The sequence below is a fragment of the Hyperolius riggenbachi genome, chromosome 7, assembly GCF_040937935.1.
Source record: "Hyperolius riggenbachi isolate aHypRig1 chromosome 7, aHypRig1.pri, whole genome shotgun sequence".
Lineage (NCBI taxonomy): Eukaryota > Metazoa > Chordata > Amphibia > Anura > Hyperoliidae > Hyperolius > Hyperolius riggenbachi.
Window position 1 is genome coordinate 63,923,150 of NC_090652.1, and position 72,089 is coordinate 63,995,238.

The 72,089-nt window shown below is 47.5% G+C and overlaps 1 protein-coding gene across 1 annotated transcript; it reads left to right on the plus strand.

Moving 5' to 3' along the window:
- Positions 1–14,334: 14,334 nt before the first annotated feature.
- Positions 14,335–40,623, plus strand: LOC137526025 (troponin T-like). The gene is made up of 2 exons (XM_068247237.1): positions 14,335–14,395; positions 40,079–40,623. The coding sequence occupies exon 2, from the start codon at positions 40,153–40,155 to the stop codon at positions 40,621–40,623; it is 471 nt and encodes a 156-aa protein (XP_068103338.1). The 5' UTR covers positions 14,335–14,395; positions 40,079–40,152.
- The last annotated feature ends 31,466 nt before the right edge of the window (positions 40,624–72,089 follow it).

Sequence of the window (72,089 nt, forward strand, 5' to 3'; positions counted from 1 at the left end):
ACATATATATTTCTATGATCTTTTCATGATGACAAAGGCCAGAAAGAAGTAGGCAAAGGAGTACCCATTTTTCCGTACGGCTAAGCGGTTTCACTCACTTTTTCCTACAACAAAGCATCTGCTGTACAGCAGCAGAGTGGCGCAGCGGAAGCGTGCTGAGCCCATAACCCAAAGGTCGATGGATTGAAACCTTCCTCTGCTAGGCAGGCACGTGCAGAGGGGGGTGCTCTGGGTGCCCAGGCACCCCCCCCCTTTTAAAATCTTCAAAAAAGGCCCCTCTCGCGCAAAATAAGCTCCGCCCCCAACTGCTATAAGTCCCACCCACCCTCGGGAAGCTCCGCCCCCGCCTGGAACACTTTGAAGTAAAGAGGCCCAGACAGGAATCCTAGTGTGGCATACTGACCTCTCCCTCCACCTAGGACCCATACTGACCTCTACCTCCCCCTGCACCCATAGTGACCTCTCCCTCCACCTAGTACCCACAGTGACCACTTCCTCCCCTAGCACCCACAGTGACCTCTTCATCCACCCAGCACCCAAAGTGACTTCTCCCTCCACCTAGGACCCATACTGACCTCTCCCTTACTCAGCACCCACAGTGACCTTTCCCTCCATCTAGCACCCCCAGTAACCTCTCTCTCCCCCAGCACCCCCAGTAACCTCTCTCTCCCCCAGCACCCACAGTGACCTCTCCCTCCACCTAGCACCCACAGTGACTTCTCCCTCCACCTAGGACCCATACTGACCTCCTTCCTTTCCCAGTACCCACAGTGATATCTCCCATCCCATCACCTAGCACCCACAGTGACCTCTCCCTCAACCTAGCATCCACAGTGACCTCTCCCTCCCCCAGCACCCACAGTGACCTTTCCCTCCATCTAGCACCCGCAGTGACCTCTTCCTTCACCTAGCACCCACAGTGACCTCTCCCTCTACCTAGCACCCACAGTGACCTCTCCCTCCCCCAGCACCCACAGTGACCTCTCCCTCCACCTAGCACCCACAGTGACCTCTCCCTCCCCAGCTCTAGCAGTGATCCTGCCTACCTCAGCACCCACACTGACCTCTCCCTCCCCCAGCACCCACAGTGATCTTTCCCTCCCCCAGTGGCTACTCTCCTGCCCCCTGCAGCACCCACAGGGACCTCCCATCCCAAAAGCAGCACCAACAGTGATCTCTCCCATTGCCAGCGCTCACAGTGGCCTCTTCCAACACCGAGCATCCACTCCCTCCTCCAGTAACTACACTGACTATCCCAGCACCCACAGTCACCTCCCCTTCCTCCAGCACCCATACTGTTCTCTTCCTCCCACAGCACCCACAGTGAATTACCCTTCCCCCAGCACCCACACTGACCTCTACCACCCTTAGCAGCAACTATGCCATTCACAGCAGCACCCATAGTGCCCTCCCCTTCCTCCAGCACCCACAATGACCTCTACCTCCAACAAGACCCACAGTGACCTCCCTTTCCTCCAGCACTCATACTGACCTCTACCTTCCACAGCACCCACAGTTACTCCCCCCCAGCACGCACAGTGGCCTACCCTTCCCCCAGCACCCACACTGAGCTCTACCTCCCGCAGAAACCACACTAACCTCTACCTCCCCTAGCAGCAACTATGCCATTCATAGCAGTACCCACAGTGATCTCCCACCCCCTGCACCCACAACAATCCCACCAATATTCAGCACCCACATTACACTCAACCAGTAACCCCCACTATAGCAAGCACCCAGTACTTGCACCAAGCACCCGGCACCCAATACTCACATCCGGCCTCAATATGGCACTTAGTACTTGCATCAACCAGCCACATGACACCCAGTACTTGCACCCCTTCACCCTATAGCTGGCACCCAGTACTCACACCCACATGGCACAGTACTTGCACCCAGCCCCGACATGGCACTCGCTACTCACACCTGCACACCGCCTTCACATGGCACCCACTATCAGCACTCACATAACTAGTACTAGCATCCAAAGTACCTGCACTCAGAACCCACATAACACACAATGCCCACCCATAGCTAGCACCCAGTGCATGCATGGCACCAAGTATTCACACTTATGTGATACCCAGTACCTGCACCCAACACCCACATGGCACAGTACTTGCACCCAGCCCCAACATGGCACTCACTACTCACACCTGCACACCGCCTTCACATGGCACCCACTATCTGCACTCTCATAACTAGTACTAGCACCCAAAGTACCTGCACTCAGAACCCACATAACACACAATGCCCACCCATAGCTAGCACCCAGTGCAGGCATGGCACCAAGAATTCACACCTATGTGACACCCAGTACCTGCACCCAACACCCACATGCTTCATCTGCAGTAGTTCCAGTTGCACTAAGCCTCCACTTAGTGCCCAGCACAAACACCACTCACATATGACATCCAGTACTTGCACCCAGAACTCACAAGGGACTGAGTACCTGCAATCTACACCTACATGATGGTTGATACACACCCATACAGCCAGAATCCACATGACACCCTGTGTCAGCACCCAGAACCCACATGGCACCCAGCATCTGCATTTAGCACCCACATGACAACAAATACCCCATTAGCCAGCACCCATCACCCATATGTCACTATGTACTCACTCCCAGTACCCGCTTGGCACTCAGTATTTGCACCTAAGACCAACAGTGGGCACCTATCACTGCTGATGTGAGGGTGGTGGCGCCAAAAGAGTTGGTTGAAAGGAGACACAAAGTCTGCCTGATACTGCTATAAAGGTGTGTGTGTGTGTGTGTGTGGGGGGGGGTGTTTGGTGGTTAAAACTGCCTTATGATTTCTGGAGAGGGGATATTACATACACAATTTAGCACAATTTATCGATTTCAAATTTGAGCACCACCCCCTTGAGGATCTTCTGCACGGCCCTGCCCCTTCCTGCAGCATCCACACTGACATCTACTTTTCCAAGCACCCACCCCTTCCCCTCATAGCTGGCACCCAGTACTCACACTCACATGACACCAAATATCTGCACCCAGGCCTGACATTGCACCCAGTACTCACACCTGCACACAGCTTCCACATGGCCCCCACTATCTGCACCAAGCACCCACTTAACCTGTACCCGCACCCAGAGTACCTGCATTCAAAATCCACGTGATGCCCAAAGCCCACCCATAGCCAGCACTCAGTACAGGCATGGAGCCAAGTATTCGCACCCATGTCACATTCAGTACCGGCACCCAGCACCCACATGACATCCAGTACTTGCACGCAGATCTTACATAGCACTAAGTACAATCAACACCCGCATGACACTCGATACCCACCCATAGCCAGAACCCACATGACACTCAGTACTTACACCCAGAACCCACATGGCACCCAGCATCTGCATTCAGCACCCACATGACAACCAATATCCCCTAGCCAGAAAAGAGGAGAGTGGGAGGTGTGGGGGGGGGGGGGTATGCAGGGGAAGACGTTGCCAGGCCCCTTTTTTAAATTTGAGCACCCCCCACTTAAGGACCCTCTGCACGGCCCTGCTGCTAGGTGTACTTCAGTTTTTACACCTTGCTTTACCACATGGGCCAATCGGTGGCCATAGCCCCGTAAGAGAAAGTGTCATTAGGGCCTTGCTGTAACATAGATAGTAGTGTAACTATTTCAACTAATGTACCCATCTTAAACTTGAAGATTATATACAAACGTAAGCAGAGTGCTGCAGCGGAAGCGTTCTGGGCCCATAACCCAGAGGTTGATGGATCAAAACCATCCTCTGCTAGGCATGATTTCATTTTTGCACCTCGCTTTATCGCATGGGCAAAACGGTTTCCATAGCCCTGTAAGAGAAAGTGTAATAAGGGCCCTGCCGTAACATAGATATTAGGGTAGGTAAGACTACTCCTTGGCCTTTCTTGCAGTTGAAGAGATGAGTGAACTGTGACACCACATTTAAAAAAAAACAGCAAATGGAGAAGCTTCCCCATATTGGAGCATTGGATTTGGTAAAGTCTTAAGCCAATGTGTTGTAAGACACAAGTAAGATTTAGGTTAGCAGGAATGGTTGCATGGCCACCTAGCTTTTCATCCTTCCCACCCTTGCCCTGGAATCTTCCAGACTTCAAATTGCTGTCCTTTGCTGTGTGTGTTACACCAGCATCATCCAGGGGGGCACATGATCTTTCTGAAGTCTTGAATTGAAGCCTGTAAGCAGTATCACCATGTGTACCACTGCTTTCATCTAGCAAATTAGGCAAATAAGCAAGCTCATTTTTCTCTTGGGTATATCACAATGGTACATTGCTAGGCTGGCTTCAGCATGTAGCGTTGGTGGTACAGTGGTGAGCATAACTGCCTTCAAAGCAGTTGACCTGGGTTTGATTCCCGGCCAATGTATGTGAGGTTGCTTTTGACGGAGCTGGGAAAAAAGGGCGCATGCCGCTAGTGGACAAAAAGGGCGCCGCCATTCACTCCCATAATAAATAGCGTTTAATGGGCGCCGAGTAGGAAAAAAGGGCGCCGGAGCTAAATAAAGTTTATAAACGGCGCCAGGAGCTAAATAAAGTTTACAAACGGCGCCCGGCGATGTTTAATGATTTATAACTGAGCTTGTGGTGATTTACGTTTATAAAATGCACCCGTGCCGAATAACGTTTATGAAAATACTAAACATATTTATCTTATTTAAATAATTAAAACATTATTTAAAGTTTTATCCCTTACTGTTTGTAAAACATTATTATTCACAAAATAAAGCGATCAGTACGTAACGTAAATTGCAAAATATTTTTTGAATCCACAATTAGTAAAACATTATTATCCACATAATAAAGGGGGGTCTTAGGTTTAGGCACCAACAGGGGGGTCTTAGGTTTAGGCACCAATAGGGGGGTCTAGGGGTTAGGGGTAGGTACAGGGAGGGGTACTTAGGCAACAACAGGGGGGGTCTTAGGTTTAGGCACCAACAGGGGGGTCTTAGGTTTAGGCACCAACAGGGGGGTCTTAGGTTTAGGCATTAACAGGGGGGTCTTAGGTTTAGGCACCAACAGGGGGGTCTTAGGTTTAGGCACCAAGAGGGGGGTCTAGGGGTTAGGGGTAGGTACAGGGAGGGTTACTTAGGCACCAATTTAGGCATTAACAGGGGGGTCTTAGGTTTAGGCACCAACAGGGGGGTCTTAGGTTTAGGCACCAAGAGGGGGGTCTAGGGGTTAGGGGTAGGTACAGGGAGGGTTACTTAGGCACCAACAGGGGGGGGTCTTAGGTTTAGGCACCAACAGGGGGGTCTTAGGTTTAGGCACCAACAGGGGGGTCTTAGGTTTAGGCATTAACAGGGGGGTCTTAGGTTTAGGCACCAACAGGGGGGTCTTAGGTTTAGGCACCAACAGGGGGGTCTTAGGTTTAGGCATTAACAGGGGGGTCTTAGGTTTAGGCACCAACAGGGGGGTCTTAGGTTTAGGCACCAAGAGGGGGGTCTAGGGGTTAGGGGTAGGTACAGGGAGGGTTACTTAGGCACCAATTTAGGCATTAACAGGGGGGTCTTAGGTTTAGGCACCAACAGGGGGGTCTTAGGTTTAGGCACCAAGAGGGGGGTCTAGGGGTTAGGGGTAGGTACAGGGAGGGTTACTTAGGCACCAACAGGGGGGGGTCTTAGGTTTAGGCACCAACAGGGGGGTCTTAGGTTTAGGCACCAACAGGGGGGTCTTAGGTTTAGGCATTAACAGGGGGGTCTTAGGTTTAGGCACCAACAGGGGGGTCTTAGGTTTAGGCACCAAGAGGGGGGTCTAGGGGTTAGGGGTAGGTACAGGGAGGGTTACTTAGGCACCAACAGGGGGGGGTCTTAGGTTTAGGCACCAACAGGGGGGTCTTAGGTTTAGGCACCAACAGGGGGGTCTTAGGTTTAGGCACCAACAGGGGGGTCTTAGGTTTAGGCATTAACAGGGGGGTCTTAGGTTTAGGCACCAACAGGGGGGTCTTAGGTTTAGGCACCAAGAGGGGGGTCTAGGGGTTAGGGGTAGGTACAGGGAGGGTTACTTAGGCACCAATTTAGGCATTAACAGGGGGGTCTTAGGTTTAGGCACCAACAGGGGGGTCTTAGGTTTAGGCACCAAGAGGGGGGTCTAGGGGTTAGGGGTAGGTACAGGGAGGGTTACTTAGGCACCAACAGGGGGGGGTCTTAGGTTTAGGCACCAACAGGGGGGTCTTAGGTTTAGGCACCAACAGGGGGGTCTTAGGTTTAGGCATTAACAGGGGGGTCTTAGGTTTAGGCACCAACAGGGGGGTCTTAGGTTTAGGCACCAAGAGGGGGGTCTAGGGGTTAGGGGTAGGTACAGGGAGGGTTACTTAGGCACCAACAGGGGGGGGTCTTAGGTTTAGGCACCAACAGGGGGGTCTTAGGTTTAGGCACCAACAGGGGTTCTTAGGTTTAGGCACCAACAGGGGGGTCTTAGGTTTAGGCACCAACAGAGGGGTCTTAGGTTTAGGCACCAACAGGGGGGTCTTAGGTTTAGGCACCAACAGGGGGGTCTTAGGTTTAGGCACCAACAGGGGGGTCTTAGGTTTAGGCACCAATAGGGGGGTCTTAGGTTTAGGCACCAACAGGGGAGTCTAGGGGTTAGGGATAGGTACAGGTAGGGTTCTGTGTAAGAGTAGGCTTAGGTATAGTTTTAGTAAAATTTTAGTAATAATTACTAATGTATTACAACACTTATTACTTTATATCATCTTTATAAACAATATTTTCAGATTTTATTATAAGAACAAACCATAAATGACGGTTATTCACAATAATATACAATTATAACAATTAAACATATATTATTGGTTTTTTTATAAACGTAATTATAAATTTAACTTTTGAAACAGGGAAGATTAACGTTTTCACAATTTCCGATTTCATAAACATTATTTAATGATTTACAATTTTGTTAAACATTATTTGTAAATGAAATATAGCACACTATATTTATAAACCCTATTAATGATTAATTATTATTTAGAGTTTACACCCCGCGCCCTTTTTGTCCAGGCGCCCTTTTTGTACGTACGCGCTTTTGACATCCTACAAATCCCTAAGCAAACTCATTTTTCTCTTGGGTATATCACAATGGTACCTGCTAGGCTGGCTTCAGCATGTAGCATTGGTGGTACATTTGTGACCATAGCTGCCTTCAAAGCAGTTGACCTGGGTTTAATTCCCGACCAATGTATGTAAGCTGGCTCTTGACATCCTACAAATCCCTGGAAGACAAGACAAGACAGGAGGAGGAGGAGGAGGAGGGAGGAATTACACTCCCTGATTGATGTATACACATGCAAGATGTGTGAAAGCAGTTTAGGCCTGCAATTTAGCATTCAATGTGATTTCTGCCCTTATAACGCTGCTTTGCATCAAATCCAGATTTTTCCCCAGGACTTTTGGCATGTATTCCACTCCGCCATGTCCCCCTCCAGGTGTTAGACTTCTTGAAACATCTTTTCCATCACTTTTGTGGCCAGCATAATTTTTTCTAGTTTTCCAAGTTCACCTCCCCATTGAAGTCTATTGTGGTTTGCGAAAGTTCGTGCGAACCGAACTTTTGCGGAAGTTCGCGAACACGGTTCGCGAACCGAAAATCGGAGGTTCTGGCCATCTCTACTAGATTATCTAATCCCCAAAAAATGAAAAATTGTACCATGTATGGGTACCTTTAGAGTCACTATGATTTTCACTTATGTGATGATTCTTGGTGGTTAAAATTCTATCTGCTAAGATTCTTCAGTAAGAGAGAAAAGGTGCAAAATAATTTGAAGCAATGTAGTTCAAGTAAAGTTAAGAATTATACTCACAGTGGGGACGCCGCCGTTGCGGAGAGCGGCGCTTCGGCCGCTTCCGCATCACAGCCGGTGGCGGTCCCTGTCTCAAAGGCGTGGGGTACGCCACGCTCGGGTCTGTCGGCTGCACATAAGGTCAGTGCTATGCGTGCGCGCGCCCAGTGGCAGGACCTTTATGCACTGATGAGAAGGGTCAGCTGACTCGCTGGTCAGCTGACTCTGCGGAGCTGCATGATTGGCTGGACTGGTGGGCGGGTGCGGAGAGTGATCTCAGGCATTTAAGGATCCACTGGTCAGTTGCTCCTTGTCTGCTGTTGCGAATACATCGGGTTAGCGCTCAGACCTTTGATAGCTATAATTATAAAACATTATTACTGTTGATTTATTGTGTATGACCCTCTGCTCGATTTCTGACTCTGATTTCTGCCTCCTGATTCTGTACTTAGCTATCTGATCTGTTGCCGATTTTCTGCCTGTACCTTTGACTCTGATTTGTGCCTCCTGATTCTGTACCTTATCTGCCCGACCCGTTGCCGACCTCAGTTTACTCTTGACTATGGATTAGCCTGACGATTCTGTACTGCTGCTGACCGATCCTTACCGACTTTGCCTGTACGACCACTCTATTAGTGATAGTCCCTACAGCCAGGGGGGTACCACCTAGGAGTACTCATGTGTATTGTGCACCAATCACCAGTGATCACATTCTATTAAAGTACTGATCTTGTGCTTGTGAGCCTTCCGTTGATACTATCAGTAAGATACTGATTACTTTGTCAAGATATATGTATCTGCATTAGAGGTGATACTGCAGATCACCACATAATCAGATATTTGTGCTCTCGCTAATACCTTGTTACATCACAAGGGTGGTTTGCACTACTGCAACCACCATCAGAAATTATGGGAAATTAAACCATTCCTGTTCGGTGACCCAAGTCTGCTAATACAGGTACTGGTCAGGGTCAGTCGCTCTCCTTAGGTTATTGAAAACAGTTTGCAACAATAAACCCCAAAGGGTTAAGCTAATACTGAGGGAAAACACTGTAGGAGGTGCCCTAATGTACCAATAGTCTAAATTATGGGTATAAAACAGGAGAAGATAAATATTTCCTCTTTTAAAGAACAAAACCACATGAGGTAGATACAATATTTATTGATGCACATAAGACAACGCGTTTCACAGGTACTGGCCCTCTTCCTCAGGTCAACATAAAGTGCCTAAGTTTGAGCAGTCATGGCGAGTGTGGGCGCCTCTATTGAAACAATCCTATATAAATAAACATACCATCCTGTTGGGTTTCCTCTCCTAGCCCCCTCTGTGAAATTGTTGCCACTCCCTGCTGAGATCCTGGTGATAGGAAGTAGTCAGAAGAGCCTGCTTGTAGTGGTGTGTTTATTATTTACAGACAGCTTCCCTGCTCTCAGTCTCATCCTTTCTGCGAGGCTGTGAGGCTGAGGGAGCTGTCACATGCTGAAAACTGTGAGAAAAGCAGAGCTCAGAAAGGAGTGCAGAGCCCAGACATGTGACTTAAAAGACCAGCTGTGATTAAAGCGAATCCAAGATGAAAAACTAACTATAACAAGTAACTTGTCTATATGTCTTATCTAAAGTTTAGATAGCTTACACAGCAAATCTGTCTGCATACAACTTCAACAGTTTATGAAGATTTATTCCTGTGATACAATGAGAGTGGCCATGTTCTGTTTGTCATCATTACACAGGTAATCTGCAACTGCATCTCCACCCCTCAGCCTGTGAAAAAAATCACTTCCCCCCTCCCCTCTGCCTCTGAAATCTCTGGCTAGTAATCTCCTCCTCCTCCTGCCCAGACTGAGCTCCCATTAGCCCTTGCTACATGGGTCTGAGTGCCTTGGCATTTTGGAGAAGCTGTGGGCGAGGTTTGTTTAATTTATAGGGAATTAGAGTATTAAAACAACTGTGTGACTGCACAATTGTATTATAGCAGCAGTCACTGCATATCTTTTCCCTGCACCTGTGTGATTGCACAATTGTATTATAGCAGCAGTCAGTGCATACCTTTTCACTGCACCTGTGTAGCGGCACATTGTATTATACCACCAGCAGTCACTGCATACCTTTTCACTGCAACTGTGTGACTGCACATTGTATACCAACAGTCACTGCATACCTTTTCACTGCACCTGTGTGACTGCACAATTGTATTATAGCGGCAGTCAGTGCATACCTTTTCACTGCACCTGTGTAACTGCACATTGTATTATACCTCCAGCAGTCAGGTCAAAAAAGTGTTCAGTACCTCACCTTTATCAAAATGAATGAGGCATGGATCCCAGATAACTACTGCCTGCCCGAAGACTAAGTCAGTCCCCACACAGCATCTCTGCCTGCAGGCCTCTTGACTGCCTTCTCCGCCACCACCAACAGGGTCTAGGACTCCAGGTGGATTCTTGAATTTTTATGGCCACTGCTGCTAGCAAACATAATAATAATTTTTCTGGTGCATGTACACGCCTAATTTTTCTGCCTGCACTGCGGCTGCAACAGCAAAACAAAAGGCATGTACATGTGTCAATTCCCCTTCGTGATTGTTACCTTGAAGGGGCTTGCATATCACAATGAAGCAATGACCTCTATGAGTGTGTGGGGAGCACACCCAAGATAATAAGGTCGTTGCTTCATTGTGGACAGACCAAATTCGATCAGCTGGACAGTCACTGTTGTTCTGTCATTGAGCTACCTCAGCCCGACCATATGGGCTTGAAAACCGCACAGGACCAATATAGAGCTAATACTGTAGTTGAGGGAGGGCCCTTCGGGGCCCCTCTGGCCCAAGGGCCCCAATGCGGTCGCTACCGATGCAACCCCTATTGCTATGCCCCTGCTCCTACTCTTAAGACACAATCACACAATCACCTCTTCTCTGATTTCCTCCAAGGGATTCTCACTTCAAAGGATGGACTTATCAAGTAAGTGCTCTCCATTATCTGAGTTATGTGCTGTGCCCTGCTCCTCCCTCCCTCCAATGCAAATATCCCTGTGCTGTGCTCTGCACTATAAACTTTAGGAGCACTCCTTGATATGCAAGCAAACTATAGGCAGACTTTCAGACTGCATTCCCCCTTTCCTTGACAGCAGTTTTAAAACATATCACCTATTTGTGGCAGAAATTATATGAATTACTTTCTAAATGACAGATTACTTTTGAAAAATATCTTCTAGCAGCCTGTAACACATCACCTGCAATAGCATACACCAGGCATGAGCGTGAACGTCTGAATCCAATCTCTGCAGGGTGTAAGTACAAGCGCTCCTCTCTGCCTCAGATGCAGGTGTCCCGTGCCTTACTCCCTTCTCCCCCGTTCCTCCCTCTGATGTAGAATGCAGGAAGGGGCACTCACCCCAGGGGCGTTTCTAGGTTCCTGGGAGATCCGGGGCACCAAGAGGGAAAAATGGTCATGGTCATGCCGCTGAAAGTGGGTGTGGTCATATGTGGGGCCAAATGTACATGAACATAGCAGTGATGTAACTTAAATATATTCAATAGGCAGTATTTCACATTTCACCTGGCTTATGTCTTGTCTTCAGCTGGCTAGCCTGTGTGCTGTGCTCGGCTGGCGGTTACGCTGGCCTTGCTGGTGGTGATGCTGGACTGCCTGGCTGGTGGTGATGCTGTGCCGGCCTGGCTAGCGGTGATGCTGAGCCGGCCTGGCTTTGTTGGGTGCTGGGCCTAGGGCTTTGCTGCGTGATTTGCTGGGGGCTTTTCTGGGCTGGGCAATTTGCTGGGGGCTTCACTGGGGTGAGGGCATTTTTGGGCACTTTGCTGGGCTGGGGGCTTTACTAGGCTTTGCCGAGCTGCCAGCTTTGCTTGGCTGTGCACTTTGCTGGGCTGGGGCCCGGAGGCTTTGCATTGCTTGGAAGCTTTGCTAGGCTGAGGGGTTTGCTTTGCTGGGGCCTCAGGGCTTTGCTTTGCTGGTCTGGGGGCTTTGCTTTGCTGGACTGGGGCCCTGGGGCTTTGTTTTTCTGGGCTAGGGACTTTGCTCTGCTGGGCTGAGGCCCAGGGGCTTTGCTTTGCTGGGACCAGGGGCTTTGCGTTGCTGGGCCCCGGTGGCTCTGCTTTGCTGGGACTTTGCTAGGCTGGGCTGGGGGCTTTGCTTTGGTTGTCTGGGGCCCAGGGGCCTTACTTTGCTGGGAGCTTTGCTAGACTGGGCTGCGGCTTGGGGTCTTTGCTTTGCTGGGGTCTTTGCTTTGCTGAGTCCAGGGGCTTTGCTTTGCTGGGGGCTTTGCTTCAGCATAGGTAGCTAGGTATAGATGCCTTCAGGATAGGTAGCTAGGTATAGATGCCTTCAGGATAGGTATGCAGGTGTATGGGCCTTCAGTATAGGTAGGTAGGTATAAGGGCCTTTAGTTAATTATAGGTAGCTAGGTATAGGTAGGTTCATTATAGGTAGTAGGTATAGGAGCCTTCAGTATAGGTAGGTAGGTAGGTATAGGGGCCTTCAGTATAGGTAGGTAGATATAGGGGCCTTTAGTATAGGTAGCTAGGTATAGGGCTCTTACGTATAGGTAGGTAGGTATGGGGTCCTCAGTACTGGTAGGTAGGTAGGTATGGGGCCTTCAGTATAGATAGGTAGGTATGGGGCCTTCAGTATAGATAGATTGGTATGAGGTCCTCCTCAGTATAGGTAGGTAGGTATGAGGCCTTCAGTATAGGTAGGTAGGTATGGGGTCCTCATTATAGGTAGGTAGGTAGGTATGGGGCCTTCAGTATAGGTAGGTAGGTATGGGGTCATCAGTATAGGTAGGTAGGTATGGGGCCTTCAGTATAGGTACGTAGGTATGGGGTTCTCAGTATAGGTAGGTAAGGTATGAGGCCTTCAGTATAAGTAGGTAGGTATAGGGGCCTTCAGTATAGGTAGATGGGTATGGGGCCCTCAGTACAAGTAGGTAGGTACGCATAGGACCTTCAGTATAGGTAGGTATGGGGCCCTCAGTATAGGTAGGTAGGTAGGTATGGGACCTTCAGCATAGGTAGGTAGGTATGGGGTCCTCAGTATAGGTAGGTAGGAATTGGGTCCTCAGTATAGGTAGGTAGGTATGGGGCCCTCAGTATAGGTAGGTAGGTAGGTATGGGGCCTTCAGTATAGGTAGGTAGGTATGGGGTCCTCATTATAGGTAGGTAGGTAGGTATGGGGCCTTCAGTATAGGTAGGTAGGTATGGGGTCATCAGTATAGGTAGGTAGGTATGGGGCCTTCAGTATAGGTACGTAGGTATGGGGTTCTCAGTATAGGTAGGTAAGGTATGAGGCCTTCAGTATAGGTAGGTAGGTATAGGGGCCTTCAGTATAGATAGATGGGTATGGGGCCCTCAGTACAAGTAGGTAGGTACGCATAGGACCTTCAGTATAAGTAGGTATGGGGCCCTCAGTATAGGTAGGTAGGTAGGTATGGGGCCTTCAGCATAGGTAGGTAGGTATGGGGTCCTCAGTATAGGTAGGTAGGAATTGGGTCCTCAGTATAGGTAGGTAGGTATGGGGCCCTCAGTATAGGTAGGTAGGTAGGTATGGGGCCTTCAGTATAGGTAGGTAGATATGGGGCTTTCAGTATAGGTAGGTAGGTGTAGGGGATGCCCCTCCCACCCCTCCCACCTGTCCGCCGCTCATCCCCCCGCACATCTGCAAGCAGCGGCTTAGCTATGCCTCGACTCCAGCGTGGAGCCTGGAGAGCACAGCCGGAGACCTCTCTCTCCCTCCTCGCTGTTTCCCCAATGCTCGGTTTCTACTTATGACGCAATCAGCGTCATTAGCAGAAGTCGGTCACTTGGGGAACAGTCAGGAGTGAGAGAGAGGTCTTCGGCTGTGTGCTCCAGGCTACACACTGGAATCGAGGCATAGATAAGCTGTTGCTTGTAGATGTGCCTGGGGAAGGACGGAGGATGGGGGGGAGGGAGGGAGTGAAGGACGGGCGGAGTTGTCGTGATCAGAGGACTCGGAGGCCAGAAGAGTGCGAGTCTGGGAAGGAGGCTCACAGGACACTCGTCCATAATTGATCCAGAGCACCATGACAACAGGATCCGGGGCGGTGCCCTGGATCAAACTCCCTAGCGACGACGATAATTCACCCTCTGTCCTGCTGGCAGCGGCTCTGCATATACAGGCGGCAACCTTCTGTAGTGTATGGGTGCTCGTTGATGATGACCTCATCAAGCAAGGGCCCTAAAAGACACACACTACAGAAAAATGCCTTCATTGTAATGCAGAGCTACCGGCGGGACAGAGCGCCGCTGCCTTCATATTACATCAGAGAAATGGAGGAGAAAGGAGCACAACAAAGGACCTGTGCATCTGAGGAGGAAGGGGAGCGCGTCAGCTACACCTCGTATCTCGCCAGGGAAGGTCTTCTGGGGGCCGCCTCTTCCACTTAAAGGCGCCTTATGGAAAATCCATCTCTGGCCTGTATTTTCTACACACAATTGTTTTTTGTTTGTTTTTTTTCATTTAATTTACACATCAAATTTTTACAGGTTTACTTTTGTTTTATAGTGTGAAGAGAATAATTCCTGTGGAGGAAGTTGCACATCTAAATAGTTTACTACATACAGCTAGAGATCTAACTGGTAAGAAATTCTTCATTTTGAAATGGGTATTCTTTTCTAACAGGAGAGGGTGGGGGAGGGGTGTGAGCAGGAGAAGCAGGCAGGAAATTGCATGTGCTGGTCTTTGGAGAGGGGAGGGCAAGGGAGGAGATACAAGAACCAACTGTACTGTCCTATGAAGAGGGGTGGGTGAAAAGACGGGAACCTACATGTGTTGACTTATGACAAGGGGACAGGAGGAGAAGGAAGAGGCTGCTTGCACTGTTTTATGGAAAAGGAAAGGGAGAAAAGGCAATTTTTCACTGAAACTATTTCTGCAACACATAATTTTATACAAAGTAAAGAAAACAGACTAGCAATAAATAAATAAAAAAAAACATTTGCTTAAAGCAAACTTGTGAGGAGAAAAAAAGTTATGGCTAAATACTTACGTAAGTAGTGGAAAGCCTTTGAATGATCCAGAGTTTTTGCATGTTCTCCTCGACTCCACAGCTGCTGGTCAGGACTGTAACGAATGGTGTAGCAACACAGACATCTGATTATGTGTGATCTGCAGAATCACCGATAATACAGACGCAATACCTAATTATGTGGTGATCTGCAGAATCACCAATAATGCAAGTATAGCTAGCAGAATAACAAGGTGTATAGTGCTTGGTGCAACAGTAACTGAATAGTTTACCTAGACCTCACCAGAGGAGCTCAGGGGCATATCCAGGATTTTCAAGGGGGGGATTCCTGAAAGCGGCATGTGGGCGTGGCCAAAACATGATGTGCGTGGAGCCAAATACTAGCAGTTTCTAGGCGAAATTGCACCCAGGGCGAGGGCGTAAAATGTGCCCCAATGTGGAGACAGGTATAGGTGCCCACAGTATAGGTAGCCAGCCGAGTATAGGTAGCCCATATAGTTGCCCCCAGTATAGGTTAGATAGGTATATGGCTCCAGTATAGGTTAGATAGGTATATGGCTCCAGTATAGGTTAGATAGGTATATGCCCCCAGTATAGATTAGATAAGTATATGTCCCCCAGTATAGGTTAGATAGGTATATGCCCCAGTATAGATTAGCTAGGTATATGCCCCAGTATAGATTAGATAGGTATATGCCTCCAGTATAGGTTAGATAGGTATATGGCTCCAGTATAGGTTAGATAGGTATATGCCCCAGTATAGATTAGCTAGGTATATGCCCCTCAGTATAGCTTAGATAGGTATATGCTTCAGTATAGGTTAGATAGGTATATGTCCCCCAGTATAGGTTAGATGGGTATATGCCCCCCAGTATAGATAAGATAGGTATATGCCCCCCAGTATAGGTTAGATAGGTATATGCCCCAGTATAGATTAGCTAGGTATATGCCCCAGTATAGGTTAGATAGGTATATGCCCCAGTATAGATTAGCTAGGTATATTCCCAAGTATAGGTTAGATAGGTATACCCCCCAGTACAGATTAGCTAGGTATATGCCCCAGTATAGATTAGCTAGGTATATGCCCCAGTATAGATTAGATAGGTATATGCCTCCAGTATAGGTTAGATAGGTATATGGCTCCAGTATAGATTAGATAGGTATATGGCTCCAGTATAGATTAGATAGGTATGTGCCCCTCAGTATAGCTTAGATAGGTATATGCCCCTCAGTATAGCTTAGATAGGTATATGCCCCAGTATAGATTAGATAGGTATATGCCCCAGTATAGGTTAGATAGGTATATGCCCCAGTATAGATTAGCTAGGTATATGCCCCTCAGTATAGCTTAGATAGGTATATGCCCCAGTAGCCTTCATCCTGCATGCAGCTTCTATCTTCTGCTTGTCCCAGCGCGCATCGCATCGGTAAGAGCTCTCACTGTGATGACATGCGGTACGTCATCACAGGGGGCGCTGTTACCATAGCGACAGACGCCGGGACAGGAAGTACATTGAAGCCGTGCAGGAGCCAGGCACTGTAAGTGTACATTCTTCTCTCCCCGCAGCTCTGCCTTACGCCCCCCTGCCAGCACCAACCGAGGCCCCCGCAGCGCCGCACACATCAAAACACACCGGATACTATCTAAGGTCTGAGCGCTAACACATGAGTATTCGCAACAGCAGACAGGTTGCGAGTGAAGACTGAAGGCTTTTGAAGCAGAAGAGACCCCACGGCCGCGCCCACCACCAATCAGCCAATCCGGAGCGCCGTGAGTCTCCTCTGACGTCAGCCGACCGGCTGGTCAGCTGACGAGCCTCCTCTCTGCATAAAGGTCCTGTTTCCGCGCGTGCCCACGCGATACAGCAACTCTATGAGCAATGGACAACCCCGTCATCGGCGTACTAGACGCCAGAGGAACGGGCGAAGTCCCAGAGCAGGGAAGCGAGGCGGCTGCGGAGACACCCTGCATGCCCGCAGCCGCTGCTTCCATGGATGTTACAAGGACCCTCTTCTTTATGGCTGTACTACTGTCTGTGCAGACTGCAGTCGCACTGCACATGTGCAATGCCCAGTAGCAGTGGCGTAGCTACAGACCTCTGGACCCCAATGTAGAATTTGGATGTCACGTAGAAGAACAGTAGGAGAGCTAATCTTGTTCTTGTGATCTATTTTTTTTTTTGTGTGTGTGTGTGGCCCACTTGCATATACAGCCCTGTCAGTCAGTCGCAGCTGGCCTTTGGCCCTTTGGTGGTAATTCCTACTGTGCCACTGCCAGGCCCAGCACATTCAGTGACTACCTGTGTGTGTGACAGGCTACAGCTGCACATTTGTAATAGTAATCCCTGCATACCTGTTCACTGCACCTGTGTGACCACACGCTGTTTAGTATACCAGTCCATGCATACCTGTTAACTGCACCTGTGTAACAGCACATTGTTGTACCAGCAGTCACTGCAATCTGTTCACTGCACCTGTGTAACCGTACATTGTATTAGTCAAGTCAGTGCATACCTTTCACTTCATCCCCCCCAATATGGACAAAACAGGCAGAGCCAGAGGCAGGCCACCTGGCAGGTCTGTTCGAGGTCGCGCTGTCTTGATTTCGTGTGGCCCTCGACCAAAGTACAGTGTTCAGAAGAAGGCCCGTGCCATCAACCCCTAATATTGTCAGGACGTAGTTGACTATTTAACACAAAACACCTCATCTTCCTCAGCTTCCGCACAGAAGCGTGACATATCTTCCTCCTCCTGCTCTGATTCTGGCACCCGACTTAACACTCCGTCGGCAGCCATCACCAAAGTGCCATCATCACAGGGCTCAGCAGTGTGGAAATGTTTTTGTGTGTTTGCCTCAGATGAGAGCAATGCCATCTGTACTCTCTGCCACCGAAAATTGAGCCATGGAAAGACCAAGAACCGGGGATGATCGGAAAGATCGGATCGCAAATTCCGTTCCACTGGAAATCACGGATTCCGTCTGTGTTAAATTCCTTCGCAATGAAAATTTCGCCGGATTTGTACGAAATTCCGCGGAATTCCGGATTCCGTTGAAAACTTTTTAAAAGTCACTAAAGTAACCTTGTTTATCGTATATGGTGGCCCATGGTCCCTATTAACTTAGTCCTCCTTCCTTCCTCCCTCGCGGAGGGAGGAGGGTCTCATCTTCCAGGGAATTGTAGTATTTCAAAAGCCAGCTTACATACCAAGGCTGGGAATTGAACCCAGGACTCAGTGTGTGGTAGGTAACTGACTTAACCACTATACCACCAACACTACATGCTGAAGCCAGCCTAGCATGTGCCATTATGATCAATCCAAGAGAAAAATTAGCTTGCTTAAGGATTTGTAGCCAGGCATGGCCTGGCCTTTTGTGTTCAACAGTTGTCCGAAGAGAACCCCAGATAGCCAGGTAGATTCATCTCTCTCTCTCTCTCTCTCTCTCTCTCTCTCTCTCTCTCTCTCTCTCTCTCGTAGGGATGGTCACCGCTTTCCGCGGAATTGTATTTTTCAGAATTTTTAGGCGGAAATTCGTCATTCCGTTCCGTTTGGTCGGAATGGAATTGCTTTTTCAATCTGGCGGAATTCCGAAAATGCCTGTGAAATTCTGCCGGTATCTGTTGATGGTTTTAAGCGGAAAATTCAGTTCAATGGCATCAAGTCCTAGAGAGAGAGAGAGAGAGAGAGAGAGAGAGCTCATTTTTCTCTTGGGTATATCACAATGGTACATGCTAGGCTGGCTGCAGCATGTAGTGTTGGTGGTGGTATAGTGGTTAAGTCAGTTACCTACCACACACTGAGACCTGGGTTTAATTCCCAGTCAATGTGAGTTGGCTTTTGACATCCTACAAATTGTTAAGCAAGCTAATTTTTCTCTTGGATTGATCATAATGGTACATGCTAGGCTGGCTTCAGCATGTAGTGTTGGTGGTATAGTGGGTAAGTCAGTTACCTACCACACACTGAGACCTGGGTCCAATTCCCAGCTACGGTATGTAAGCTGGCTTTTGAAATACTACAATTCCCTGGAAGATGAGACCCTCCTCCCTCTTCCTTTCTCCTCCTCCCTCTGGAAGGAGGGAGGAGGAGAAAGGAAGGAAAATAGATAGATGAGGAAATAAATTTAAATTCCGTGGAATTCCGTTTTAGAGCTATAGCAATTCCGTTTCGACCGGCGGAATCGGAATTGGCCCAATTCCGGACGGAATCGCGGAATTTAGAATTCCGCGGAATCCAGCGACCATCCCTAACCAAGACCCGCGTAGGGACAACTACCTTACGAAGGCACATGATTACAAAGCACAAACTGCAATGGGATGACCACCTGAGGAAAAGCAGCACACAAAAGCAAAGCCACACACCGCAGTGGAAGATACCAGGCCACAATTATTTCTCAAAAAAGGTGATACCTAAACTGTACCGTGATTTTGAAAGGCAAGTGGTAACATCTCTGGCACGCAACGTTGGGTCAAGGGTCCATCTGACCATGGATGCCTGGTCTGCAAAGCACGCTCAGGTCTGCCCGAAGACTAAGTCAGTCCCCACACACAGCATCTCCGCCTGCACGCCGTGTGACTGCCTGCACCAAGACTAAGTCGGTCCCCACACAGCATCTCTGCCTGCAGGCCGCTTGACTGCCTTCTCCGCCACCACCAACAGGGTCCAGGTCTCCAGGTGGATTCCTGAGTTTTTAAAATAAGTTTTCTGGTGCATGTACATGCCTGCCTAATTTTTCTGGCTGCACTGCAGCTGCAACAACAAAACAAAAGGCATGTACATGTTTCAATTCCTCTTCGTGATCTTTACTTTGCTGCGGTGAAGAGGCTTGCGTATCACAATGAAGCAATGACTGCCGGCTATATGAGTGTCTCAGGGAAGGGGGGGGGGGCACACCCAAGATAATAAGGTTGTTGCTTCATTGTGGACAGACCAAATTCGATCAGCTGGACAGTCATTGCTGTTCTGTCATTCAGCTACCTCATCCCAGCGACCATATGGGCTTGAAAACCGCTTTCGCCTGCACTCTGGCCATGGTGCGCACCAGTCCAGCACAGCCACCATTACACAAACAGCTGTTTGCGGTGCGTTACACAGTGAGTTTAGTCTGTCAGTGTGAAGCAGTAAACTAATTACACTCCCTGATTGATGTACACACATGCAAGATGCTTGAAAGCACTTTAGGCCTGCAATTTAGCATGCAATGTGATTTCTGCCCTTAAAACGCTGCTGTGAGTCAAATCTGGATTTTTCTCGTGGACTTTTGGCATGTATTCCACTCCGCCATGCCCCCCTCCAGGTGTTAGACCCCTTGAAACATCTTTTTCATCACTTTTCTGGCCATCATAAATGTTTCTAGTTTTCAAAGTTTGCCTCCCCATTGAAGTCTATTGCGGTTTGCAAAAGTTTGCAAGTTCGCGAACCTTTGCAAAAGTTCGTGAACCTAAAATCGGAGGTTCGGACCATCTCTACTCCACACTCCTTCAAAGGAAAACCACTATCCAACAGTGCCATAATAATCACAGACATTGGTGATATTGCATATAATACAGAAGCCATATTTTTCATTTTTCTGTCTACTGTGGACTATTTCAGATGTGTATGTATGTTCAGAAGCTGCCTGGCTTTGGGGGTATAATTGTCATCTGGCTGAAGGAAGCTGCTAATTTGATTGGCTGTCTGGCAGTGTAAAGTACATTTGCATTCAGTTTCCTCTGGACACTGTAGCCTCCAGCATGGAAAAAGGTAATTAGTTAACGACCCACTCTTTTGTCTTGAATCTGCTGAAAAGGTGTTGCATTGCTTTGAACTTTGTATGCATGTAAACAGCCCTGTTGACCCAATATACAATCCGGACTAACTGAGTCTGGAAAGTTGGAAGCTAAAACAGAAACCTTTAAAGTTTGCATATCACAGCCAGCAATTAAATTATATCTAGACGTGTACCCTGGGGATACGCTGCTTGCTATAAAAGTCCGCACAGGGCCTTCACAACTTGTAGTTCCCTGGAGATAGCAAAGATGCTAGAACTGCCCTGGTCCAACCAGCCGCTGCGTTCTCCCGCAAACAACATTCAGACCTTCATGCTGGTAATGTTTTATTCCCGTTTTTATTTTTGAGAAAACTGTCTTGTTGTGTGTCTTTGTAATTTTTTTTTTTTTTTGTATATATTACTTTCTGCACTGTTCCACTTTTTTCTGGAATATTAAATATTTATTTAATAAGCTTGACTTCTGATGTACTAGCAAAAACTCATAGGGCTTGATTCACAAAAGAGTGCTAACTGTTAGCACTGCCGTTTTCACACGAATTTTCGCATTACGCGCAATCGCGATTTTTTGCGCGGAAACGATATCGATTTCGCGTGAAAATTCGCATTTGCGCGCAAAAACGATATCATTTCACGCAAAAATTCGCGCAATGCAAAAATTTGCTCGAAAACGGCCGTGCTAACAGTTAGCACTCTTTTGTGAATCAAGCCCATAGTCTGGGAAGAGACTGCAGTGTAATTTGCGCTACAAGTTCAGTGCCTGATTGTGCCTAGAGATGGCCCAAACCTCAGATTTTCGGTTTGCAAACCGCGAGCGCGAACTTCTGCAAAAGTTTGGTTCGCGCAAACTTTCGCGAACCGCAATAGACTTCAATGGCGAGGGGAAACTTTAAAAACTAGAAGCACTTATGCTGGCCAGAAAAGTGATGGAAAAGATGTTTCAAGGGGTCTAACACCTGGAAGGGGGCATGGCGGAGTGGGGTACATGCCAAAAGTCCCAGGGGGGGGATCTGGATTTGACGCAAAGCAGCGTTTTAAGGGCAGAAATCACATTGAATGCTAAATTGCAGGCCTAAAGTGCTTTCAAACATCTTGCGTGTGTATACATGGATCAGGGAGTGTAATTAGTGTACTGCTTCACACTGACAGACCAAACTCACTGTGTAACGCACCGCAAACACCTGTTTGTGTAGTGACGACCGTGCTGGACTACTGCGCATCATGGCGAGATTGCTTTTCCTCACTCACAGTGATATCAGGTAATGTCTGACTGCCTTATCAACTTTCGATGGTTCTTTCTCTACCATTGTTAAAGCTTACATCTATTTTTCTTAAATTACATTTTCTGCTTGCTGTTCAGTACCTGCATCGAGAATCTATTATGGAGGGCAAGTCTGCCATTGTGACCACGGGTAATGGCCGGGGAATCAGGGTTCGATTCCGGTCCGGAGTTGGAGCCTGAGAAACGGCTACCACCACACATCCAAGGAAGGCAGCAGGCATGGCATACACGTCTCGAGGTAGTGACCAAAAATAACAATACAGGAGAACTTTCGAGGCCCTGCTGTATATGAGATGAATCAACTTTAAATCCTTTAACAAGAATCTGTTATGGAGGACAAGGATGACACCACTTGCCTTTCACAAGAATGTGTTATGGAGGGCAAGTCTGTCATTGCGAGTGACCACGGGTAATGGCTGGGGAATGCTGGTTCGATTCCGGTCTGGAGTGGGAGCCTAAGAAACAGCTACCACCACCACACATCCAAGGAAGGCAGCAGGCACGCTGTGGGCAAAGGAGCAGGAACGGCTAACATCACACATCCAAGGAAGGCAGCAGGCATGAAATGCACGTCTCGAAGTAGTGACCAAAAATAACAATACAGGAGAACTTTCGAGGCCCTGCTGTATATGAGATGAATCAACTTTAAATCCTTTAACAAGATTCTGTTATGGAGGACAAGGATGACACCACTTGCCTTTCACAAGAATATGTTATGGAGGGCAAGTCTGTCATTGCGAGTGACCACGGGTAATGGCTGGGGAATCCTGGTTCGATTCCGGTCTGGAGTGGGAGCCTAAGAAACAGCTACCACTACCACACATCCAAGGTAGGCAGCAGGCACGCTGTGGGCAAAGGAGCAGGAACGGCTAACATCACACATCCAAGGAAGGCAGCAGGCATGGCATGCACGCCCCGAGGTAGTGACCAAAAATAACAATACAGGAGGACTTTCGAGGCCCTGCTGTATATGAGATGAATCAACTGTAAATCCTTTAAGAAGAATCTATTATGGAGGACAAGGATGACACCACTTGCCTTTGACGAGAATCTGTTATGGAGGGCAAGTCTGCCATCCATTCAAGTTAAAGGTATGTACTGACTGCCAGGTATAATACAATGTGCAGTAGAGTAGAAGGAGAGACGGGGCACCACTTCTTTAAAATCCCTTTATTCCGGTGAAAGAAATAGCAGGTACATAGCAGTGGGGGTAAAAGGGCACTTTTTACCCCCACTGCTATGTACCTGCTATTTCCCCCACCGGAATAAAGGGATTTTAAAGAAGTGGTGCCCCGTCTCTCCTTCTACTCTACTGGATACAACAAGTCTGCGTATGTGCACGTTCTGTGTCCCGTCTCCGGTGTGTCTGCCCTGCTGCATTTAGTGCCAGGTACTGTCATTTTCCTCTCCAATTCCATTGCATAATACAATGTGCAGTAGCAGATGCAGTGAAAGGTATGCAGTGACTGCAAACAGCCATTTGTGTAGTGACGGCCATGCTGGACTGGTGCGCACCATGACGAGAGTGCAGATGATGGCGGCTTTCCAGCCCATATGGTCGCCGGGCTGAGGTAGCTGAATGACAGATCAGTGACTGTCCAGCTTATCAAATTTGGTCTGTCCACAATGAAGCAACAACCTTATTATCGTGGGTGTGCCCCCCCCCCCCCCCCCCCAAGACACTCATATAGCCGGCGGTCATTGCTTAATTGTGATACGCAAGCCCCTTCACTGCAGCAAGATAATGAACACGAAAGGGAATTGACACATGCACATGCCTTTTGTTTTGTTGTTGCAGCTGCAGTGCAGCCAGAAAAATTAGGCAGGCACGTACACGCACCAGAAAAATTAGTATAGCGGCCGCTGCTAGCAGCGGCCTTAAAAATTCAGGAATCCACCTGGAGTCCTGGACCCTGTTGGTGGTGGCGGAGAAGGAAGTCAAGTGGCCTGCGTGATGCTGTGATGTGTGGGGAGCGAGTTAGTCTTGGGGCAGGCAGTCACACGGCATGCAGGCAGAGATGCTGTGTTAGGGGACTGACTTAGTCTTGGGGCGGGCAGTAGCCCTCCGGGATCCATGCCTCATTAATTTTGATAAAGGGTAGGTACTGAACACTTTTGGGACTTAGGCGACTTCTCTTCTCAGTGACAATGCCTCCAGCTGCGCTAAAGGTCCTTTCTGACAGGACGCTTGCGGCAGGGCAAGACAGAAGTTGGATGGCAAATTTGACAGCTCTGGCCACAGGTCAAGCCTGCGCACCCATTAGTCCAATAGTTCATCGCTGCTCACACTGTCTACATCCACACTTAAAGCCAGGTAGTCGGCTACCTGCTGGTCCAGGCGTTGTTGGAGGGTGTATCCGGAAGGGCTAAGGCGTTGGGCTAAAGAATGTCTGCATGTCCAACAACACCATGAGATCGCTGGAGCATCCTGTCCTTGCCTGCGTGGACATGGGAGAAGGAACAAGGGGGTGACTGTCAGACATTGGCTTCTTCCGCTTAAAGATTTCCTTCACAGACACCTGGCTGCATAGGCAGAGGAGCAGGAACTGCTCAAGGTGAGAGGTGGAGTGGAGGAGGGTGGCTGTGATTGTGAAGGTGCAAGGGAAAAAGAGGCTGAAAATGATGCACCTGGAGGAGGAAGAGGAGAAGGAGGGTGGCTTTCCTTTTGTGTGCTGCTTTTACTCAGGTATTCTTCCCCTTGCAGTTTGTGCCTTTTCTCCATGTCAGTGATGAGCGAAAATGCAAATATTCTTTTCGCCGAATTTTCGCGAAAATAAGTACTATTTTCGTTTCGAAAGGCGAAAATTCGCCGAATATTTTCGCATTAATTTTCGCCTAAAGTCCGTTTTTTTCGCGTTGAATTTCTAAGCCCCCTTATAAGCTAGAATCACCAAATTTGCAGAGTATATTAAAGAGAACCCGAGGTGTGTTTAAAGAATGTTATCTGCATACAGAGGCTGGATCTGCCTATACAGCCCAGCCTCTGTTGCTATCCCAAACACCACTAAGGTCCCCCTGCACTCTGCAATCCCTCATAAATCACAGCAATGCTTTGAGGCTGTGTTTACATCTGTAGTGTCAGTCTCAGCTGCTCCCCCGCCTCCTGCATAGCTCCGGTCCCTGCCCCCGTCCCATCCCTCCAATCAGCAGGGAGGGAAGGGATGCAGGCGGGGACTGGAGTTCTGCAGGAGGCGGGGAGAGCAGCAGACTGACACTATAGAGATAAACACAGCCAGCTCTGACAAGCTGTTTGTCAGCAGCGTGGCTGTGATTTATGAGGGATTGCAGAGTGCAGGGGGACCTTAGGGGGGTTTGGGATAGCAACAGAGGCTGGGCTGTATAGGCAGATCCAGCCTCTGTATGCAGATAATATTCTTCAAACCCACCTCGGGTTCTCTTTAAGGAGATATGTGGGTACAAGAGGAAAAAGAAATTTTTCAAAAAGACCTTATAGTTTTTGAGAAAATCGACTTTAAAGTTTCAAAGGAAAAAAAGTATACATTTAAATGCAGTAAATGACAGTTACTGTAGCAAACCTAGCAGTAGTGTAAATTTACTAATATCAAAAGAAAGGGCCAAGTGTAAGTGCCATGGGCTAAGTGTCAAGTGCAAACTGCCAAGTGCAAAGGGCCGAGTGCCAAGTGCAAAGGGCCAAGAGCCAAGAGCAAGTGCCAAGTGCAAACGGCCAAGTGCCAAGGGCCAAGGGCCAAGTGCCAAGTGCAAACGGCCAAGTGCAAGTGCAAAGGGCCAAGGGTCAAATGAAAAGGGCCAAGTGCAAAGGGCCAAGTGCAAAGAGCCCTTGGCTCTTGGCCCTTTGCCTTTGCACTTGGCCCTTTTCATTTGACACTTGGCCCTTTGCACTTGGCCCTTTGCCTTTGCACTTGGCCCTTTGCACTTGCAATTGGCCTTTTGCCTTTGCACTTGGCCCTTTGCACTTGGCCCTTTGCACGTGCAATTGGCCCTTTGCACGTGCAATTGGCCCTTTGCACTTGGGCCTTTGCACTTGGGCCTTTGCCTATGCACTTGGCCCTTTGCACTTGGCCCTTTGCACTTGGCCCTTGCACTTGGCCCTTTGCACTTGGCAGTTTGCACTTGGCACTTGGTCCTTTCTTTTGATATTAGTGATTTTACACTACCTCTAGGTTTGCTTAAAGGGATACTGTGGGGGGGTCGGGGGAAAATGAGTTGAAGTTACCTGGGGCTTCTAATGGTCCCCCGCAGGCATCCTGTGCCCGCGCAGCCACTCCCCAATGCTCCGGCCCTGCCTCCAGTTCACTTCTGGAATGTCAGACTTTAAAGTCTGAAAACCACTGCGCCTGCGTTGCCATGTCCTTGCTTCCCCTGATGTCACCAGGAGCACACGGCACAAGCACAGACCATACTGGGCCTGCGCAGTATGCTCCTGGTACCATCAGCGGGAGTGAGGACATGGCAACGCAGGCGCAGTGGTTTTCAGACTTTAAAGTCTGAAATTCCAGAAGTGAACCAGAGGCGGGGCCGGAGCATTGGGGAGTGGCTGCGTGGGCACAGGATGTCTGTGGGGGACCGCTAGAACCCCCGGGTAACTTCAACTCATTTTACCCCGACCCCTCCAACAGTATCCCTTTAAGTAACTGTCATTTACTGCATTTAAATGTATACTTTTTTCCTTTGAAACTTTAAAATCGATTTTCTCAAAAACTATAAGGTCTTTTTGAAAAATTTCTTTTTCCTCTTGTACCCACATATCTCTTTAATATACCCTGCAAATTTGGTGATTCTAGCTTTTAAGGGGGCTTAGATATTCAACGCGAAAAAACGGACTTTAGGCGAAAATGAATGCGAAAATATTAATGCGAAATTTCGCCCTTTGAAGCGAAAATAGTAGTTATTTTCGCGAAAATTCGGCGAAATCGAAAATGGGATTTTCGATGCGAAAATGGCTTTGGCGAAAATTCGCAAGCAACACTGCTCCATGTGCCTTCGTAAGGTGTTGGCCTTTCCACGGCTCAATTTTTGGAGGCAGAGAGTACAGATGGCATTGCTCCGATCTGACACATTAAAAAAATGTCCAAACCGCTGAGCACCCCTGGGGTGATAGCACTATGGTGGCATCAGCTGCTGACGTTGAAGGGCATGTTGGCTGGCTGTACATAGGTGGCGATATATGGCGCCGGACACTGCCACCAGCTGTTTCTGACAACGAGCTCCCCCTGCTTCTTTCAGGGACTCGTCTCCTCCTACTCCTCTCTGACTCCCCCTCTGAACTGTCCCCCTGTTCATCTCCTCTATTGGGAACATATGTGGCATCCGTATAATTGTCATCATCATAATCATCCTGCCCAGCTTCGCTTTCCTCAGACACCTCCAAAACTGCACAAACAGCAGGTACTTCATCATCCTCCTCCTCACACATTACGTCCAAGGAGAATCGCTGCAAGACAACTCCTTTTGGGAGACCTGGAAACAAACTGGCAAAAAACCCAAACAAAATAATCAGCACATCCAAAATGACCAATTCTGGCTACAATACTTCAAAGACCTATACAGAGATATTCATACAGTATAAAAGAACTCAGCCCAGAGCAAGTACAAATATTCAGCAAATTAAAGAACCTGGAGGAGAAGGTGAAAGATTTTCAAAACCCACTTGACACACCTTTCACACTGGAGGAAATAAAAGAGAAGATAAAATCCATGCAAGGCAAAGAAGCTAGTGGCACAGATGGAATCCTATCAGAAATGATCAGATCTGGCACCCCAGAAATCCATGCTGCAATATGGAAACTATTCAACCTGGTCCTGTACGCTGGTTACTTCCCTGGAGTCTGGAATGAAAGACTCATAACTCCCATTTACAAGAGTGGAGATCGCTATGACCCAGCCAACTACAGAGACATCTGTGTGAGCAGCACACTGGGAAAACTGTTCAACAGCATCCTGAATAAGAGAATCCTCACCTTTCTCACACAGCACAATGTTATCAGAAAGAACCAAGCAGGTTTTATGCCAAACCATCACACCACCGACCACATATACACCCTGCACACCCTTATCAAGCACCATGTACACAGACGAGGAAAGGGAAAAATATTTGCCTGCTTTGTGAACTTTAAAAAGGCTTTTGACTCAGTGTGGCATCCAGGTTTGTTCCTGAGACTCCTAGAGAGCGGAATAGGAGGAAAAACATATGATGTCATAAAGAGCTCATACACTGGGAACAAGTGCAGTGTGAAAGTGAATGGGAAAATAACACATTTTTTCCTCCAGGGTCGGGGGGTAAGACAGGGTTGCAGCCTGAGTCCAACACTTTTCAACATCTACATCAACAAATTAGCCTCAGCCCTAGAGGCTTCACCAGCACCAGGACTCAACAGTGAAATTCCTACTGTACGCAGATGACCTCTTACTGCTATCGCCAACTAAAGAAGGTCTACAAGACAGCCTAGAAATCCTGGAGAAATTTAGCACAACATGGGCACTCCCCATTAATCTAAAGAAAACCAAAACCATGGTGTTCCAGAGGAAAAACAGGCCAGCCCAGAGCCCATCCTTTATACTCAATGACTGAAATCAGCACAACTGATAAATATACCTACCTTGGTCTGGAATCAACCAATCAGGAAGCCTTAAGCCAGCCATGGAGGCGCTAAAAGCCAAGGCATGCCGAACGTTCTATGCCATCAGGAAAGAACTGTACCACATCAAACCACCAGTAAAGGTCTGGCTGAAAGTATTTGACAGTGTCATCACCTGTAATGATCCGTCATACTCTGCTGATCAGAGTGAGCTCAAACAGACTAGTTAGAAATACAACAGTAATGAATACAGCAAAATGACAGTATTTTAATAAAGGTGTGATCACACGTGTTTGGGTGCACAGTAGCTCAGGAGTACTCCTAAGTGATAGCCCCTGGCTGTGGGGTCTATCACTAAAACTAGAGAGGTTGTACAAGCATGGTCGGTAACAGATCGGTCAGGTCGCAGTGCAAAATCGGTAAACAGAAACCGTAGTCAGAGTATAGCCAAGGTCGGCAACAATCAGATATGCGGAAGTACAGAATCAGAAGGCTAGGACAGAGTCGAGGTCGGGCCGGGGTCAGCAACAAGACAGGTAGGCAGAGTACAGAATTGTGAGGCAAAGGATAGTCAGAAGTTCAGGCAAGGTTCATACACATAAAGGCAACAATATCAATTTATAATTATAGCTATCAATCAATTCCTAGCTATGTGTGAAATCCCCGGGGTCCTGCCGGATCAAAGCACACTGGGAACTAACTAAGGTCTGAGAGCTTAACCGCAAAGTTTAAGCAACAGCAGACAATGCTCCACTGAAAGCCCGGGTCTTAAATACAAAGGTAATCCCCGCGGCTCCCCCCAACTCGCCCAGCCAATCAGCGGCGAGATTCAGACCAGAGTTGTCAGCTGACCGGCCGGTCAGCTGACCTTCCTCCTCAGCGCATAAAGGTCCTGTCTCTGGGTGCGCGCATGCGCCCTTCTGCTCAGATGCACCCTGGAGAGACCTGACCTGGTGGGAAGCGATGCCGAGGAGGCAGCAGCGGATCAGAGTGAGCTCAACGTCAGACGTGAGAGCGGCGGTCGCTCCGCTCTCCGCTGCAGAGGTAATTTTGCTGTTACTGACATTACCCCCCCCTGAGGCATGGCCTCTGGACACGCCCCTGAAGCACATTCAGGATGCAACAAATGAAACTGTTGTTTTAATTCTTTAGCATGGAGATGACGAGCCGGGAGCCATGACCTCTCCTCAGGACCATATCCCCTCCAGTGGACCAAGTACTGTAACGAGTTCTGCACCCTACGAGAATCCAAAATCTCCTCTACCTCATACTCAGGTTCTCCATTGATAATTACCGGGGGGGGGGGAAGAGGACTCAGCATACACAGCTGGTTTAAGCAAAGAGACAAGGAAAGACTTAACGCCTTTCATAGTAGCTGGAAGGGAAACTCTGTATGCTACTTCATTGATTTTTTATGAAATGGGGTATGGACCAATATACTTAGGCCCCAACTTAACTGATGGCTGTCTTAGGGCTACGTGGCGCGTAGATACCCATACCATGTCTCCCGGGGTAAAGTCCCATTCAGGTGAACACTTCCTATCAGCCTGCCTCTTTTGTATATTAAAGGCCTTTTCCAGGTTGGCTTTTACCAATGACCAAATTCTCTTACACGATTTCTGCCAGTTGTCTAATGCTGGAAAAAGAGAATTGGATGTAGGTAAGGGGCAAAATTTTGGTGACTTTCCAGAAACCACCTGAAATGGAGAGTACCCAGCGGAAGCGTTTTGAAGATTATTGTGGGCAAACTCCGCAAAGGGAAGAAACTTTACCCAGTCCTGCTGTGAGTCAGCCACATAGCATCAGAGGAACTGTTCCAGTGACTGATTCATTCTCTCAGTCTGACCATTGGTTTGGGGGTGAAAGCCCGAGAAAATAGACAGAGTGAGGCCCAAATGCTGACAAAAGGCCCGCCAAAACTTGCACACAAATTGCACCCCTCTATCTGACACTATATTAACCGGTATTCCGTGTAAACGGAAGACATGAACGATGAAAAGGTCTGCCAACTCTTGGGCCGAGGGAAGCTTTTTTAATGGAACAAAATGGACCATTTTACTAAAACGATCTACGATAACCCAAATGACTGTATTCCCCTCAGAATTGGGGAGTTCTTCCACAAAATCCATGGATATGTGAGTCCATGGTTCTGTGGGAGTGGGTAATGACTGCAATATACCCGCAGGAGCCTGTCTGGATGGCTTACTGCGAGTACATATGGTACAGGAGGTAACAAAGTCCTTGCAGTCATTTCTCCATGAAGGCCACCACACACTGCGAGACAAGAGCTCCTCAGTCCTGCCTATACCAGGATGCCCTGCGTTTTTGTGGCTATGAAACATCTGTAGCACCTGTAACCGTAGATGCAAAGGAACAAACAATACCCCATCTGGCTTCCCCTCTCGAGCCTCGGACTGATATGGCTGCAGTGTGACTGCCAGGTCCTCCATGGGTTCTGTGGCTGCTATCACAATATGTTCCGGCAAGATGTTGACAGGGAGTGAGTGTTGTACTGTCTCCGGTTCGAAACAACGGGACAATGCATTGGCCTTCACATTGTTATTACCAGGTTTATACGTAATTATGAATCGGAATCATGAAAAGAAGAGTGCCCACCTAGCTTGTCTCGGATTGAGCCTCTTAGCACCCTCAATATATTCCAGATTCTTGTGATCTGTGTAAACTGTAATCACATGTTCTGCCCCCTCCAGCCAGTGTCGCCACTCCTCAAATGCCATTTTTATGGCCAAGAGCTCCCTGTTGCTGATGTCGTAATTTCTCTCTGCTGGAGAGAACTTACGGGAAAAGAAAGCACAGGGGTGTAAGCGCCCCTGAGACCCAGAATATTGGGACAGTACAGCCCCCACTCCAACTTCAGAGGCATCTACTTCCACAATAAACGGGCGTGAGACATCTACGTGATGCAAAATGGGAGCAGCACAGAACAGGGACTTGAGCTGATTAAAGGCCTCACAGGCTTCCTGAGACCAATTGTAAGTATCAGCCCCTTTTTTCGTCAAATTGGTGAGGGGTGCCACTACTGAAGAAAATCCCTTGATGAACTTTCTATAGTAGCTTGCTAAACCTAGGAAGCGTTGGAACGCTTTCAAACCAGCAGGCTGGGGCCAGTCCAGCACTGCGGAAACTTTCTTGGGGTCCATTGATAAACCATGCGAGGAGATGTTGTACCCCAAGAAGGCGATCTCAGACACCTCAAACAGACATTTTTCTAGTTTTGCATACAAGTGATTCTCTCGGAGTTTACCCAAGACAAACTTTACATGATCCCTGTGTTCCTTGAGGTTGCGGGAGAAAATCAGGATGTCATCCAAATATATGACGACAAAGCGTCCCAGAACATTCCTGAAAATTTCATTAACAAATTCCTGGAAGACCGCGGGGGCATTACACAACCCGAAGGGCATCACCAAGTACTCGTAATGCCCATCGGGTGTGTTGAACGCGGTCTTCCCCCTGTCTGATTCGAATCAAGTTATATGCCCCTCTCTGGTCCAGTTTGGAGAACACTTGCGCCCCAGAAACTTGAGCAGACGAGTCATCAATTAAGGGTAGTGGATAACAGTTGGGAATCGTTATCTTATTAAGTGCCCTATAATCAATACACGGGCGCAATTCACCATCTTTTTTCTGGACAAAGAAAAAACCCGCCCCTGCTGGTGACTTGGAGGGACGGATAAACCCCTTCTCAAGGTTCTCCTTGATGTAATCTTTTATAGCAAGTTGTTCTGGACCTGAGCAGGGATGAGCAGAAACTACGCCAGTGCGAATTTACGCATCGTAGTTCGCATCTACGCATCATAGTTCATAGGCGAAGTTTCAAACCTACGCTTACGAATTTACGCGTAGCGAAGTACCGCTACGCGTAGCTTACGCCCACTATGCGTAGTTAACATGTGTATTGCATAATGAACTACGAATGCGTTACTCGCGGCTAATTTTCCGCATGCGATTGTATGCATACAAATTTACGCATTGGAAAGGGGAATGTACGCATAGAAGGGTTCCCAGTATATGCATTTCTAAAGAAATTAATGCGTACAATTTTATGCACACGGGCATAAGTATCCGCATACACTACGCTTCGCACTACGCGTAATTGCGTATTTTAACGCGTATTCTACGAAATGCATACGAAGCGAATATTTGTTTTCGAAGCCGTAGTTTGGTGAAGCGTAATTGCGTAAAACTACACGTATTTCCAGTGTAGCGAAGTTGGCTGACTACAACCATCCCTGGACCTGAGAGGTTATAAAGGTGCCCCCTGGGAGGCATGGTACCTGGCCTCAGATCAATGGGGCAATCAAACTCTCTGTGTGGGGGAAGCTTATCAGCTGTTTGTGGACAGAAAACATCTGAGAATTCAGAATAGGGAGAAGGAACACCCTCCATAGCAACCTCAGTGGAACACAAGGTAATTTTCTCAAGGCAGGAAGATTAACAAGCGGGGGACCAGGCCAGTAATTGTCCTGTGTTCCAGTCAATCTTAGGAGAGTGTTGGCGTAACCATGGGAGTCCCAAAACAATCATTGCGGATGACATCTTTAGTACATAGAATTGCAGTTCCTCCCTATGCAAAACTCCCACATGACAGGTGAGAAGAGGAGTTTGCGAGAGAGGTTGTTTGTTCTGCAGTGGAGAGTCATCAATAGTGGTTACGTAAATCTGTCTGTCTAAGGGAAGAATAGGAATTTCCCATTTAGAAACCAGACTCAAATCAATAAAGTTAGCTGTAGAACCCGAATCCACAAAGGCCTGCGTGCAAAAAACTTGACCCTTCCACGTCACAGAATAAGGTAATAACATTTTGGAAAACTTCGGAGGTAAAACAGGTTCGCCTAGGGTAGAACCTCCAACTACATCTAGGCGGAGAAGTTCCGCCTTCTTACTGCAATTTTGTATGAGATGCCCTTTTTCTCCGCAGTACAAACAAAGGCCCTCCTTACGCCTTCGGGTCTTCTCTATCTATGACAATTTTGAATGACCGATCTGCATTGGTTCATCCAGAGTAGTCGTGACTTGTGGGGTGGAGACAACCATTCTGGGAATACCCAGTGACCTGCCTTGTTTATAGTACCGTACCCTGCGATCAATTTTGATAGCTAAGGAAATAGCCTCGTCTAATGTCTTGGGCTCAGGATGGCTGATCATGATGTCACAAACTGAATCAGAACAATCCAGTAAAGCATAATGTTCCCATCTGGAAGAGACCACCCACTTTCTGAACTGTGAGGCGTAATCTTCCACAGTACCATGCCCTTGGTGTAGCCTTTTTAAATTCCTTTCTGCAGTGGCTGCAATGTCTGGGTCATTGTATATGACCGCCATGGCATCAAAGAAAGCCTGAACTGAACTTAAGGCCTCATGACCCTCAGGCAGGTTACAGGCCCATTTTTGCGAATCCCCAGTCAGCAAGGTTTTAATTAATGTTACCCGCTGTAGCTCCAAGCCTGACGCAATGGGTCTCATTTCAAAGTATGATTTGCATCTATTTCTGAAATTTCTGAAGTCTGACTTATGCCCTGAAAATTTTTCAGGTAGAGCCATTTTTGGCTCACGGACCAAGGAGGGAGGCGATGATGATGCAGATCTCTGTGGACGGTTAACAGCTTCAGTCAAAGCGTTCAACTGAGCCTGTTGTGGTGTCACAGTGGCATTTAACTACGCTACGGCTGCGGTTAATGCTTGGATCTGAGCCTCCATAACAACTTTGGTTTGCTGTTATGTAATGATCAGTGATACTCTGCTGATCAGAGTGAGCTCAAACAGACTAGTTAGAAATACAACAGTAATGAATACAGCAAAATGTCAGTATTTTAATAAAGGTGTGATCACACGTGTTTGGGTGCACAGTAGCTCAGGAGTACTCCTAAGTGATAGCCCCTGGCTGTGGGGACTATCACTAAAACTAGAGAGGTCGTACAAGCAGGGTCGGTAACAGATCGGTCAGGTCGCAGTGCAAAATCGGTAAACAGAAACCGTAGTCAGAGTATAGCCAAGGTCGGCAACAATCAGATATGCGGAAGTACAGAATCAGAAGGCTAGGACAGAGTCGAGGTCGGGCCGGGGTCGGCAAAAAGACAGATAGGCAGAGTATAAAATCGTGAGGCAAAGGATAGTCAGAAGTTCAGGCAAGGTTCATACACATAAAGGCAGCAATATCAATTTATAATTATAGCTATCAATCAATTCCTAGCTATGTGTGAAATCCCCGGGGTCCTGCCGGATCAAAGCACACTGGGAACTAACTAAGGTCTGAGAGCTTAACCGCAAAGTTTCAGCAACAGCAGACAATGATCCACTGACAGCCCGGGTCTTAAATACAAAGGTAATCTCCGCGGCTCCGCCCAACTCGCCCAGCCAATCAGCGGCGAGATTCAGACCAGAGTTGTCAGCTGACCGGACGGTCAGCTGACCTTCCTCCTCAGCGCATAAAGGTCCTGTCTCTGGGTGCGCGCGTGCACCCTTCTGCTCAGATGCACCCTGGAGAGACCTGACCTGGTGGGAAGCGATGCCGAGGAGGCGGCGGCGGAATCCGCCGTGACGTCAGACGCGAGAGCGGCGGTCGCGTCGCTCTCCGCTGCAGAGGTAATTTTGCTGTTACTGACATCATCCCAATCCTACTGTATGGAAGTGAAGTATGGGGCCCCACCACCTACCCAGACCAATCAAAATGGGAATTCAGCCCAACAGAAATATTCCACCTTGAGTTCTGCAAACACCTTCTCCATGTCCATTGGAGTACTTTAAACAATGCCTGCCGAGCTGAGCTTGGATGATTCCCATTACTGCTTGAGATACAGAAGAGAGTGTTGTCCTTCTGGGCCCACCTACAGAGCAGCAGCCCTGACTCACCCCACTACAAAGCCATGCTGCACAATATAGACCAAGAAAAGCCGTGTGCACTGAAAGTCGTGGTCAGCTCTATACTCCCTCCAACCCCCGACCCACAGGTCATAACAGAAGTCCAGATAAAGCACACCACAGCTAAGAGCAAAGAGGAAAATAGAGGAGTGAAATAAAACAGTCACAAAAGCTAACCATATACCAGTCTCTACAAAGAGAATATAAAATGGCCCCATACCTGGAAAAGGGGCCATACCTGGAAAAAAATATGGGGGCGCTAATAATAAGAACTAGATGGATTCTAGTCAGGATGCTGGCTATGTTTCTGATGGCTGTATGTAGCTCCACCCACCTTGCCAAATTTTAACCCCAGTCACCCAGTTACCCACTGTGCTTACTGTAGTTTGGGAACTTTGACTTTTATACTGTGAGACTTAAAGCTGTTTACATTTTCTCATTGAAGTCAATAGGGAAAATTTGATTGGTTGTTTGTGGCTCCACCCACTTGTTTGGGTCCCCATAATGTGACAGAATTTTTCAGCTTCACCCCATGACAAAGCGACTCAAGTTTTGGTGAGCCTATCTTTAAAGCTGTATGAATGGCAAAAGTTTAAAATTTTACAATGAAAGTCATGGAAAAAATGGAGTCTTCGGGGGGCTGCCACAGGGGCATGGAGGGTAGGATTGCTTAACAGTGCACAAGGAAGCAACCTATTCGGGTATGAGCCAAACAAGTGTGCAAAATTGCATAATTATACCCCTAAAACTCTGGGAGAGGTAGCGTATAGAAAATTGCTAAATTTTCATTGGTCGATGGCAGCTCCACCCAGTTTGGGGTGCCCTCCAAAATACATATTTTTATTTGGGGTGACACCAACAATATGTGGTCCGAATACGGGGAGTGTAGCTTCAAAATTGTACGAGTGGCAGTGATTTAAAAATTTTCACTGTCAAAGTCAATACAAAAAAAGCGGTCTTTCTGGGTCTGCCATAGGGGCGTGGTGGGTTGGATTGCTTATTAGAAAAATGGCAAAAGTTTAACATTTTACAATAAAAGTCATGGGAAAAACGGGGCCTTCGGGGGGCCGCCACAGGGGCATGAAGGTTGGGATTGCTTAACAATGCACAAGCAACCTATTTGGGTATGAGCCAAACAAGTGTGCAAAGTTGCATAATTATACCCCTAAAACTCTGGGAGGAGTAGTGTATAGAAAATTGCAACATTTTCATTGGCCGTTGGTAGCTCTGCCCACTTTGGGGTGCACCCCAAAATGCATATTTTTATTCGGGGTGACACCAACAATATGTGGTCCGAGTTTGGAGAGTGTAGCTTCAAAATTGTACGAGTGGCAGTGATTTGACAATTTTCCCTGTCAAAGTGAATATGAAAAAAGGGGTCTTCCGGGGTCTGCCGAAGGGGCGCGGTGGATGGGTACACAAGCAACGTACTTCACTATAAGATAAATATGTGTGGAAAGTTTGGTGCTTGTACCCCTAAAACTGTAGGAGTAGTAGCATATAGAAAAAAGGGGGGGGGGGGGCGGAGAAGAATAATAAAATATAATAATAAGCTGAATTTAATAATAAGCTGAAAACAATCGAAGAACAAGATGTTGGCTATTTCCATAGCCAACATAATAAGAATGAGCTGAACTCGAAGAATAATATGTTGGCATTTAAAGCCGACATTATAATAATATTAATAAGAAGACGAACAACAAGCTGAACTCAAAGTACAATATGTTGGCGTCTTTAAAGCCAACATAATTAGATTATTTTCACTACAGTGGCCCTTTAAGTTTTATGGTAGAAGGTAGGGGGTAGTTGGGATTAGGCATTGAGGTAAGGGTTAGGCAGCATAGATAGGAGTAGATTGAGGTTAGGAGTGGGCAGGGGAGGGCTCAGGTGATGGTTATGTATAGGTTAAGTCATAGTATAATATCAGTACATTTACCGTTATTCTACTTAAGTTAAAATTACATAGTAGAATATTGATACATTTATCGATAATCTATTAACCGATAATTCTGCATATATAATTTGTAAGTTTGTGTCTATAACTGGAAAATCGATTACTTTTACAATTAGATAGTACATTATCTATGAATTTACTGATATTCTACTTATGGTAAAAATAGATAGTAGAATATTGGTAAATTTACAGAGACTCTACTAACCGATAATTCTGCACCTATAATTGGTAAATGTGTGCACATAACTGGAAAATATGTGCCCATTTTAACTAGCATCTGTTTTTTATGTATGTGATACACAGACACATACAGAGGGTTGCAAAAGTATTCGGCCCCCTTGAAGTTTTCCCCATTTTGTCACATTACTGCCACAAACATGAATCAATTTTATTAGAAGTCCACGTGAAAGACCAATACAAAGTGGTGTACATGTGAGAAGTGGATTGAAAATCATACATCATTCCAAACATTTTTACAAATAGATAACTGCAAAGTGGGGTGTGCGTTATTATTCGGCCCCGAGTCAATACTTTGTAGAACCACCTTTTGCTGCAATTACATCTGCCAGTCTTTTAGGGTATGTCTCTACCAGCTTTGCACATCTAGAGACTGAAATCCTTGCCCATTCTTCTTTGCAAAACAGCTCCAGCTCAGTCAGATTAGATGGACAGCGTTTGTGAACAGCAGTTTTCAGATTTTGCCACAGATTCTCGATTGGATTTAGATCTGGACTTTGACTGGGCCATTCTAACACATGGATATGTTTTGTTTTAAACCATTCCATTGTTGCCCTGGCTTTATGTTTAGGGTCATTGTCCTGCTGGAAGGTGAACCTCCGCCCCAGTCTCAAGTCTTTTGCAGTCTCCAAGAGGTTTTCTTTCAAGTTTGCCCTGTATTTGGCTCCATCCATCTTCCCATCAACTCTGACCAGCTTCCGTGTCCCTGCTGAAGAGATGCACCCCCCAAGCATGATGCTGCCACCACCATATTTGACAGTGGGGATTGTGTGTTCAGAGTGATGTGCAGTGTTAGTTTTCCACCACACATAGCATTTTGCATTTTGGCCAAAAAGTTCCATTTTGGTCTCATCTGACCGGAGCACCTTCTTCCACATGTTTGCTGTTTCCCCCACATGGCTTGTGGCAAACTGCAAATGGGACTTCTTATGCTTTCTGTTAACAATGCCTTTCTTCTTGCCACTCTTCCATAAAGGCCAACTTTGTAAAGTGCATGACTAATAGTTGTCCTATGGACAGAGTCTCCCACCTGAGCTGTAGATCTCTGCAGCTTGTCCAGAGTCACCATGGGCCTCTTGACTGCATTTCTGATCAGCGCTCTCCTTGTTCAGCCTGTGAGCTTAGGTGGATGGCCTTGTCTTGGTAGGTGTACAGTTGAGCCATACTCCTTCCATTTCTGAATGATCGCTTGAACAGTGCTCCGTGGGATGTTCAAGGCTTTGGAAATCTTTTTGTAGCCTAAGCCTGCTTTAAATTTCTCAATAACTTGATCCCTGACCTGTCTTGTGTGTTCTTTGGATTTCACGGTGTTGTTGCTCCCAATATTCTCTTAGACAACCTCTGAGGCCCTCACAGAGCAGCTGTATTTGTACTGACATTAGATTACACACAGGTGCACTCTATTTAGTCATTAGCACTCATCAGGCAATGTCTATAGGCAATTGACTGCACTCAGATCAAAGGGGGCCGAATAATTATGCACACCCCACTTTGCAGTTATTTATTTGTAAAAAATGTTTGGAATCATGTATGATTTTCATTCCACTTCTCATGTGTACACCACTTTGTGTTGGTGTTTCATGTGGAATTCCAATAAAACTGATTCATGTTTGTGGCAGTAATATGACAAAATGTGGAAAACTTCAAGGGGGCCGAATACTTTTGCAACCCACTGTATATTGTACACACACACATACATACTAGTGTTGGGCGAACATCCAGATGTTCGGGTTCGGGGTGGTTTGGCCAAACATGCCCCCGATATTCGGCATGTTCGGGCCAAACCCCGAACCAACCCGAACATGTCCCTTTGGGGCCCCCTATAGGGTCCCAGCATAAAGGGAGAGCATGCCCCGAGCGCGCGGGGGGGGGGGGGGGGGGGGGTCGGAAATGCCCCCCACCCCTCCCCGCTAAGCTCTCCCTTCTGCTGGACCCTATAAAATTACATTGAAGTCCCCCAAAGTACCTGTCAGGAGGAGGGCAGGAAGCGGGCAGCCGGAGATCACAGGCGCTAGTACCATCTGGTACTTCCGCCCTCTCTCTGACGCACTTCCTGTTTACATTTGTAAGTCGCGTCAAGAGAGAGCAGAAGTACCGCGATGACGCGTACGAGGGTACGCGTCATCTACATGAAGGAAGTACCAGATGGTACTAGCGCCTGTGATCTCCGGCTGCCCGCTTCCTGCCCTCCTCCTGACAGGTACTTTGGGGGACTTCAATGTAATTTTATAGGGTCCAGCAGAAGGGAGAGCTTAGCGGGGAGGGGTGGGGGGCATTTCCGACCCCCCCCCCCCCCCCCGCGCTCGGGGCATGCTCTCCCTTTATGCTGGGAACCTATAGGGGGCTTTGTTCGGCCGGACACGGCTGTGTCCAGCCGAACACATTTGGCCTGTTCGGGTTCGGGCAACGTGGCCGAGCACCCTCCCGAACACCATGAGGTGTTCGGGGGGTGCCGAACGGAACCCGAACAGGCCAAAATCCGGGCGAACCCGAACAGTGGCGAACACTGTTCGCCCAACACTAATACATACGGACCCGTTGTCTGTTACCACTTTTGTTGCAAATCAACCTACTGTGTAAAATAATGTATTTACTTATTTTTTACTATATTTCAGGTGTTTATCCCATAGTTGCCCTCACCCACAGATCATTTGGGAATCTGACTGCTGTTGAGACCACCTTCAAGGACATGGGCATTGAGAGGATCTTTGCGTTTGAGAACTACACTCTACAAGATCACTTCAAAACCAGAGGGAGACATGAGGAAGTGCTGAAGTTCTTGTATGAAGTTATTAAGGACGTCCAGTTTCGAGTGGAGGATAAAACATGGGATCCCAAAAACGAAATGTGTGCAAGAAAACAGTTTGTTGTGAATTATGTTCATGAGAGAGAGAAGAAAAGAGAAGAGGAAACTCTACAGAAAAATAAAATGATGGAGGAAGTAAAGAAGAAGAGGGAGTTGGAGAATCAGCAAAAGCAAAGGGAGCAAGAGAGTCAGAGAATGAAAGAGGAGCATGAGAGGGCCTATAACATGAGGAGGGAACAGTTGGAAAGGCAGAGACAGGAAGAGAATGCCAATCGTAACAAAGAATATGAGGAACATGTAAATATCAAACCGAAGAATCCTTTTTTTGGTATCTTTAAAAAGGGTAAGAAGTAGAACTCCCTCGTGCAAAGTGACTTTAGCCCTGAAACTGTATGCATCAGGCTGTTCTGTCACATGTGATTTTCTTTCTGAAAGACATGATGCCTGCTTTATTAAAGGTGGTAATCAGCGGGCGTACATTTAATAAAGGCACCAGTTAAAAAGTGTAACGAGACGAAGCTGAAAACAGGTTTGGTAATTTGCTCCTTTAATCCCGTTATGTGTTACACTGTAATATATTGCAATTGTTGTGACTCACAAGTAACATAAATTGGTTTTAGTTGGTGTTTTTTTTATTTTTTTTATTTGATATGTTAGTATTTTAGCAAATTAGATTTGTTATCATTAATAAAATCAAGACTAATGGGGACATGTCAGTGATTTTGAAAAGTACAGTAACTGTGCATAGTAGCCAAAACTTGCATTGTCATCTCTAGCTGTCCGAAGACATAACAACAAAAGTTGTTTAGGTGATACCTTTTAATTACTAACTGTACACAATTCCTTTGCAAGCTTTCAAAACTTTATGTGTCTTCTTCAGGCATGTTTCAGAGCTGGATCAGAACCATGATGGTTCTGATCCAGCTCTGAAACATGCCTGAAGAAGAAACATAAAGTTTTGAAAGCTTGCAAAGGAATCTTGTACAGTTAGTCATTAAAATGTATCACCTAAACAACTTTTGCTGTTATGTCTTCGGATTCTCTCCATGACTAGAGATGAGCCGAACGGTTCGCACGCGAACGGTTCCAGGCGAACTTTGGGTGGTTCGCCTTTGCAAGCGAAGGCGAACTTTCCCGGAAGTTCGGTTCGCCCCCATAATTCTCCATTAGGGTCATCTTTGACTCTCTACATCACAGTCAGCAGGCACATTGTAGCCAATCAGGCTACACTCAGTCCTTAAGCCAATCCCCTCTGTATATAAGACAGGGAGCGCCGGCCATTACTTACTCACTCATGTGCCTGCTATAGTGAGAGTAAGGCAAGCTGCTACAGACTGTTTCTCCTAGGGAAAGATTAGTTAGGCTCTTGGCTTGTTAGCTTGCTCCTGGCTGATTCTTATTGCTATAATAGCACCCCACAACAGCTTTTGAGAGCTAATGTTCTCCTGATGTGTTTTTTTTTTTTTGTTGCCCACTGACACTGCATTATACAGCCCTATCTGTTGCAGCTGGACCTTGGTAATTGCTATTAATGTGCCAGCCAGGCCCTGCCTGCCTACCTATACTGGGACTCCTACCTATGCCTAGCTAACTACTGGGGCACCTACCTATGCCTATCTACCTATACTGGGACACCTACCTATACTGGGACTCCTACCTATGCCTAGCTAACTACTGGGACACCTACCTATGCCTATCTACCTATACTGGGACACCTACCTATGCCTACCTACCTATACTGGGAATCCTACCAATGCCTAGCTAACTACTGGGACACCTACCTATGCCTATCTACCTATACTGGGACACCCACCTATGCCTACCTACCTATACTGGGACACCTACCTATGCTTACCTAACTACTGGGGCACCTACTTACCTATACGGGGACACCTACCTATGTCTACCTACCTACCTATACTAGGGCACCTACCTATGCCTATCTACTTATACTGGGACACCTACCTATGCCTACCTACCTATACTGAGACTCCTACCTATGCCTAGCTAACTACTGGAGCACCTACCTATGCCTATCTACCTATACTGGGACACCTACCTATGCCTAGCTAACTACTGGAGCACCTACCTATGCCTATCTACCTATACTGGGACACCTACCTATGCCTACCTACCTATACTGGGGCACCTACCTATGCCTACCTACATACAAGAAAATAAGGTCGTTGCTTCATTGTTGACAGATCAAATTTGATCAGCTGGACAGTCACTGTTGTTCTATCATTGAGTTACCACAGCCCGGCGACCATATGGGCTTGAAAATCGCCACGGCCTGCACTCTCGCCATGGTGCGCACCAGTCCAGCATGGCCATCATTACACAAACAGCTGTTTGCGGTGCGTTACACAGTAAGTTTGGTGTGTCAGTGTAAAGCAGAACTCTAATTACACTACCTGATTGATGTATACACATGCAAGATGTTTGAAAGCACTTTAGGCCTGCAATTTAGCATTCAATGTGATTTCTGCCCTTAAAATGCTGCTTTGCGTCAAATCCAGATTTTTCCCTGGGACTCTTGGCGTCTATCCCACTCCGCCATGCCCCCCTCCAGGTGTTAGACCCCTTCAAACATCTTTTCCATCACTTTTGTGGCCAGCATAAATGTTTCTAGTTTTCAAAGTTCGCCTCCCCATTGAAGTCTATTGCGGTTCGCGAAAGCTGCAATACCGAACCGAAAATCGGAGGTTCGGCCCATCTCTATCCATGACTAATACCGTCCTCTAGCTGTGACATACAATAAATTATTTTTTAACAATTACAAGAAACTTGTCACATATAAAAGCATTGTGCTCCAGCAGTGCTACAGCTCTGCTCCTGCTGTGCTTTGACTCCATAAGGTTAACATCACATCGTCTAACTGTATCAGTGGCTTTGGGATAGTGGTTATCAATGAATCTGCTGCTTTCATGTTTGGTGTTGTTTTTGTGCAGCAGCTGTAGGGCAGCCAAGGTGCAGTGTAGCAGTAGCTATAATTCTGGCTTGTCTGTAAAAGTGGCTTTGGTTAAATTAATTTGCGACCAAAATGCCTTTATTAACCTCCCTGACAGTATAATTATTTCCTGATGTTAGGGTCTAAAAGCGGTATAATGTTTTCATGTGCTTTTTCATGTGCTTCTAAACCCTAAAAGCAGAAGAAAAAATCATGCAGCAGGCTGTAAAGATCGGTGGTACTCTGCTGGTCAGAGTGAGCTCAATCAGAACACACAGTTGTATAGAAGGTAACAGCTGAAGTAAATACAAATGTCAGTATTTTAATAAAAGTGTGATCACACGTGTATTGGTGTACAGTAGCTCAGGAGTACTCCTAGGTGATAGCCATTGGCTGTAGGGACTATCACTAGTGCTAGAGAGCTCGTACAGGCAGGGTCGGTAACAGGTCGGTCAGGTCGCAGTACAAAATCGTGAGACAAAAATCGTAGTGAGTAGTAAGCTGGGTTCGGCAAGAAGGCGGAAGTACAGAATCAGTAGGCAAGGACAGAGTCGAGGTCGGCAACGAACAGACAGGCAGAGTACAGAATCGAAAGGCAGAAGGATCGTCAGAAATTCAGGCAAAGTTCATACACAATAAGGCATGCTATGAATAATAATATAAGAATATTACTATTTATGAAATATCAATAATAATATCTCTAGCTATGTGTGAATCCCCGGGGTCCTGCGGGATCAAACACACTGGGAACTAACTAAGTTCTGAGAGCTTAAAGTTTCAGCAACAGCAGACAACGATCTACTGACAGCCCGGGTCTTAAATGCAAGAGGTAATACCCATGGCTCCGCCCACTCGCCTCAACCAATCAGAGGCAAGATTCAGACCAGAGTTGTCAGCTGACCGGCCGGTCAGCTGACTCGCCTCCTTAATGCATAAAGGTCCTGTCTCTGGGTACACGCGAGCGCTCCTCTGTTCTGATGTACCCTGGAGAGACCTGACCTGCTGGGAAGAGATGCCGAGGCGGCGGCGGAATCCGCCGTGACGTCAGACGCGGGAGCGGCGGTCATGCCGCTCTCCGCAACAGAGGTAACTGACATTACTGACACAGGCTCTGTACTTTACTCACCACTCTGAAATCTAGCTCTGCTATTCTTCCTCCTGTCCTCCAGGTCCTCCAGGTTGTGCTCTGCCCCTCTGATAAGATCGCCATCTGTCAGCATGTGACAAACTGCAATCTCAACTGAGAGATCGAGAGCCTTCGAGGACAGAAAGAAGACTGGCTGCCAGTGTCCTAGGGGAGGAATGTTACAAACACCCATTGTGTGCACGCTCTGCATAAATACAGAACCTGCAATGCAAGAAGACATTGTGGGTGTTGTAATGTGCGAGCCATACTCATCACCATTTTGTTGTATTCAGTAATCACGGATACAGAATAACTGGAACTAGATTTATTTACAAGTTACAGCAGTTCTGTAAACCCATGTTTTGCTTTGTTTTTCCAGCACATACTCTAATAGGAAGGAAGGACTCAACAAAAATATAGAACGGCATAGATAGATCTAATGAATTTGTGCAGTATCACAGTAATATTACAGCGAGTAATCTGCTAATTATGAAATTTTGCAATTACAGACAGACGTACAGTAATTACAATTTGGATATTTAATTGATGTTGCATAATACATTCATAACCCTCCGCAATTACACGTAATTTCATGCCAGCTCTAGCAGTTAATAGCAAAAGCTATTACCAACACAATTGGTGAATTTGTTAAGAGGAATCGTGGAAACAAGTAAAAAAATAAATACTTTTTCAAAAATACCATTTAGATTTTGAGAAATAGACTTTAAGAATGCAAAAGAAAAATGTTTTTTTAAAGTCAGCAAATATAATTTTACTGAGTTTAAAAACTATTTTTCTTTTGAATTTTTAAAATCTATTTTCTCACACTGCATGATCTTTTTCACATAGCTCCGGCAGTGCTCTGGCTCTGCTCCAGCTGTGCTTCTACTCCATAAGGTTAACATCACATCGTCTAACTATAATAGTGGCTTTGAGATAGTGGCTATCAATAAATCTGTTTTAACGACTTGAGGACTGCAGTGGAAAACGGGGGGGGGGGGGGGGGGGGGGGACAATTATAACTAAATAGGCCACTGCAGCTTTAAGGCATAGCTGCAGGGCCGCACAACTCAGCACACAAGTGATCCCCCCCCCCCCCCATTTTCTCCCCACCAACAAAGCTCTCTGTTGGTGGGGTCTGATCGCCCCCAGACATTTGTTTATTTGTTGATAATTGTTTATTTGTTTGTTTTTTAATAAAAATGTGCTGCTTTTTTAAATATGTATAAATCCCCCTCCCTACCTCCCCCCACCAGCCAATCAGCTTCAGCCTATGACAGCGGATCACTCTCGCAGTTACAGAGGGGACAGCCATGTCACACGGCTGTCCCCAGTACAGCGCTGCTGCTGATCGCAGTGCTGTACAATGGGTAAAGACAGCGGTTTCGCCGTCTAACAGTCTCCCGAGCGACAATCGCCGCTTGGAGACTAAAGTCGGGGCCAAGCTCCACCCCTCAAGCAGGAGATGCGCGCGCAGCCTGCCGAGATCTTCTGCAAATCCCAGCCCCAGGACTTGAAGCCAATTGGCGTTAGGCGGTCCTGGGGCTGCCGCCGCGACCACGCCCATTGGCGTGGGGCGGTCTTCGTGTAGTTAAGAATTTAAAAGAAAAATGTGTTTTAAAGTCAGCAAATATCATTTTACTGAGGATAAAAACTATTTTTCTTTTTTTTTTACTTGTTTATCCAGTTCTCCTTAACATACAGAGCAAATTTGGGGTCAATTGGCCTGGGTTCAATTCCTGGCCAATGTATGTGAGCTGGCTTTTGACATCCTACAATTCCCTAAGTAAGCTCATTTTTCTCTTGGATATATCACAATGGTACATGCTAGGCTGGTTTCAGCATGTAGCGTTGTAGTGTGTAGTGTTGGTGGTATAATGGTGAGGATAGCTGCCTTCCAAGTGGTAGGACCAGGGGACCAGGGGAACTGCCAACAGGTGCTATGGGCTACCATTTAGCATAAACAAGGTTTCATTTGCTTTAATTTTTCCGCCGAAATGCGGAATTCCGTGGAATTTTGCAAAATTCCGGCGGAAATGTCATAGCGACGGAATTTAGCACTGGCGGAATCCGCCAATTCCGGCGGAACGGAATTTGCTCTTTCCGATCATCCCTACTCAAAATTTGTGAAAAAGCGTGTTCGTGGTTTTTTGCGAATCTGCAGCGATCATGACAGTGAGATCACTGCCATATACATACAGTAACATTACACTAGCACTTTTGCAATTGCCGGCGATTCGGTGGTTAGCGGTAAATGGCCAATAATTGCCCCAGTGTGAATAGGCCCTTAAAAAGAAAATATGACCAAGAATTGAACTTCATCCCAATCAGTAGCTGATATTCAATTTTACATGAAAAATCGATTCCTTTCCACAAACGGATCATCAGGGGGCTCTGTATGGCTGATATTGTGGTGAAACCCCTCCCACAGGAAACTGTAAGGACCATTTTCCTAGGAGTTTCCTGTCTGTGAACCTCTTAGCATTGTGGGAAATAGCTGTTTACAGCTGTTTCCAACTGCCAAAAAAGCATGCAGCAGCAACAATGGTTTGCAAAAGTATTCTGCCCCCTTGAAGTTTTCCACATTTTGCCATATTACTGCCACAAACATGAATCAATTTTATTGGAATTCCATGTGAAAGACCAATACAAAGTGGTGTACATGTGAGAAGTGGAACGAAAATCATACATGATTCCAAACATTTTTTACAAATCAATAACTGCAAAGTGGGGTGTGCGTAATTATGCAGCCCCCTGAGTCAATACTTTGTAGAACCACCTTTTGCTGCAATTACATCTGCCAGTCTTTTAGAGTATGTCTCTACCATCCTTGCCCATTCTTCTTTGCAAAACAGCTCCAGCTCAGTCAGATTAGATGGACAGCATTTGTGAACAGCAGTTTTCAGATCTTGCCACAGATTTTCGATTGGCTTTAGATCTGGACTTTGACTGGGCCATTCTAACAAATGGATATGTTTTGTTTTAAACCATTCCGTTGTTGCCCTGGCTTTATTTTTAGGGTCGTTGTCCTGCTGGAATGTAAACCTCCGCCCCAGTCTCAAGTCTTTTGCAGACTCCAAGAGGTTTTCTTCCAAGATTGCCCTGTATTTGGCTCCATCCATCTTCCCATCAACTCTGACCAGCTTCCCTGTCCCTGATGAAGAGAAGCACCCCAGAGCATGATGCTGCCACCACCATATTTGACAGTGGGGATGGTGTGCTCAGAGTGATGTGCAGTGTTAGTTTTCCGCCACAAATAGCGTTTTGCATTTTGGCCAAAAAGTTCCATTTTGGTCTCATCTGACCAGAGCACCTTCTTCCACATGTTTGCTGTGTTCCCCACATGGTTTATGGCAAACTGCAAATGGGACGTCTTATGCTTTTCTGTTAACAATGGCTTTCTTCTTGCCACTCTTCCATAAAGGCCAACTTTGTGCAGTGCACAACTAATAGTTGTCCTATGGACAGATTCCCCCACCTGAGCTGTAGATCTCTGCAGCTTGTCCAGAGTCACCATGGGCCTCTCTTGACTGCATTTCTGATCAGAGCTCTCCTTGTTCGGCCTGTGGGTTTAGGTGGACGGCCTTGTCTTGGTAGGTGTACAGTTGTGCCATACTCCTTCCATTTCTGAATGATCGCTTGAAAGTGCTCCGTGGGATGTTCAAGGCTTTGGAAATCTTTTTGTAGTCTAAGCCTGCTTTACATTTCTCAATAACTTTATCCCTGACCTGTCTTATGTGTTCTTTGGACTTCATGGTGTTGTTGCTCCCAATATTCTCTTAGACAACCTCTGAGGCCGTCACAGAGCAGATATATTTGTAGTGACATTAGATTACACACATGTGCACGCTATTTAGTCATTAGCACTCATTAGGCAATGTCTATGGGCAACTGACTGCACTCAGACCAAAGGGGGCTGAATAATTACGCACACCCCACTTTGCAGTTATTTATTTGTAAAAAAATGTTTGGAATCATGTATGATTTTCGTTCCACTTCTCACGTGTACACCACTTTGTATTGGTCTTTCACATGGAATTCCAATACAATTGATTCATGTTTGTGATAGTAATATGACAAAATGTGGAAAACTTCAAGGGGGCCGAATACTTTTGCAAACCACTGTACATCACCTGCCAACAGTAAAAATGTCACCATGTAATAAATGTCAGAATGTAAATCAGGGATTTAAAAGATTTTACAATGGGCAAACACTGACTAAATCATCTATACATAATTATTGTAAAAATTAAGCACTTTATTTTATTACATTATTTTCACTGGAGTTTCTCTTTAAAGGACTTACAAGGCAAAATTACTAAAAAAAAGTGCGGAGTGCGGCTGCGCAGCTCTAGGGCCAACCCCCCCCGATCCACGCTACGTAGCGTGGATCAGGGGGCTGGCCCTAGAGCTGCGCAGCCGCACTCGCGGCCAGGCGGACTGTGCAGCCGCGGCCAGAGGAAGCGGCCAAGTTGCGAGAGGCAGGAGAGCCCGACCCGGACCGTGGGGTCGGCAGCCGGCCCGGGGGGCTAATGAGGGGGGGGGGGGCCCGGCGGATCGGCACGGAGGGCGCGGACGGCGTCCTCCGTGCCTTAAAAGATGAGGCAGGTGATTAACTTTTTTTTAGTAACTTCGCCTCGTAAGTCCTTTAAGGACCACTGTCATGAAATATAGTAAAATGTAAAATGCATGTAAACACATAGAAATAAGAAGTAGGTTTCTTCCACAGTAAAATGAGCTATACATTACTTCTCTCCTATGTTGCTGTCACTTTTAGTAGTTAGTAGAAATCTGACAGAACATACACATTTTTGACTAGTTCATCCCTCCATGGGGAGTTCTCAGCACATCATTTTTCCTTTACAAAAGCATACCCTGGAAGGCATCTATGCAAAGATACAGGCGGCCCCCTACCTGTTTACACAATATTTTGGCAATTGGACTGAGCAACTGCCGTTCACTAACTGCTTTTGAAAATAAAGAAAACCCTGAGAATCCCCAATGAGGAGATGGGCTAGTCCAAAACCTGTCAGTTCTGTCAGATTTCTACTACCTACTGTACCTATACCCAGGGTTGCTCGAATGTACCCAAATTTGATTCGAGTACATTCGAATTCGGGTCCGGGGCAAATTCGGATTCTAATTCAATCGCAATCACTGAATTCGATTCAAATTCGAATTAGATTTGTGATCGGTAACTAAATTCGCAAAAAAAAAATTGTGTTCGTGAATTCGGATCGCCTTTTTGTTTTTTTAAAGGGAAATCACATTTAAATAGGTGTAATAAAAAAAATTGATGGAAAACTTTTTTTTCTGCATTTCTTGTTTATTCTTCATCACCGTCCTCACCTTCTTCTTTTTGTTCTCTCCATCTTTTTCTTCACTGCCTTTTTTTTTTTGTTTTACCATCTTCTTTCTCGTCATCAATCATTACTATCTTCATCATCTTCTTCTTCACTGGCATCTGGTTCTTCAAGTTCCTCTTCTTCTTCACCTGGCTCTTCTTTTTCTGGTTCATCTTCAATTGGTTTTTCATCTTCTTCACCTGGTTCTTCTTTGTCTTCTTCTTGTCATTAACCTCCTTGCCGGTTATCCCGAACACAGTTCGGGGTAACCTGCGCAGGAGGATTTCTCAGGCCCCGCTGGGCCGATTTGCATAATTTTTTTTTTGTTACAAGCAGCTAGCACTTTGCTAGCTGCTTGTAACTTGCGATCGCCGCCGCTCGCCGCCGATTCGCCGCTACCCGCCGCGCCGAGCCGCCCCCCCCCGCCCCAGACCCCTGCGCAGCCTGGCCAATCAGTGCCAGGCAGCGCTAAGGGGCGGATCGGGGTTCCCTCTGACGTCACGACGTCCATGACGTCGGTGACGTCATCCCGCCCAGTCGCCATGGCGACCGGGGAAGCCCTGCAAGAAATCCTGTTCTCAACGGGATTTCTTGCATACTCTGATCGCCGAAGGCGATCGGAGTAGGTAGGGGGATGCCGCCGCTCAGCGGCTATCATGTAGCGAGCCCTTGGCTCGCTACATGATTTTAAAAAAAAAAAAAAGTGCGGCGCTGCCTCCTTGCCGGATTTTTTAGACCGGCAAGGAGGTTAATCCTGCGCTTATCAGTTCAGTTGCTGTTACTTCTGCTGGCAGCGCATCTGGCACTTCCGGTGCGGCTGGCCTCATCAGTGAGGATGATGTAGACAGCGAGGTCTGCGGGGATCCGGCCGCATGATACTCTGACTAAAAATGAGGGCCGACGCATGTGCTGGCAGCGTCGCTCCTCTTATGCTCTTAGGAAGCGTGTCAGCTGACACGCAGGACTCCACCTCCGGTTCCTGATTGGCCAAACGGCTGGGGGGCGTGTTCTCCTGCTTACCCGGGCTATTTAAGCTCTGTTCTGACACTTGCTCACTGTCTGCTCTAGCTAACACTTCGCAGTGAAGGCTTCAGACCTTAGTCAGTTCCGTGTGTGGCTTGAACCGGCAGGACCCCGGGGATTCCATACTAGCTAGCCTACTATTATTATTATCATTATCTGTTATACCGTGTTTGACTTCTGCCTGTTATCTGACTTACCCTTTTGCCTAACGATTCTGTATCTATGCATATCTGATCTGTTGCCGACCTCTGCCTGAACACTCACTTAGCCCTTGCCTGCCGATTCTGTACCTTTGCACATCTGATTGTTGCCGACCTCTTCCTGTTTACTCACGTTCTATTTGCCTACCGATTTTGTACCGTATCTGTCAGATCTGTTACCGACCCTATTTGTTGACCATTCTCATTATCTGTACTCAGTGTTAGTGCTGCCTTCTACTGACACTGTCTGTAGACGTTTCTCGTTTAGGGAATGTCCGATATTTGTCTGTCTGCTAGTGCTCACACATTAGCAGATCGTTACACTTCTTCTTCTTCTTCATCATCTGGTTATTCTTCTTCTTTTTTAATCATCTGGTTCTTCTTCTTCTTTGTCATCATCTAGTTCTTCTTCACCTGGTTCTTCTTCTTCACCTGATTTTTCTTCACCTGGTTCTTCTTCGTCTTCTTCATCTGGTTCTTCTTCTTCTTCACATGGTTCTTCTTCTTCTTTTTCACCTTGTTCTTCTTCTTCACTTGGTTCTACTTCTTCTACTTCTTCACCTGATCCTTCTTCTTCTTTACCTGGTTATTGTAATGATCGGTGGTACTCTGCTGATCAGAGTGAGCTCAATCAGAACAGTCAGTTGCATAGTAAGTAACAGCTGAAGTGAATACAAATGTCAGTATTTTAATAAAGGTGTGATCACACGTGTTTAGGTGCACAGTAACTCAGGAGTACTCCTAGGTGATAGCCCTTGGCTGTAGGGACTATCACTAGTGCTAGAGAGGTCGTACAGGCAGGGTCGGTAACAGGTCGGTCAGGTCGCAGTACAAAATCGTGAGACAAAAATCGTAGTGAGTAGTAAGCCGGGTTCGGCAACAATCAGATAGGCGGAAATACAGAATCAGAAGGCAAGGACAGAGTTGAGGTCTGGCCGAGGTCGGCAACGAACAGACAGGCAGAGTACAGAATCGAGAGGCAGAAGGATCGTCAGAAATTCAGGCAAAGTTCATATACAATAAGGCATACAATGAATAATAATATATTAATATTACTATTTACAAAATATCAATAATAGTATCTCTAGCTATGTGGGAATCCCCGGGGCCCTGCCGGATTAAACACACTGGGAACTAACTAAGGTCTGAGAGCTTAACCGCAAAGTTTTAGCAACAGCAGACAATGATCCACTGACAGCCCAGGTCTTAAATGCAAGAGGTAATACCCACGGCTCCGCCCACTCGCCTCAACCAATCAGAGGCAAGAGTCAGACCAGAGTTGTCAGCTGACTCGCCTCCTTAATGCATAAAGGTCCTGTCTCTGGGTACGCGCATACACTCTTCTGTCCTGATGTACCCTGGAGAGACCTGATGTAACAATAGTGTCAGCAAAATAACCGGTTTCTGATTATGTGGTGATCTGCAGTATCACCAATAATACAAATACTATATCTGATTATGTGGTGATCTGCAGAATCACCAATAATACAAATACAGTAAGCACAAGGCGTGTAGGATGTGACAAAAGTCACAACTTTAATTGCACAAGATGTACCTCACCAGTGGAGCTGGAGGTTACAGATAGCTATACGGAGGAGACCTCACCAGTGACGAGGGCTCACTGGTGAGAGAGAGTGGTCAGACAGATCAGGTAGGCAACAGACAGGCAGACACGGTACAAAATCGACAGGCAGAATAAGAGTGAAGTTCAGGCAACAGGTCGGCAACGAGATCAGATGGGCAAAGGTACAGAATCGAAGAGCAAAGAGAAGTCAGGACAGGCAAGAGTCAAACACAGATAATATCAACATAATTGTAAATAGTTATAATTACAACTATCAAAGGTCTGAGCGCTAACACGAAGTATTCGCAACAGACGGTGAGCTACTGACAGCTCAAGTCTTTTATGCAGGCAGGGACTCCCAAAGCCTGCCCAGATCAAACCATCCAATCAGGGATGAGGACCCGCAGGTCAGCTGACGTGCCTCCTCCTCCCATAAAGCTCCTGTCGCTGGACGGGCACGCGCGCGTAGCCCTGAGGTCGTGCGCAGGCGAGAGGCCTGCGCGCGGTGTCGGCATCAGCTGAGCGGCGGGGATGGTGGCGGCGGCGGTCAAGCTGCTCTCCGTGACCGCCATATCCCCGACGCTCGTTAAACCTGACCTGCTGGGAAGAGATGCCGAGGAGGCGGCGGCGGAATCCGCCGTGACGTCAGATGCGGGAGTGGCGGTCACGCCGCTCTTCGCTACAGAGGTAACTTTGACATTGCTGACAGTTATTCTTCTTCACCACCACCATCTTTTTTTTTTGTTTTGTGTTCATATTCTTCCTCTTGAACCCAACTTAATGTTTTTAACCCTTACAGAACTTTACTGTTATAAATGTTTTTCTTCAACACCAGCTGTAACGATTGTGGAATTATCTCCGTGGTCAGCGCACAACCTGCGCGCCGACACTACGGAAATCCTCCACAAGTGTATGTAAAGGAGAACCCAGCTAAGGTGCGGATGCAGCCGTAGAGAGGAATTCCAACTGGCAGATGGAGCTGTGGAGTGCAGAGGAACAGATCCTCTGCACAGCCACAGATGACAGATAGGGATTGTACGTAATGGGGCAATACAGAGCAGGATAGTTTCTCTCGAGGGAGAGAACACAGAGACAGAATGTATGTATGTCTACCAATCTAGTCACCGCCCGGCGACGGTCGACATACAACAGCGAAGACTAAAGTGTGAAAGCAATCGCAAGAGTGGCGATTGCCAACAGTGACACAAGACAGAGTAAAGGTTAAACACAGGAGCAGAGAGAAAGGCACAGCATATTATACAATGAGAATGTCAACGAAAATAACAAACGCACTACCTAAACGCGGTCACCGCGCGTTAGGCGCAACAGCGACAAGCACGTTTACGGTGCGGTCTCCGCACGATAAGCGCAACAGAGACAAGCACGCCACCCTGACTAACGAATGAACACAAATGAACAAATAACAGGAATGCTTGCTAAATGGCTGCCTTACCGCAGGCAACCGCAAGCGTTTGCTCCAGACAGACAGACGAACGGAAAACAGGAATAGGTCAGATAAGATCCACCGCTCTTCCGCCAGAGCAAGTGCAATCCGGGTTCAGGGACAGGACAGGAAAGATCCACTTCTATTTCCGCCAGAGCGAGTGTGAACCAAGTACAGAAACAGAGCCAGCAGGATCCACTGCTCTTTTCCACCAGAGCCAGTGTGAACCAAGTAGAGAAACAGAGCTAGCAGGATCCACTCCTCTTTTCCACCAGAGCAAGTGTGAACCAAGTAGAGAAACAGTGCTAGCAGGATCCACTGCTCTTTTCCACCAGAGCAAGTGTGATCCAAGTACAGAAACAGAGCTAGCAGGATCCACTGCTCTTTTCCACCAGAGCAAGTGTGAACCAAGTAGAGAAACAGTGCTAGCAGGATCCACTGCTCTTTTCCACCAGAGCAAGTGTGATCCAAGTACAGAAACAGGGCTAGCAGGATCCACTGCTCTTTTCCACCAGAGCAAGTGTAATCCGAGTACAGGAATAGGCCTAGCAGGATCCACTGCTCTTTCCGCCAGAGTGAGTGCGATCCACACGGCAAGACAGACAGAAGGAGTAACCAGTAGCAACCGCCGCTACGGTAAAACTCCAAGACATAGACTAGAGTGATTCACTTCCACTAACGCTAGGGCAAGTGTGATCCAGGTTCTGGACCAAACGATTCACCACCGCCAACCGCTGGCGACATTGCAATCGCAAGGACAAGACAAGACAGAACAGGCAATACAGATAATACAACCTGACTGCACTAATAGGAATGCTAGGTGCATTCCCCTGGAAGTAACTACACTAAGGTAATATTAGCAAACAACAGCAGAGGCTGACACTCCAGGTGTTAGCAGGAACAAACCATCATGACCAGCAAAGGACTCTGGGAGAACAAGGTATTTATACTGCCAGCCTTCAAAGAAGGCAGGTAGGCACTTTGCATGACAAGTGTATGCAAATGTATGGCAAAGTAGAAAAAAGATTTATGGTGTGGCACATCCCATACTGAGTGATAAACACAGGTGGTAAACACAGGTGAAAACTTCACTGGCCACTGTTGCTATGCCTGCGACAAAAAACAACTGTCACTGGATGTGTGCTCCGCTGGGAGTAAGAAGGAACAGTTCAAATAATTTTCATAAAGATCACAGGAGCGTGCCCCTTCCATCCAAAGCTTTATTTCCACATAGGTGACATTGTAGCAATTAGAGATGTCGCGAACCTCCGATTTTCGGTTCGCGAACCAGGTTTGCGAACTTCCGCAGAAGGTTCGGTTCGCGGAAAAATTCGCGAACCGCAATAGACTTCAATGGGGAGGCGAACTTTGAAAAATAGAAAAAATTATGCTGGCCACAAAAGTGATGGAAAAGATGTTTCAAGGGGTCTAACACCTGGAGGGGGGCATGGCGGAGTGGGATACATGTCAAAAGTCCCGGTGAAAAATCTGGATGTGACGCAAAGCAGCGTTTTAAGGGCAGAAATCACATTGAATGCTAAATTGCAGGCCTAACGTGCTTTCAAACATCTTGCATGTGTATACATCAAACAGGGAGTGTAATTAGAGTACTGCTTCACACTGACACACCAAACTCACTGTGTAACGCACCGCAAACAGCTGTTTGTGTAGTGACGGCCATGCTGGACTACTGCGCAACATGGCGTGATTGCTCTTCCTCACTCAGTGATGTCAGGTAATGTGTGACTTCCTCCTCAACTTTCCATAGCATTGTTAAAAAGCTTACGTTTTGTTTTTAATTTACATTTTCTACTTGCTGTGTACTTGTTCAGTACCGCTACAATGAGAATCCTGTGGAGGCGGGCAAGTCTGCCATTGTGACCCCGGGTAATGGCCGGGGAATTAGAGGTTTGAATCCGGTGTGGAGCCTGAGCAACGGCTACCACTACACATCCAAGGAGGGCAGCGGGCATACATGCACGCCCGCCCGCCCCGAGGTAGTGACCAAAAATAACAATACAGGAGGAGGACTTTCGAGGCCCTGCTGTGTATTTGAAATGAATGTACTTTAAATCCTTTAACGAGAACCAGTTATGGCGGGCAAAGATGACACCACATTCCTTTCACGAGAATCATATGGAGGCGGGCAAGTCTGTCATTTGTGACCCCGGGTAATGGCCGGGGAATGAGGGATTGAATCCGGTGTGGAGCCTGAGAAACGGCTACCACTACACATCCAAGGAGGGCAGCAGGTAGGCATGCACGCCCGCCCCGAGGTAGTGACCAAAAATAACAATACAGGAGGAGGACTTTCGAGGCCCTGCTGTGTATTTGAAATGAATGTACTTTAAATCCTTTAACGAGAACCAGTTATGGCGGGCAAAGATGACACCACATTCCTTTCACGAGAATCATATGGAGGCGGGCAAGTCTGTCATTTGTGACCCCGTTTAATGGCCGGATAATGAGGGATGGAATCCGGTGTGGAGCCTGAGAAACGGCTACCACTACACATCCAAGGAGGGCAGCAGGTAGGCATGCACGCCCGCCCCGAGGTAGTGACCAAAAATAACAATACAGGAGGCGGACTTTCGAGGCCCTGCTGTGTATTTGAAATGAATGTACTTTAAATCCTTTAACGGGAATCCGTTATGGAGGGCAAGTCTGCCATTGTCACCGCGGGGAATGAAGGTTGGATTGCAGCCCGAAGTGGGAGCCTGCTGAGACCCATGCTGTAGCTGCCCTGACCGTGCTTTGCAGACCAGGCATCTGTGGTCAGATGGACCCTTGAGCCAGCGGAAGACAAACCAATTCGAAAGCATTTGCCAAGAATGTTTTACGGAGGGCAAGTTTTTTTGCCCTTTTTTTTAAATTTTTTGAAAATGATAGATGGTTGTATTTTTAAATTGTTTGAAAGTTTAGATGGTTGTATTTTTAAATTGTTTGAACGTTTAGATGGTTGTATTTTTAAATTGTTTGAAAGTTTAGATGGTTGTATTTTTAAATTGTTTAAAAGTGTATCCATTCTTCCTCCCCCCAGCCACGAACAATACCATGGGAACGTGGAGCAGCCGAAGCCCCCTGTGACGGCTGCCACGGTTGTTCTCCGCTGCTTGTCTTTTGAGGGGTGCTTCTTTTCCTCAGGTGTTCTTGCCATAGCTGTTTGTGCCTTCTCTCCAGGTGCCTTCGTAAAGCACTTGTCCCTACGTGACAGTTGGCCTTTCCACGGCTCAATTTTTGCTGGCAGAGACAACAGATGGCTTTGCTCTGATCTGAGACACACACGTGAAAACATTTCCAAACCGCTGAGCCCCCCTGGGTTGATGGCGCTACGGTGGCATCAGCAGCTGACGTTGAAGGGCATGTTGGCTGTCTGGCCATAGCTGGCGATACATGGCGCCGGACACTGCCCCCAGCTGATTCTGAGGACGAGCTCCCTCTTGTATTGCGTTCCGGAGTTGGAGCCTGATCAACGTCTACCACCACACATCCAGGCAAGGAGGGAAGCAGGCAGGCATGCACGCCCGCCCCGAGGTAGTGACCAAAAATAACAATACAGGACTCAGGAGGACCTTTTGCGGCCCTAATTGAAATGAACTAACTTTAAATCCTTTAACGGGAATCCGTTATGGAGGGCAAGTCTGCCATTGTCACCGCGGGGAATGAAGGTTGGATTCCGGCCCGAAGTGGGAGCCTGCTGAGACCCATGCTGTAGCTGCCCTGACCGTGCTTTGCCGACCAGGCATCTGTGGTCAGATGGACCCTTGAGCCAGCGGAAGACAAACCAAGTCGAAAGCATTTGCCAAGAATGTTTTACGGAGGGCAAGTTTTTTTGCCCTTTTTTTAAATTTTTTGAAAATGATAGATGGTTGTATTTTTAAATTGTTTGAAAGTTTAGATGGTTGTATTTTTAAATTGTTTGAAAGTTTAGATGGTTGTATTTTAAATTGTTTGAAAGTGTATCCATTCAAGTGCAAGTTATGCACTGACTGCCAGGTATAATGTGCAGTCACAGATGCAGTGAAAGGTATGCAGTGACTGCAAACAGCCGTTTGTGTAGTGACGGCCGTGCTGGACTGGTGTGCACCGTGACGAGAGTGCAGGTGATGGTGGCTTTTCAGCCCATATGCTTGCCCGGCTGATGTAGCTGAATGACAGAACAGTGACTTCCCAGCTGATCAAATTTGGTCTGACCGCAATGAAGCAACGACCTTAATATCTTTTGTGTGCCACCCCCACCCGAGACACTCAAATAGCCGGCGGTCATTGCTTCATTGTGATGCGCAAGCCCCTTCACCGCGGCAAGGTAATGATCACGAAGGGGGATGGGCACATGTACACGCACCAGAAAAATTAGTGTAGCGGCAGGAATCCGCCTAGAGTCCTGGACCCTGTTGGTAGTGGCGGAGAAGGCAGTCAAGCGGCCTGCAGGCAGAGATGCTGTGTGTGGGGAGTGGACTGACTTAGTCTTCGGTCGTGCAGTAGCCCTCCGTGATCCATTCCTCATTCATTTTGATAAAGGTCAGGTACTGAACACTGTCGTGACTTAGGCGACTTCTCTTCTCAGTAACTATGTTTCCAGCTGCACTGAAGGTCCTTTCTGACAGGACGCTTGCGGCAGGGCAAGAGAGAAGTTGTATGGCAAATTGGGACAGCTCTGGCCACAGGTCAAGCCTGCGCAACCAGTAGTCCAAGGGTTCATCGTCGCTTTTCGCAGAGTCTACATCCACACTCAAGGCCAGGTAGTCGGCTACCTGCCGGTCCAGGCGTTGGTGGAGGGTGGATCCGGAAGGACTATGGCGAGGAGTTGGACTAAAGAACGTCCGCATGTCCGACATCACCCTGAGATCGCTGGAGCGTCCTGTTCTTGCCTGCGTGGACTTGGGAGGAGGAGGGTTACTGCCAGTGGTACCTTGATTGCGTTGTGCAGCCACATCACCCTTAAACGCATTGTAAAGCATCGTCGACAGCTTGTTCTGCAAGTGCTGCATCCTTTCCGCCTTTTGTTGAGTTGGTAAGAGGTCCGCCACTTTGTGCCTGTACCGAGGGTCTAGTAGCGTGGCCACCCAGTACAGGTCATTCGTCTTGAGTTTTTTGATACGGGGGTCCCTCAACAGGCTGGACAACATGAAAGAGGACATCTGCACAAAGCTGGATGCAGAGGTACTCTCCATCTCCTCTTGCTCTTCCTCAGTGATGGGACGCAACTCCTCTTCCTCCCCCCAGCCACGAACAATACCACGGGAACGTGGAGCAGCAGACGCCCCCTGTGATGGCTGCCGCGGTTGTTCTCCATCCGCCGCCTCTTCCTCCTCCACAGAAACACCTTCCTCATCATCACCATCATCAGAGTCTGACTCCTCTCCTTCCCCACACGACTCCTCTTCTTCCTCCTCCTCCCCCCTCTGTGCTGCCGCCGGTGTTGTGGAAACATCGGGTTCGTGTGTAAATGGCTCCAATGAATCCTGCTGCCCTAACTCTTCTCGTTCACGCTCCTCCACAGCTGTATCCACCACTCTACGCACGGCACGCTCCAGGAAGTAGGCGTAGGGGATCAAGTTGCTGATGGTGCCCTCATCGCGATTTACCAGTTTGGTCACCTCCTCAAAGGGCTCCATGACCCTGCATGCATTTTGCATCAGTGTCCAGTTGTTGGGCCACAACATCCCCATCCTCCCAGATTGTGTCCTTGTACTGTAATGATACAGGTAGTGGGTGACGGCTTTCTCCTGGTCTAGCAGGCGAGAGAACATCAGCAGGGTGGAATTCCAGCGAGTCGGGTTATCGCAAATCAGGCGTCTCACCGGCAAGTTGTTTCTACACTGAATCTCTGCAAAGCGTGCCATGGCCTTGTAAGAGCGCCTGAAATGCCCACACAACTTCCTGGCCTGCTTCAGGACGTCCTCTAAGCCTGGGTACTTGGACACAAATCTTTGCACGACCAGATTAAGCACATGTGCCATGCAGGGTATGTGTGTCAGCTTTCCCAAATTCAACGCAGCAATGAGATTGCTGCCGTTGTCACACACCACGTTGCCGATCTCAAGCTTGTGCGGGGTCAGCCATTGCTCCACCTGTTTGTTAAGAGCAGCCAGGAGAGCTGCTCCAGTGTGACTCTCCGCTTTCAGGCAAGACATGTCTAACACTGCATGACACCGTCGCACCTGGCATGCAGCATAGGCCCTGGGGTGCTGGGGCTGTGTAGCTGGGGAGGAGATGGCGGCACCAGCCAAGGAGGAGGAGGAGGAGGATGACGTCAGCGAAGCGGTGATAGCAGGTGGAGAGGAGGTGGCTGGAGGCCTGCCTGCAAGCCGTGGAGGTGTGACAAGTCGGTCCTCTGCACAGCCACGTACTCCCTGCTTGCTGCCATCAGTCACCAGGTTGACCCAATGGGCTGTGTATGTAATGTAGTGGCCCTGCCCGTGCTTGGCAGACCAGGCATCCGTGGTCAGGTGGACCCTTGACCCAACGCTGTGTGCCAGAGATGACACCACTTGCCTCTCAACTGCACGGTACAGTTTGGGTATGGCCTTTTGAGAAAAATAATTGCGGCCTGGTATCTTCCACTGCGGTGTACCAATGGCCACAAACTTACGGAAAGCCTCAGACTCCACCAGCTTGTATGGTAATAGCTGGCGAGCTAATAGTTCCGCCACGCCAGCTGTCAGACGCCGGGCAAGAGGGTGACTGGCAGACATTTGCTTCTTCCGCTCAAATACTTCCTTCACGGACAGCTGGGTACTCCTGTGGGCAGAGGAGAAGGAACCGCTCAAGGGAAGAGGCGGTGTGGAGGAGGGTGGCTGTGAAGGTGCAAGGGAGAAAGTGGATGAAGACGATGCACCTGAAGGAGGAAGAGGAGAAGGAGTTTGGCTTGTCTTTTGAGGAGTGCTGCTTTTACTCAGGTGTTCTTGCCATAGCTGTTTGTGCCTTCTCTCCAGGTGCCTTCGTAAGGCACTTGTCCCTACGTGAGAGTTGGCCTTTCCACGGCTCAATTTTTGCTGGCAGAGACAACAGATGGCTTTGCTCCGATCTGAGACACACAAGTGAAAAAATTTCCAAACCGCTGAGCCCCCCTGGGGTGATGGCGCTACGGTGGCATCAACAGCAGCTGACGTTGAAGGGCATGTGTGCTCCCTGGCCATAGCTGGCGATACATGGCACCGGACACTGCCCCCAGCTGTTTCTGAGGACGAGCTCCCTCTGCTTCTATCATGGAGTCGTCTCCTCCTACTCCTCTCTGACTCCTCCTCTGAACTGTCCCCCTGGTCATCTCCTCTACCGGGAACATATGTGGTATCCGTAAAATCGTCATCATAATCCTCCTGGCCAGCTGCGCTTTCCTCAGACACCTCCTCAAGTGCACCAACTTCAGGTGGTCCAACATCATCCCCATCCACACACATTACGTCCATACTATCGTCACCTAATTTAGACGTATGAGGTGGTGTACCTGCGCCTTCTTGTTGTTGTTGCAGTAGTGGCTGGGAATCAGTGATTTCACCACCACCACCAAATAACTTCTGCGAAGTGTCAAATGCAGCGGATGTGGTGCTTGTTGTAGTGCTGGTGGCTGCGGGAGATGAGGTGTTCTGTGTTAAATACTCAATCACCTCCTCACGATTTTGGGAAGTGATGGCACGTGCCTTCTTCTGAGCACTGTATTTTGGGGCAGGTCCGCATGAAATCACAGCAACACCACCTCGCACAGCCACAGACCTGCCGGTGCCTGGTGGCCTTCCTCTGGGTCTGCCTCTACCTCTTCCACTACCTGGTTTGTCCATTTTGTCCATCTCGGGGGTATGCTAGCTATATGCAGTGAGGTGGGTTCTCACTCAACACAACAGGTAGTTAGATGCAGTGAGGTGGCCAGGTGGGTTCACACTCAACACAACAGGTAGTTAGATGCAGTGAGCTGGGTTCACTCAACAGTAAAGGTACTTAAGATGCAGTGAGGTGGGTTCTCACTCAACACAACAGGTAGTTAGATGCAGTGAGGTGGCCAGGTGGGTTCACACTCAACACAACAGGTAGTTAGATGCAGTGAGCTGGGTTCACTCAACAGTAAAGGTACTTAAGATGCAGTGAGGTGGGTTCTCACTCAACACAACAGGTAGTTAGATGCAGTGAGGTGGCCAGGTGGGTTCACACTCAACACAACAGATAATTAGATGCAGTGAGCTGGGTTCACTCAACAGTAAAGGTACTTAAGATGCAGTGAGGTGGGTTCTCACTCAACACAACAGGTAGTTAGATGCAGTGAGGTGGCCAGGTGGGTTCACACTCAACACAACAGGTAGTTAGATGCAGTGAGCTGGGTTCACTCAACAGTAAAGGTACTTAAGATGCAGTGAGGTGGGTTCTCACTCAACACAACAGGTAGTTAGATGCAGTGAGGTGGCCAGGTGGGTTCACACTCAACACAACAGGTAATTAGATGCAGTGAGCTGGGTTCACTCAACAGTAAAGGTACTTAAGATGCAGTGAGGTGGGTTCTCACTCAACACAACAGGTAGTTAGATGCAGTGAGGTGGCCAGGTGGGTTCACACTCAACACAACAGGTATTTAGATGCAGTGAGCTGGGTTCACTCAACACAAGGCTAGGTATATGCAGTGATGAGGTGGGTTAAGTAAACACAACAGGTACTGGGTAGTTAGATGCAGTGAGCTGGGTTCACTCAACAGTAAAGGTACTTAAGATGCAGTGAGGTGGGTTCTCACTCAACACAACAGGTAGTTAGATGCAGTGAGGTGGGTTCACTCAACAGTAAAGGTACTTAAGATGCAGTGAGGTGGGTTCTCACTCAACACAACAGGTAGTTAGATGCAGTGAGGTGGCCAGGTGGGTTCACACTCAACACAACAGGTAATTAGATGCAGTGAGCTGGGTTCACTCAACAGTAAAGGTACTTAAGATGCAGTGAGGTGGGTTCTCACTCAACACAACAGGTAGTTAGATGCAGTGAGGTGGCCAGGTGGGTTCACACTCAACACAACAGGTAATTAGATGCAGTGAGCTGGGTTCACTCAACACAAGGCTAGGTATATGCAGTGATGAGGTGGGTTAAGTAAACACAACAGGTACTGGGTAGTTAGATGCAGTGAGCTGGGTTCACTCAACAGTAGAGGTACTTAAGATGCAGTGAGGTGGGTTCTCCCTCAATACAACAGGTAGTTAGATGCAGTGAGGTGGCCAGGTGGGTTCACACTCAACACAACAGGTAGTTAGATGCAGTGAGCTGGGTTCACTCAACAGTAAAGGTACTTAAGATGCAGTGAGGTTGGTTCTCACTCAACACAACAGGTAGTTAGATGCAGTGAGGTGGCCAGGTGGGTTCACACTCAACACAACAGGTAATTAGATGCAGTGAGCTGGCTTCACTCAACACAAGGCTAGGTATATGCAGTGATGAGGTGGGTTAAGTAAACACAACAGGTACTGGGTAGTTAGATGCAGTGAGCTGGGTTCACTCAACAGTAAAGGTACTTAAGATGCAGTGAGGTGGGTTCTCACTCAACACAACAGGTAGTTAGATGCAGTGAGGTGGCCAGGTGGGTTCACACTCAACACAACAGGTAGTTAGATGCAGTGAGCTGGGTTCACTCAACAGTAAAGGTACTTAAGATGCAGTGAGGTGGGTTCTCACTCAACACAACAGGTAGTTAGATGCAGTGAGGTGGCCAGGTGGGTTCACACTCAACACAACAGGTAGTTAGATGCAGTGAGCTGGGTTCACTCAACAGTAAAGGTACTTAAGATGCAGTGAGGTGGGTTCTCACTCAACACAACAGGTAGTTAGATGCAGTGAGGTGGCCAGGTGGGTTCACACTCAACACAACAGGTAGTTAGATGCAGCGAGCTGGGTTCACTCAACAGTAAAGGTACTTAAGATGCAGTGAGGTGGGTTCTCACTCAACACAACAGGTAGTTAGATGCAGTGAGGTGGCCAGGTGGGTTCACACTCAACACAAGAGGTAGTTAGATGCAGTGAGCTGGGTTCACTCAACACAAAGCTAGGTATATGCAGTGATGAGGTGGGTTAAGTAAACACAACAGGTACTGGGGTATATGCAGTACTGGGTAGTACAATGTGCAGCTCCCTGTCACACACACAGGCAGTCAGTCACTGAATGTGCTGGGCTGCTGGCAGTGGCACACACACTATCAATTAGCAAGGCTGTGCATGCAACAAAAGTGTCAGGAAAAAAAAATGTACAGGTTGAGCTCTGAAAAGAGCTGTTGCTGGGTGCTTTAAAAGCAATATTAATCAGTCAGGAACAAGCAAAGCAGCCTAGAACCTAACTAATCTGTCCCTAAGAGAAAAAGTCTGCAGCAGCTGTCCCTTTCCTCTCTCTAGCAGACACACTAGTGACTGTAATGGCCGCCGGAGGCTGCCTTATATAAGGGGGGGTGGGGCTCCAGGGCTTACTGTAGCCTGAATGGCTACAATGTGCCTGCTGACTGTGATGCAGAGGGTCAAAGTTGACCCTCATAGTGCATTATGGGGCGAATCGAACTTCCGGAAAAGTTCGGCTGGCGCAGGCGAACGCGAAGCCCCAATGTTCGCCTGGAACCGTTCGCCGGCTAACCGTTCGGTACACCTCTAGTAGCAATCCAATATGCAAGAAATCGCATCAACATGCATAGTCAAATATAAAGTGAGGGACCATTGTGGCAGTTCTTACGTGTCCATGCTGTAGTGGGTCAGTGGAAAGGAGGTGGGTGGTAGGCACAGAGGTGGCGAGCGACGGCCGTTTCGCGTCTCCTGACGAGTGTATGCAAATACCTCAGCAGAGCAACTCTGAAACTTGCAAAGCGAAGACAGGTCTCTTTTCCAGAGACCTGCAGCCCACAGATTTAAGGAATGGTCAAACAGCTGTCTGCCTGTGCGGATCATTACACCAGCATAGCTAAATTTGTGGCATAATAGCTAGTCATGCATGGCAGCAGCGCATAATTCTGTGGACCCTGGTGGTGGGAACACAGACAGCAGGAGGATAAACACAGTGGGAGGAGGAGGAGTGACATGTGGCAGCAGGCAATGTATTCTGTGGACCCTGGCGGTGGGAACACAGACAGCAGGAGGATAAATACAGCAGCAGCAGGAGGAGGAGTGACGTGTGGCAGCAGGCAATGTAACTGGGCCATGGTACCTAGCGTTGGTACCACAGCTGTAAATATACACCAACATCAGGAGATTCCGGACAGCAGTCGTGAAGCCCACATTGTGTCCAATGCACAACTGGGACAGCACATTTTTCAACCCAGAGACCTCAGAATTATTTTTTTTACAACAGTATATAGCTATTGTAGTGGCATAATAGCTAGTGGCACATGGCAGCAGCGCATAATTCTGTTGACCCTAGTGGTGGGAACACAGACAGCAGGAGGATGAAAATCAGCACTGTGTAATATGTTGGCGCTTTATAAATACAATAAATAAATACAGCAGCAGCAGGAGGAGGAGTGACGTGTGGCAGCAGCAGGCATGTCACGGGCCATGGTACCTAGCGTTAGTACCACAGCAACTATAGAAAAACCATGCCAAATTATCAGGACCCAGGGACTGAAGGTTGATGTCAAAGAATAATTCCCAGGCACCTCATGTCCTCCTCTCGCTGACAACAGGTGCCTTCAATCCAGGCCTGGTTGATCTTAAGGAATATCAGTCTGTCCACGCCCTCTGTGGACAGACAAGAGCGCTTCTCAGTGACCACGCCACTGGCCGCACTAAAGAACTTCTCGGACAGCACGCTGGAAGGGGGGCAAGACAATACTTCCAGGGCGTACTGCGCCAGCTCACTCCAGATGTGCAAGCGCTCCACCCAGTACTCCATGGGGTCCACAGACTCCTCTATGCCGGTGTCAAGCCCACTGAATGACCCCATGTAGTCGGCCACCATCCGGGTCATGCGCTGGCTGTGACTTTGAGAGGAGGTGGCAGCTACACAAAAGGCAAGGCTGTCCCTGGGTGGGCTTAAACCACCAACCTTTCAATTAACAGCCAAATGTGCTAACCGATTGTGCTACAGAGACTGTGTATGTAGTTGCTGCTAAATGGCTATCTGATGTTCTCTTCAGACAACTATTGAACACAACAGGCAAGGCCGTCCCTGGGTGGGCTTGAACCACCAACCTTTCAGTTAACAGCCGAATGTGCTAACTGATTGTGCCACAGAGATTGTGTATGCAATTTCTGCTAAATGATTTTTTTTGGGAATGTATGTGTATCTATTGGCGGGAGGAAGTAAGTCTGCTCTAAGAAGTTTAACACCACTTTTTCCTACAACAAAGCATTCACTGTGTGGCAGAAGAGTGGTGCAGTGGAAGTGTGCTGGGCCAATAACCCAGAGGTTGATGGATTGAAACCATCCTCTGCTAAGTGTACTTTGTTTTTTACACCTTGCTTTACCACATGGGCCAATCAGCGGCCATAGCCCCTTAAAGAGACACTGAAGCGAAAAAAAATGATGATATTATGATTTGTATGTGTAGCACAGCTAAGAAATAAAACATTAAGATCAGATACATCAGTGTAATTGTTTTCAGTACAGGAAGAGTTGAGAAACTCCAGTTGTTATCCCTATGCAAACAAGCCATTAAGCTCTCCGACTAAGTTAGTCGTGGAGAGGGCTGTTATCTGACTTTTATTATCTCAACTGTTCCTGCACTATTTACTTTTCCTCTGCTAGAGGAGAGGTCATTACTTCACAGACTGCTCTGAAAGACTCATTTTGAATGCTGAGTGTTGTGTAATGTGCACATATTATAGAATGATGCAATGTTAGAAAAAACACTATATACGGTACCTGAAAATAAAAGTATGAGAATATTTTCTTTGCTGCTAATCTTCTAGTAATTATTCATAGTACACAACCAATTCAGTATATCATATTTTTTTTTTTCTCTTCAGTGTCTCTTTAAGAGAAAGTGTCATTAAAGCTAGGGATGGTCGCTGGATTCCGCAGAATTAAGAATTCCGTGATTTCGGCCGAAATTTGATGATTCCGTTCCGTCACAACTGCTATATCACTATGGCAAGACCCTCCTCCTCCCGGCGGGAGGAGGAGGGTCTTGTCTTCCAGAGAATTGTAGAATTTCAAATGCCAGCTTACATACCTTGGCCGGGAATCGATCCAAAATTGCGGAAAATACAATTCTGCGAAAAACAGTGACCATCCCCACGAGAGAGAGAGAGATGAATCTACATGGCTATCTGGAGTTCTCTTCGGATAACTATTGAACACAAAAGGCAAGGCCATGCCTGGGTGGGCTTGTACCACCAACCTTTCAGTTAACAGCCAAACGGATAACCAATTGTGCCACAGAGACTGTGTACCACAAAGACTGTGCACGCAGTTGCTGTTAAATGATTTTATGGGGAAGTATGTGTGTCTTTTGGAGGAAGGAAGTAAGTCTGCTCCAAGAAGTTTCAACATGTAGTGGTGGTGGCATAATGGTTAGGATAGCAGCCTACAGAGCGATAGCCCTGCGGTCAATTCCTGGCCAATGTATGTGAGTTGGCTTTCCACATCCTACAAATCCTAAGCAAGCTAATTTTTCTCTCAGATATATCATAATGGTACATGCTAGGCTGGCTTCAGCATGTAGCATTGTAGTGTGTTGTGTTGGTGGTATAATGGTTAGGATAGCAGCATACCAAGTGGTAGGCCTGGGTTCGATTCCTGGCCAATTTATGTGAGTTGGGTTTTGACATCCTACAAATCCCTAAGCAAGCTCATTTTTCTCTTGCATATATCATAATGGTACATGCTAGGCTGGCTTCAGCATGTAGTGTTGGTGGTGGTATAGTGGTGAGGAGAGCTGCCTACCAAGCACTAAACCTGGATTCAATTCCTGGGCAAGGTATATAAGCTGGCTTTTGAAATCCTACAATTCCTTTGAGGAAGGGACTAAGGAAACAGTCAACAGGTGCTATGGACTACCATTTAGCATAAACAAGGTTCCATTTGCGATTACTTTAATGTTTCCACCAGAATCCGGAATGCCGCAGAGTTTTGCAAAAATCCGGCCGAATTTTCATAGCGACGGAATTAAGCGCTGGCGAAATCCGCAAATTCCGGCGGAACGGAATTTGCTCTTTCCGATCATCCCTAATTAGGGCCTTGCTGTAACATAGATTGTAGTGTAACTATTTCAACTAATGTACCCTTCTTAAACTTGAAGATTGTATACAAATGTAAGCAGACTGCAGAGAGGCGCAGCAGAAGTGTGCTGGGCCCATAACCCAGAGGTTGATGGATTGAAACCATCCCTTGCTAGGCATGATTTAATTTTTGCACCTCGCTTTATCGCATGGGCAAAACGGTTTCCATAGCTCTGTAAGAGAAAGTGTAATAAGGGCCCTGCCGTAACATATATATTACGGTAGCTAAGACTACTCCTGGGCCTTTCTTGTAGTTGAAGAGATGAGTTAAATGGCTGGCTTCAGCCTGTAATGTTAGTTGACCTCAGCTCGACTCCCGGCCAATGGTGGAATAGTGGTGAGCATAGCTGCCTTCCAAGCAGTTGATCTGGGTTTGATTCCTGGCCAATGTATGTGAGCTTGCTTTTGACAGCCTACAAATCCCTGGAAGACAAAATCAGAGAGAGAGAGAGAGAGAGAGAGAGAGAGAGAGAGAGAGAGAGAGAGAGAGAGAGGGGGAAAAAAAATAATTAAAAAGATTAGCTCTCAAAAGAGCTGTTGTGATGTGCTATTTTAGGAATAACAATCAGCCAGGAGCAAGCTTCCAAGAGCCTAACTAATCTTTCCCTATGAAAGTCTGTCAGCAGCTTTCCCTTCACTAAATACTACAGGAACATGAACAACTACAATGGCCGGCACAGCCTGCCTTATATAAGGGGTGGGGGGGCTCCAGAAGATAGTGTAGCCTGATTGGCTACAACGGGCCTGCTGACTGTGATGTAGAGGGTCAAAGTTGACCCTAATGGAGCACTATGGGAGCGAATCAAATTTCCGAAAAAGAACCACCCAAAGTTTGCCTGGAACGTTCGGGCCATCTCTATCCACCACTCTACTCATAACACGCTCCAGGAAGGAAGCATATGGGATCAAGTCACTGATGGCGCCTTCACTGTGACTCACTAGGCTGGTCACCTCCTCAAACGAATGCATGAGCCTGCAGGCATTACGCATGAGTGTCCAGTACCTCGGCAAGAAAATGTCCAGCCTGACCTAGCACCGTAGCTGTACAGATACTTGTTAACGGCTTTCTCCTGTTGAATCAGGTGGTCAAACATTAGGAGCATTGAATTGCAGCGAGTCAGGCTATCGCAAATCAAGCGCCTCACCTTCAAGTTGTTTCTCTGCTGAAAATCGGCCAAACATGCCATGGCTGTGTAGGACCTCCTGAAATGCCCACACACTTTCCTGGACTGCTTCAGTACCTCCTGTAAGCCTTAGTACTTACACACAAATCTTTGGATTACTAGATTCAGCACATGGGCCATGCAGGGTACATGTGTCAACTTTCTCGAACTCAAAGCCGAATGAGATTGCTGCTATTGTCACACACCACATTGCCGATCTCCAGTTGGTGCAGGGTCAGCCACTGATCCTCCTTTTTGTTCAGAGCAGCCAGGAGAGCTGCTCCAGTGTGACTCTCGGCTTTGAGGCAAGACATGTCCAAGATGGCGTGACAACGTCGTACCTAACATGCAGTATAGGCCCTGGGGAGCTTGGGGTGTGTAGCTGGAGATGAGATTCCAGATCGAGTAGAGTAGAACTGCCACTCAGACAAGGAGGAGGAGGAGGATGACAGCGAAGAGGATGTAGCAGGAGAAGTAGGAGAAGAAGAAGAGGAGGTGGCAGCAGGCCTGCCTGCAAACCATGGAGGTGTCACAACTAGGTCCACTGCACAGCCACGTACTTCCTGCTTGCCAGCGGTCACCAACTTGACCCAATGTGCTGTATAAGTAATGTACCTACCCTGACAGTGCTTTGCAGACCAGGCATCCGTGGTCAGATGGACCCTTGACCCAACGCTGTGTGCCAGAGTTGACACCACTTGCCTTTCAACATCACAGTACAGTTTGGGTATCGCCTTTTGAGAAAAATAATTGCGGCCTGGTATCTTCCACTACGGTGTCCCAATCACCACAAATTTTCGGAAGGCCTCAGAGTCCACCAGCTGGTATGGTAACAGCTGGCGAGCTGACAGTTCCACCAAGCCAGCTGTCAGACGTCGGGCAAGGGGGTGACTGGCAGACATCGGCTTCTTCCGCTCAAAGATTTCCTTAACGGACACCTGGCTGCTGCGGGCAGAGCAGCAGGAACCGCTCAAGGGCAGAGGCGGTGTGGAGGAGGGTGGCTGTGAAGGTGCAAGGGATAAAGCAGCTGAAGATGCTGCACCTGAAGGAGGAAGAGGAGGCGGAGGGGGCTTTGATTTTGTGTGCTGCTTTTCCTCAAGTGGTCATCCCATGTGTGCTTTCTCATCATGCCAGTACAACTACCAATTGAGCTAATTAGTTGCACATGATAATGCGTCCCTGAAAGGCTATACAACAAAACTAGCAAATCTGTAGAAAGAATGCCTTCTCTTAGAGACAATATATAAACACAATACAATTCATACGATTATGATGTAAAAAGGTAAATGTTTATTAAGGACTTATCCAGAAAAATCAAGAATTAAAAGTATAAAACCACCCTCTTAAACCGATTATAATCGGAAATCTCTTCAGGAGCTAGGATCAGAGCAGTGATAAATCATTTGTAAAAGTGACTGGTGCACAGAAAAAAATATATATATCTATATATATAATAGAGTAAGTGCCTCAACCTTCAAACAAGAAGAAGAAGTAGCGCCCTGCCCCCAGGGCCGGTCCAAGCAAGAAGAAGGGGCTGGTCCAAGCAAGAAGAAGAAGTAGTGCCATATCAAACCAAGGGCAAAGAGGGATAATTTGCATATTCAGTAGCAGTGGGTAACCACAAATGTTCACTTATAGCTGAATTATTGCAGATTTGCTTCTGTTTTAAGAAGGAAAATTACACCAAGCTTTCCTTTTTTTAGTAGGAGGGCTTTTTGGTCTCTTATCCTCCTATATACATTCCGAGTGGGTTGGGTCACCCTGAGCTGCTTGGTTACTTTGTTGTACTGGTCCAAGCCCTATCTCATACAGCCCCATCAATCCCTGCTATGTACTGATGAGGACCAAAAGTCTGAAATAGACTGCCACATGTGGGTTTGATATGACTATGTAAAATTTAAAGCTATAGGACTTGATTCACGAAGCGGTGCGAACTGTTTAGCACAGGTGTGCTAAACAGTTAGCACGTAAAGTGCCGTTCGTGGACTTTTGTGCGCGCAAAGTGCTGTGATTTGCGCTATTGCGGTCTTTTGCGTGCACAATTTGCCGCGATTTGTGCGATCGTGGACTTTTGCGCGCGCAAAAGACCGCGATGGCGGCACTTTGCGCGCGCAAAAGTCTGCGAACAGCACTTCACGTGCTTAACAGTTTGCACCGCTTTGTGAATCAGGCCCATAGGCTTGCTTGACTTACCAAGGGTGAAAAGGAATAATTTGCATATTTAGTAGTGGTGCATTGTGGGTAACCACAAATGTTCACTTATAGCTGAATTATTGCAGATTTGCTTCTGTTTTAAGAAGGAAAATTACACCAAGCTTTGCTTTTTGGTCTCTTTTATCCTCCTATATACATACCAAGTGGTTTGGGTCACCCTGAGCTGCTTGGTTACTCTGTTGTACTGGTCCAAGCCCTATCACATACAGCAGAGGTTCCCAACCGGTGTGCCGTGACACATTTATGTGTCGCAGCAGCGCCAGCTATGTGTCGCCGCTCTCTGCTCACCCTGCTCGTCTGGGCTCTTCCCTCCATAACATTGCGGCGGTGGCTGGCGGCGGTGGGAGGGACTTACTTCCTCCTCGTGCTTGCTTGCTTGCAGCTAGTCTGGTCTTCACTAGACCAGACTAGCTGCACGCATAGGCACAGCGTCCACTCGCCGAAACACTGGAGGAGGTAAGTCCCGCCCACCGCCGCCGCAATGTTATGGAGGTGGGGGGCCACTATACACCTGGCTGCATATACTGGGGCCACTATACACCTGGCTGCATAAACTGGGGCCACTATACACCTGGCTGCATATACTGGGGCCACTATACACCTGGCTGGCTGCATATACTGGGGC

Coding starts and splice junctions, on each gene's coding strand:
- LOC137526025 (XM_068247237.1), top strand. CDS start 40,153: ATGGGCATTGAGAGGATCTTTGCGTTTGAGAACTACACTCTACAAGAT.